We start from the raw sequence: 60,948 nt of genomic DNA, 5'->3' as shown, positions 1-60,948 counted from the left end.
TTGTGTGTCTCAACACCTTAGACTCAATGTAAATCTCTCACAATAATCAACCCTCTAACTTCGTATCAATAAAAATATATGGAGAAAAAACAAAAACTCAATCAGGTATGAGATGATCATACTACTGCTAATTGTTTGTTTTTCATTTTAAGTTATATATACACTTAATTGGTTCATACTTAATTGAGAGAAATAATTAAATTTATTTGAATTAATTAAATAAAAATATTATAGGTGCTATGATACTCACTATTACCGACTCGTTACTCGATTGGGTCCTAACCCATATTCTACACAATTCGCACTTTAAATTCGCTTACCCTTCTATGAGACTGCACAATATAGGTTCGCACCGTCATATAGGAAACTCACATTGTATAATTCTATGAGACCGTATGATGTAAGTTCGCACCATCATATAGGCGAACCCACATTGCATAATTCTATGAGATCGTACGATGTAGGTTCAAATTATCATATAGCCGAACCCATATCGTATGAGCACGCGTTAAACCCAGAGTAGGGTACATGTTGATGTGCATGGACTATATGCATCGATGTGTTAAACCTAAAAATCGGAGCGAGTTACAAAAGCCACACGAGCTAGACCATTCCACACGGCCATGTAAGTCACACGAGCTGTCACATGGTCATGTGGCAAGCCATGTCAATTTAGCAAATTTGGACTCTGAATTGCAAGGAAATACGATTTTTAGGTTTTTGGGCATTTTGAGACCTATATATGACAAAAATAAGAAGACATGAGTGAATCATCATAGAATAGTCAAGAAAACAACTCAAAAAACACCATTGAAGTCGATTTTGGATTTATATATTTTATTTTATTTTATTTTATTTTATTATGCATTTTGTAAGAGCCCAAATTCGCCTGGGCCTTAAACTAAAAAAAATAAAGTCCATTTATTTTATAAACCGTCCGTTTACAGTGCTAAAGCCCAAATCCAAACAGCCTGAACCTATTGGACTCATTTACACCCCAAAAATAACCCAACACCTTGACCAGGCTTACATGGGGCCCAAAAGGCCCAAAGCTGTAAAAACAGACAAGGAAACCCTAGGGTTTCCCGAGAATTCAGCGCCGCAATAAAGTTCTGGAAGCTTCGGGCACTCTAAGCGACGCGACCTTTCATCTCGCGCAGATTCAATGGCCCAATCGTCGCCACCAAGTGCGCCATGATTTCTCGACTCTGCCATCGTACATCCCGCCACCATTGATGCGTAAATCACGCCAGAATCGTCAGATCTCCTCGCGCTACGATCCGGCGTTGGCTCTATCAGCGCGCAGACATCAGTGATCGAACGAGATCCTCGCGGTTTACCTGCGAACAAAAGAGGAAACAATGACAGGAAACCAAGGCAAACATGGAAAGAAATCTTTGATTTCTTTCCTAAACCATAACAGCCTAGGGCTATAAGGCCTTTCTTCAAATCTGTAAAAAAGGACAGAGAGATTTTTTTTACACACAGAAGACACCCACAAAAACACTTACGATTTTACACACGAACGCAGAGAGCAAAACACACGAAGGATAGAGAGAAACTTCAAACTTGTACACAAAGATTCTACGAACAATTGTAAAAGTTTACCACAGATATATACAAAAAGTAGTTTTCTTTCTGAAAAAGGTGATTTTCCTCTTCAGTTTTGCTTTATTATTTATGGTTTTTACATGTAGTTTGCTTAGTTTATAGATAAAAATAAAGAAAGAGAGAAGATATACTGAAATCTGCATCGAAAAGGGCGAGGGTTTTAACCCTCCGACCACCGTGCATGGTGGCGCGTGAGGTGCGTGAGGCTGAGTTGCTCGGAGGCCGAAGGCCGAGACCAGAACCCCTCTCTTCCCCTCTGCAGAGAGTTTCAAACTTTTTTTTTAAAACCCAGTGTAAAATGAATTTTGGGCTTAAGTTTTGGTTTATACGGCCCTACGAAACGGTGCCGTTTTGGTTTAATCCAATAAGCTTAAAACGACGTCGTTTCAAGGCTCAGGATCCGTGTGTTGACCCGATTACCCTAGGGGGGGATCCGCATGTTTTCGTAAAGTGGGGTAATTTCCCAATTGGTCCTCTCGCAATTTTAATTTTTATAATTTCATTTTATTTATTTTTTGATTTAGCCCTAGTATTTTAATTGTGATTCAATTTGGTCCTCACAGTGGCTTTAAAACTGAATTCGTGGAAACGGTGTCGTTTTGGGATTAGGGAAAATTGTCCAATGAGTCCCTCGGTTTTAATGTATTTTTTAAATAGGCCTAAATTTTTCTTTTATTTTTTAATTTTGCCCCAAAATTTTTAATTACTTTTAATTTTAGTCCCCTTTTACTTATAAATTTATTTATTTTGAATTTTATTATTTATTTAATATATATTATTATTTTATATTAAAATTGTATGTTATTATTATTAAATATGGAAAATCCATTATATTATATATTATTATATTGTTTTATATGACATATGTATCATTTATATTGTACTAATTAAAATATTTTTAAACATATGTATTATATATTTTTTAAAATGTTAATTATGTATAAAAATAATATTTTTTTATGAATATTATATTATTATATATGTTTCTTATAAATCTTATATACATTTTATATATTTCACTATATTTATATATTATTTGTTTTCATATTATTTTATTACATATTATATTTTACTCCATATGATATTTTTTATATATTATATTTATACATTTTATTATATATATTTTTTATTTTATTTATCATATGATTTGTATTGTTTGTAAATAATATTATACACTAAATACTTTATCATATTTCTTTACATTATCTTTATTTTATTATGAAATATATACTATTTTATTATTTATTAATTATGTACATTCTTAAATTACTTTTTATAAGTGTAATAGCAGTATTTAGTACATTATTTTTCTTACATATTGAGTTATTATATTTTATAGTATAATTTATACATGTATATATCATTTTTTTTTAAAAAGAGCTCTCTTTTATTATTCTTATATTATTTAGTATATTTCTAAATAGCTTATTTTTATTCAACTTAAATTTTATACATTTTAATTTGCTTAGCTTTTGGTTTTCTTTCGTTGCTTAATAGGTTAAATTTTACATATCATTTATCTTTAATTGAATATTTTATATTGTTATATTTGCATGAAATATTATTATGTATGTTTAATTTGTATTAATTTATTTTGTCATTTTTGCGTATATTGCATGTAACGATAATGCATGTATATATATATGTAATATATGGCCATGCATAAGGTGATAACGTATATTGTGTAATTTATGTTATTATTTATTGTTCTCTATACTATAAAATGATAAAAGCATGCATTATGTAGCTAGGCTTATTTAATGTTATTTTTTTGTAAAATACATCATCATTTTCAAAACAAAAAATATCTCATTTCAAAAGGATTTTTTTAAAAAAATAAGGCAATATTTTGATATTTAGGAATTTGAGAAGTAGTGCCCTAACAGGCTGGGTTGCGATTTCTCGTTTGTCTAAATATCTAAAATATCCTTCTAAACGATTTTTTTTACAAATCACAAGATGATTTCAATTACGAAAGTTTAAAGATATCGTGTCCAATCATGCTGGATGTGATGTTTGTACTCTTTTGAAACGAATGAATCTTGATACTTTTAATTTAAAATATTACGGTTTTAAGGAAATCTCATTTCTAAATTCTTTCAAATTTCTGACAGTAAGACAAAATTATTCAATTTGGTACCAAATTTGGGCGTTACGAGGGTGCTAATCCTTCCTCGAACGTAACCGACTTCCGAACCTGTTTTCTCGTAATTTCGTAGACCAAAACATTTTATAAAGTGATCCAATCACACTTTAAAAGATTGGTGGCGACTCCCGTTTTCGTTAAAAAAATTCGTTTTAAGGAGGTTTCGACACATTTTTTATTATATTTTTTCTATTGTTTTTTTCTATTTTGTAATTTATATATCTTATTTTTTTCTATTTTCTTATTATTTTGCTCAAACATGTACTTTATTTAGAATCGCCTACGATTTTGGTTTTCACAATTCCGGCGAATTCATCCAAATTCAAGGCTGTTTTAGTTCTCTCCCTCCCTTATGATATTTCACTTATTCTATTTCTATTTGTTTGTACATTAAGGACAATCTACATATTAAGTGTAGGGAGATTATTTATATGTTTATGCGATAAAATCCTTGAATTGTTTTTTGTGCTTACGTAATTTCCGTACACCTACAATTAAAGTTAAATATTTTTAATTTGGATTTTATATTGATTTTGTTTTGGGATTTATTTGTGGATTGTTGTGAATTGTTTGATTTATACTTTAAGACATGAGAGAGTCAAGCATGATAAGCTATTTTGCAAAAATTATTATTTTAGGTTGTCTCCCTGAACTGAAGAATTATTTTTGAAATTTTAAATTTGCAAGTTTGACATCAAAACCATATTTTTTTTGTGATTTTTTGAGCCTATAGATCATATATTTATTCGTGCTCATTTTATTTTTGGTTGTGAGTATGTTGACTTGATTTGGTATTCTAGAACTTGCTTTGGTTATACATGTCAAGGCCACATTATTGATTTGATATACTAAGATGATGTAGACATTTAGGATTTAACCCACCTAACCTTTAATCATCTTACATGTTGTATTAACTCTTAGTGAATCCTATTGATCCTAACCCGTAACTCATATCTATGTTGTAAATCATCTTTTTTATTGACTCCTTTTTTGTCGAGGTTTGATTTGATTATTGCTTGATTATATTTTATTATTTATATTGCTGAGTTTTACTTTGTTTTCTAAAAAAACATGAAAAGAAATAAAAAGAAAGAAATAAAAAATAAAAAAATGAGCTTGAACCGATAGCTTCATATTGCATTGAAAAACTCATTTTTATTATTTATTTCTTATTAATGTGAATTCTTTTAATTCAATATTTGATTTTTTTTATAGTTTGGTAACTTACCAACTCGATTATCGATTTTAACCAACTTTTATGACCTTTTCCAAACCCTTAACCTAAGACCCATTACAATCTTGTAAAAACCTCTTGATTGGTGTGCCATATCATTCTATAGTGGTGGAGATTTGATTTTCAAGCAATCCTATGATCGTGTAGCTTCTCCATTCACAGTGGAAGGCCTTGCCTGTCTATTAGCAGTACGGTTAATCATCTAGTTGAGTCTCCAGCAAATGGTCATAGAAAGAGATGCGAAATCCATCATAAACAAAAGCAAAAGAAGTGTCAGAGATAGATTGAAGGTTTGGGCTATCATCGACAATATACATCAAACAAAGACATCGTTTCAACAACTAAAGTTTGCTTATGTGCCTAGATCCGCAAACATTTTCACTCATAACCTTACAGAATGTCTAAGAACAGGGAAAGAAAGTTACTTGGACTTAGGAACGATGAACGACATCGGAGCGGGATCTTTGCTCCTCGGACCAAGAGAACCAGATTGATAGCAGAGAGGGGAATGTTTGGGTAGAAGGAAAGGCAAAGAAATGCAAAAGATCAATTTTTTAGGAACATTTGCCTTTTAGGAATTTGGCACCAACACAAGCTTCTAGGGTTTACTTTTGAAGAGTGGGTGCTAGCTAAGTCTAGGCTGGCATTTAATTTGTTTTCTTTTTCAATTTCGTTTTGTTTATTATTTTGGTTCTTATTTTTAATTTTGTTTATTTCTTCACTCTCATAGGCCAATCTTCAATGGATTAGCTTGTACTTGGATTTGTTTTTTATAACGTTCCTGGTTCATTTCAGAAAAAAAAAATTAAACGAGCTCAATCTATAAATGACTTGAACAGAGAAGGACTGAAACCTTAAAAAATTCAAATTCCAATAATCCAAGTCTAAAATAAACCTTAATGGAATCCACCCGAAGACAGTAAAGCCCCTTGTATAACATATGGTTAAAGCACTGACTAGTGTGACTAACCCATGGTTTTAAGGAATAATATGAATGAATAAACAAAGAATCCAGATTCGGTCTTCAACTTATACCTTGATAATATTCCCATTGTCTTTGTTTTTGGACGGCACATTTCCCTCCAATTTCAGGTATACTATCCGAATATCCAAAAGTATATCTGCTCTGATTTCTTCAACAATCTCGCTATCCCTACAAAACCAGACAAATTACATTACATGGATTGAAAAAAGGAAAAAAGAATTAAACCCCCTCTTCAAAACAAAACTAAATCTATACAATCATTGGATTACACATCTCTATCCCCCAGGCCACGTTTCATGTTTGAATCAAACCACACCCCATCAAGATTTTCAACCATTTTTTGAAAGTCATATATATACACACCATTGGAACTCCAAGAGAGTTGCAGACTCAACAATGGAGGGCAATAAAACTCCTCATACACCGTCTTATGTGGTTATCGCATTCGATGCAACTAAGGATCATAATGAACGTGAGTTTAGAATTATCATCAATCATATACGAGTTAGAGGTGACATTCTGCGTGGTGGGGATACGCTTCTTATGCTTGGAGTTTTGCATAGAGTCACTCACCCTAGTAAGCACTCTTATCTTTCTTCTTGTATACCTATTAATGATGATTTTGATGTTTGTGTTTGAGAATATTGATTTATACTTTAAGTGATAAAGCAATCGTGATGGTCTACAGATTTTTGTTGAATCTATTAGGTGTTGGATGAAATTACATAAAATACAAAAATATGGATGTGGGATATATATGATCAGTCAAATTAACTCACTGTTTTATCCTTTTCTTTTCCCCGGGTTGGTATAGTGGGTTACCAAAGCAAACCATGTCCAGAATCTTTTGGAACAAGCCTTCGTGCCATGGAGGAAGAAATCTCAAACAAGGTTGATTCATATGTTAAATTGCTCCACCAAAGTGCTGAAGAATGTGAAGAGCAAGGGGTACCATTTATTTCTTCTTCTTATTATTTTTGCATACATACTATACTTACACAAAAAAGTTCATTGCGGATTCAAACTCTGTTCATGTACTTTAATTGTGGTTTTGTGTATTTTTCATGTTTAGGTGAGCATTGGAGTTAAAATTACAGCTGGGGTTCCCTTAAAGAATGTTGTTCTACAAGAAGTGGTTGCCTCAAAGCCAGCATGGGTTGTACTTGATAGGTAATTATTTTGCAACCATCATTTGCCTTATATATAGTTTCATAATAATTATTTGTTTTCTTTGGAAAATGAACGCTTTTGTGGTTTAATTCGATTAATTCATACAGTAACCTTTAAAAGATGATATTGAAAATGTCTGGTGTTGGATACGATATTTGATTGTATGGTATATCTCTGGTTTTTCATTACTGATGACATTCAATCTTAGCAGACACCTCAGACGGGATTTGAAGTTATACCTTAAACAGATACCTTGCAAAGTTGCATTAGTTCAAGACAGCTTGAACGTTGATGTTTTGAGAAACCATACAATAAGTGAACCAGATATTGGAGACCAAAAGGTGTACTCCATGTCCAAGTCCAAGCCTGTACCTCCATCCAACTTTCACTTTACTGAAAATATCGATCCTTCGGAAACTTCATCAAGAAGATACTCCTTGTCCACGAGTTACTTGGAAAGCTCCAAGAGTGGCCTCTTCACCCCTTCATCTACATTGAAATCAGAAGATCATAACTTTTTATCTGATTTTGGTTCTTCTTCTAAGCTGGAAATATCAGGTAAGCAAGCAATCTTGGCAATTTTATATGAATAGACGCTACGAAAACTAGCTACGAGTATGTATCTGACAAAAATGGAACATCATTTCCTTTCAGATACATATACCAAAGGAGGAAGTATGCTATTTGACACGCCAAATATCATCCAAAAGCAGCAAAGGCATGGCTTCCGCAACAAATCCACAGGATCACCTCTTCTTTGTGTTGCTTGTGGACTAAGGACTGAACTGTATATCCAAGATTCAAAGGCATTCACTTACACTGAGATTCAACAAGCCACTGAAGACTTTTCAAAGAAGAACTTGTTAGGGGAAGGTGGATATGGTCATGTATACAAAGGTAAGCTCAAAGATGGACAGCTGATTGCAGCAAAGGTCCGGAAACAAGAAAGTACACAAGGATTTGCTGAGTTCAATTCCGAGGTATCTGTCTTAAGTTTCGCACGTCATAAGAACATTGTGATGCTGCTGGGTTATTGTTGCAAGGAGAACCTCAACATTTTGGTTTACGAGTATATATGCAACAAGTCCCTTTACTGGCATTTATTTGGTAAACTAAACATATCTTTACAGACCCAAGTATTGATTTATGTGTCATTTCATCTTTACAAAATTTTCTATATGTTTTGGAATTGTGGATTTTTTTTATACAGAGAATACAGAAAATGTTCTTGATTGGCATCAAAGACGTGCTATTGCAATTGGCACTGCAAAGGGTTTACGTTTTCTGCATGAAGAATGCCGTGGTGGTCCTATTATTCATAGGGACATGCGTCCAGGCAACATACTTCTCACACATGACTTAGTCCCTATGGTCAGTTAAGTCCTTTATTCAACTAGGGTTGGTCCTATTTTTAAGGCCTAATAATCCTGACCACTTAGCCAATGTGATTTAGGTGTCTTTTATCAGCTCACATCTTCATACTCAAGTTCGAGTAACTTAACAGTACGCTGTCTGCTAAAGCGAAAAGATTGTTAAAACCTTAAATGCTGTCTGTTTTAGAAATTTATATGATAAATAGGATTTTCTATGGAACTGCATGCTCATTGAAATGATTGTGTTTCTACACACAGCTAGGTGACTTTGGTCTAGCCAGATGGAAGATAAATGATGAAACACTACAGACAAAAGTTCTGGGAACATTAGGGTAGGAGACTTCTATTCTATGACCTCTCAATTCATTTTCAGACTGAGTACATAAACCATTAATATGCCAACTAGTGTAAAATGGACCTTTGGTTCATGTAGATACCTTGCTCCAGAGTATGCAGAAAATGGGTTTGTTTCAGTGAGGACAGATGTGTATGCATTTGGGATAGTTCTCCTACAACTAATTTCAGGTCGCAAAGTAATTGACTACAAAAGCGAAGACAAAAGCGAAGGACAGCATGTATCTTTGAGACAATGGGTATGTAGGTCTCAATGAGTGTTCATAAATATTTTTTTTTGGCAATATTGATTAGTTTTACATTTGTTTTCATTACCGTCATGGTGTTTGATCATTTAGGCAGAACCACTGATCGAAAAGTTAGCACTACATGAGCTCATTGATCCTCGTATTGAAGAGTCATATGATACCTATCAACTCTACCTTATGGCTAAGACAGCTTACTTATGCGTGCAAATGAACCCTGAAATGAGGCCATCAATGGCGGAGGTAATGACCCTTTGATACCATATCATGTACTCCTCATCATAACTAATTTTTTATGTTTGACATGGGTATACAAGCTTGATTTTTATTTTTTAAATTTTCAACATATTTCGAAGATTATACCTTTATGCCCTACCCGAGTATGTGTTGAACACATATTATATGAATACTTCAAAAAAGAAATGAATAGTCCAAATAATATCTTGTTGATCGTGTTTTTGCAAAATTTTGTTTTAGATTAGGAGTAAATGTTCGATTGAATTGAATAAAAAAAATTTAGAGCTTGAAGAAATAAAAGTTTAGAAGGAAAGTAAAAGAAAGAAAACTTGGGGGTCTAAGGGGAAGTAAAATTTTTAGGGAAAGTAAAAAAGAAAAAGATTTTGAGGGGAAAGTAAAAAAGTTTGAGGGGATGGGTTAGGGAAAAGAGAAGTAGAAGGGTTTAGTATTTAGGTTTGTTCAAATTATTTGAGTTATTCGAATTTAAAAATTTAATTCGATTCAAATTTGAAATTCGAAAAAAAATTTGAGTTAATTCAATTAACTCGATATTTAATTTAAATAATTCAAAATTTAAATTTTTTTCGATTTTTTAGAATTGAATCGAATTTTCTCCATTCCTATTTTAAATAGTAGTAATGCATTGATGGGTTGTCCCACAGGTATTGCGCCTTCTGGAAGGAGAAGCCGATCATTTCCACCAGTTGAAGGAAAAGGCAGTTCCTCAATTTACAAAACGATGAACAATATTTACTTCAATTACTTGCATTTAGAATTTCATCTCAGATGTCACTGCTTTTCCAACATCAACATGGAAAAGGGGAAAAAAACCAATGTAATATACTGTTTTTGCAGTCACCATCTTAGTGACATTTAAAACACTGTTATAGTCGAAACATCTCAATATATACATATATAATTGTCGCATTAGAAGTACTGCATTAGAACCATAGCCCTACAAACAAGTAGGATCATCAATGTAACATGCTAGGCAAAACGAAGTTTTGAAGTGTGAAGTCATTTCATGCATAGTAACAACACTACTGGGTATTAGCTACCATGATCGGTCTCGAAAGTTCCAACAAGACAAGAATAAGATAAGGCTTAGAGGGTTTTTATCAGACATTGAAAACCTGTAATTTGGTTCTGTATGGTAAGACCAAAGTACAGTGCTTCCCACAAGGTGGGGCTTTGCTTGGAAATCATTAGCATTTTTCATTTCCATTAGCGAAAAGAACCCAAGGCGTGAGAGCCATCTAAAGTGTTTACTTCACCAATTTTCATGGACCCTGTCATTATACTATTTTGTGCAATTATTTACATGTTTACACAATCATTATCTAATTACATAACTTATTACAATTTTTATAATACAAAACATTATCCATTTACACAAATAGTTAGAATATTCATAATTTTTTTATAATTACATAAAACATTATCTACATGTTGATTCCTTTCAGTGTTTAGTAAACTAAATATTTTTATTGGCAGTTATCAATTTGAGCCAACCATAATCTACATGTTGATGCTCCAAATGTTCAAACTAATTACACGTATTGTTCTAGTCTTAAATCAGAATTTAGGTTCTATTTAGATAAAACCTTCAATGTATTTTAACTATTGCGGTGTGTTTTGATCTGTTTCGGTCAATACCAACTTGTATCAATACATATTGACTTGTATCAATTGGTATAAAATATTGATATTTTAAACTAACTTTTAATTATTTCATCTTAACCATTTAATTTTTTATAACTACATTTAAATTAGTAGTTATCAAATTAAATTATTGAATCTAATTAATAATTTTAAAGTTTATATTTACAAATAAATATATTTATATGGATGTATTGAGATATATGTGTGTGAAAAATGTTTACATGGATAGATATAAATTATCAAGAAACTAAAAATTAGACTATAATATAAATTTATATATATGTTAAAAATATTTAAAAATATCGATAAACCCAAAATGATACACTAAAACATGCCAGTACAAATACGTACTAGTACCAAGATAAAAACGATATGCCCACTAGTATGGTACAGACTCAATGTGTGATTGAGTTTCTTGCCACTTTAGTTGAAAGATAAATGCCCGAGACTCATAATTTTTTTTCCACATGGTGAAGCGACAACAATGTTGGAAGATGTAGCTCTACTAACAAGCTTCCTAATCAACAAAACAGAGGTATCCGAAGATACTTTGTTCTATCTGTAGGTAGTGCTCTTCATATCATAGGCATATTCTCAGAGAAGATGGTTGATTTCAATGGTTGTCAAGTGAAATAGAGATTTACCATTTACTCCACGAAAATTCAAATTTGAATAAGTTCTATAAATAAATAATCTTTAACCATTAGATCACAATCGAAATTCAATTAATTATAATAGAGAAAAAGATTGTATGAGAAGATGCGACACCTTAACATATATAATTCTTATTTAAATCATGTCTAAAAATGTCATCATGAAAGAAAATTTTACATTTTGTTATTGTTTCATAACTCATTCCTCAATTATAATAAGGAGGTCATTGAAGCCATCTATATTGTTAAAAAATAGCAAATAAGGACAATCTAATACTATTTGAGATATTTACAATTGTAAATTGATCTATCATTAAACTTAAATATTTATATTTTATTTAGGGATGAATTTTGGTAATGTTATATTAATAAGTTGTTGGGTGTAATGATAAGGCATATTGCACTCTTAAGAGGAGAACGTAAGTTTAGAGCTTAGAGACGATATCGTTGGGAGTAGCAACGCTGTAAAACGGATATGAAGAATACCCTAACAAAAATGCAATGTTATACATAAGCTATGATTTTATATATGAAACTTTGATTTGATTCAATTTTCACAAATTACTAACATAACTATTGATATAGCACCATTTTATATTTACATATTGTGGACATAAATAATTTTATTTATCTAATAAAAAATAAAATGGGGTATTTTTTTCTTTAAACATGTACATTTGAATTAAAATCAAAGTTTTGTTTATATATTCGAACCACGATCAAAGTTTTATATATATAATTACACCAAATTAAAATTCATATATCAAATTGCATATTAAATTAAAGTTGATTTATAATTTTTAAATTTATCTCTTTTATTTATAAAAAAATGAATACTTATTTTTTAAAACTAATAAGTAGATTCAAAAGAAAATTAAAAACATATAACATTCAAGTGAAACGAAAAGCATTGGAATACAAGTGAACGCTTCACCAATAGTTATATCAATTGTATAAATATGCATGGGGTTCCTATAATTTTTTCAAAATTAAAAAATTATTTTAATACTTTCAATAAAAAAAATCATAAAAATTTAGAAAATATATAAATTTTATGAAAATTTCCAAAAATTATGAAAAATTAAAAACTCTTAAAAAAATTTTAAAAAATATTTTTTAAAATTTATGAAAAATATAAATGTTTCCAAAAATTCAAAAAAAAAGTGTTATTTACTCCTTTTCTCATTACAATGAGATTCAAACCCTAGAGAAGATGAATACCCAATCAATAGGTCACAATTTAGGGTTCGTGTTATTTACTTCTTGAACAGTAGTAAATTCTTTCCAAATTCTGAGTTATTCATTCAATTTGTATTAAATTGGATTGAAGAATTTTTATTTTAATTCAAATTAATTATATATCAAAATGTTTTTATTTAAATCTAATTATAAAATATATCCATATTAGTGTAAAATAATTTTTAAATAACAATACAAACTCTAAATTGCTTTTAATTAAATTTTATATTTTTTACTAAATTAAAAAATACTTTTTCAAATTTAAAAAAAAAACTTTTTCAAAAACGATTTAATATGAAGTGATCAAATAAATTAAACTTTGGAGAAACCTTATTATCATTAGATGTATTCATGGGTCAAATCAAGCCAAAGCTTAATTTCAAAAAAAAAAAATCTAGCCTCGTGCCCATCTCACCCAAATTTCCCATTTCACTATTTAAAAATAATAGCAAACTATTTTCTATTTAAATTTATTTATAAAAATTAATATTAATATAAAATTTTAAATTTCATTATTATTTTAGGTAGTGAAACATGTCAAGCCAACTCAAGATTAAAAATATAAGTTCAAGCCCGATCTAGAATAGATTAGGCCTATCGGACTATGTGAGTTGCATGACCGATAAACACCTCTTCTCTAATTACCATTCAAGGAGTAAATAAAAAAATTTTAAACTTTTTGGAATTTTTTTTATATTTTTCATAATTTTAAATTTTTTAAAAAAATTTAAATTTTAAAGGGTTTTACTTTTCATAATTTTTTAATTTTTTTTATTTTAAAGAGTTTTACTTTTCATATTTTTTAAATTTATAATTTACAAAAAAAAAATCATGAATTTTTCATTCAAAATCTAATAAAAAAAAGTTTAATTTCTAACTTTATAATTTTTGTTTACTTTTAAAAAATAAGGATCAAATTAATAAAAATGGTAATTTTTAAAAAAAAAATTATTTTACTAGTTTTTTAATTAATACATCAATAACTTTAATAGTAAAATTAGATGAAAGAATCAAGTTTTTAAATAAAAAATACATAGATACAATATCTTAAATTAAAATAAAGGGACTAAATTTTAAATTCCAAAAAAATAAAAATATTAAAAATTGTCATAATTTAAAAAATTAAAAATAAAATAAATAAAATACATGATAGTTATTTTAGTTTAGCTTATGAGTTAGACTCTGTAGGTTTTATGTACGATCAAAACACCTTTTTTTCTTATTCTTTTTCTTACATTTTTTCTTTTTTCTTTTTTTTTTTGGGAGGTGGATAGAATTTCCTAAATCTTAAATTCTTTGCGTGGTATGTATTATCTTGGAAGCAGGGCAGGGCCCATAGTGGAGCTTAAAGTTTCAACCAAAGTTTCCCAACTATGGTGGACATTTGCCACTCATCATTATAATATGCACTTGCTTGGAGAGAGAAAAAATAAACAACAATTTACCCTAAATTATTGCAAATTGTTGGAGGAAAGAGTAGCAATAATTCTTATATATATATTAAAAAAAATAACATTAACAAAATGAGACATGTGCTTAAAATTAATATATATATATATATTCATAAAAAGAATTACTTTTTTAATTATAATTAAATAATCTTTTAATCATATAAATAAATAAATAAGAATAAATGATAATGAATATATCTGCAATTTGAAATGTGAATCATAGACGGTTATCTAAGTAAAATCCTTTAAAATATAAACTTATTAAGGGATTATGTAATAATTTTTAATACTATCAATATGTCAAAAATTATTTTTAATCAAGTGAAGACGATTTTGGAAAGTAGAACTTTGGCATAAGGATAAGTAGGAAATATTATATGCTATAATAAACATATACGTGTGCTTCAATAGTTCTTTCAATAATGTTAGGAAGAGAAAATATTCAATGAATTTGGACTTCGAGCAATTTGTATTCAAGTTGGATTAAATTGAAACTTTGTGTCAAAGCCATTAAATTTGAGAAACTTGATCTATGGGTGTTTTTCAACTTTTATTTGTTTGATGGTATATAAGTTTGATTAGAAATAATATATAATTATTAAGCTTTTTTTAAAAAAAAATTTAGTGGTTTAATGATAGGTGCTAAGATTAACATGTTTTTATCCTCATTCTTAATGTGTTTTTGGGTGATTATTTGATGTTAACGGTGAATTTTATACTCCTAATCCTTTAAATTCATGTTTTTATACTTATGAGAGCATTTGAGAGCAAAAGGAGCGAAAGCTACAAAATCAGAGCGAGTTATAGGAGCCACGCAGGCTGGACCATTCTACACGACTGTGTGAGCCACACGTGCTGCCACATGGTCATGTGACAGGCCGTGTCGATTTCGCGAATTGCACTCCAAACAGTAGAAAAACACGATTTTAGGGTTTTTCGGACATTTTGAGACCTATATATGACAAAAATAAAAAGATGGGAATGAGCTGTCATAGAATACTTAAGAAAACAACTCGAAAAATACCATTGAAACGAATTCTGAAGTCGAATTTTCATCAAGATTGAAGATTCCCTTTTGATTCCTTTGGAGATTATTATGAGTTTCTTTATTTCTTGTGGTTATACTGTCTCCTAGATGTTTTTTATTTTCAAGTATGAACTAATTTTCTAAGTATCTAGGGAGATGAACCCTATGATTGATTTTTTCGTTTGATTTTTATTTTACGCAATAAATACTTAGATCTTGTTCTCAATTATGTGTGTTTAATTATTGGTTTAATATTTCTAGACTATTGATCCATGTTTGATGTGCTTAAATCATACGAGGAATAGACCCTGTTTAAGAGTAGGTCTAACGTAATTAAGTAGAGCTGCATGTAATCCTAGAAATAAAACGACATAAATCTACCGTATTAGAGTCAAATTTAATAGGGGAACTCGTAAATCAAGTTAATGCGATAATAGGGGTTTTAATTAGAAATAAATTTCAATTAATCAATTTAGAGTCAATTGTTCTTATTCTTGAAGAAAGATATTAACATAATTTAAGGATTTCTATATATCAAGATACTAAGTGAAGAAATTGTGTAATTTAGATTGATAGTGACAGATGAAGTCTAGGTGAATTCTTTCCTAGGTATTATTTCGCTTCTTGGTTATTATTCGATTATTTTCCTAATTTGTTCTTTTTCGCATTCGTAGTTAATTAATTTAGTTAATTTTAATTTTAATCAATCACTCAAATTTATTGGTTAAATAATAGAAAGACGATAATTGCTAGTACTTTTGGTCTTCGTGGGAACGATATCTTTACTCACCGTAGCTATACTATTAATCAATAGGTGCACTTACCTTAATCAGAATTTTAGTTGGTTTATGACTGCATCAAGTTTTTGGCGCCATTGCTGGGGACTAAAATATTAGGAAAGCTTTATTTCTATTAGTTTAGTCATTTTTTATTTTCATTTTAGTATTTTTGTTTTTAATTTAATTTTTTACATTCTAAATTTTTTTTTGTTTGATTTTGACAAGTTCTTTTGGTTTATGACTAGAGGAAAGTTGTTGGAACTGTTAGTTTATAATAGTGAAATCAAGAAAACTACTCGCAAAAATTAGAGAGAAGTTAGAGAAACAAGGCAAAATCAACAAATTTTAATAGACGGTCAAGAAGAAAAGGATATTATTGTGGGGATGGAGAATAATCAAAATAATCAGCAGTCTCCTACACCTCTTGCTCTTCGTACTATGTTTGATTGTGTTAAGCTTTCTCTGATTGGGGTTGAATTGAGTATCGTCAGTGTCGAACCATTTTGAAAAGGGTCAACTTTTTATTTTAAGAAAACGAAAAAATGTGGAAGTCGCCACCAATCTTTTTATGAGGTGTGATCAGGTCACCTTGTGATTGATCGTTTTAATAAAACATTTTGATTTACTAAAACAACAATTTTGGTCTACGAAATTCGAGAAAACGGATCCGGGAGTCGGTTACGCACGAGGAAAGGTTAGTACATTCGTAACGCCCAAAATTGGTACCTAATTGATTAATTAATGTCTTAACATCGAAAGTTGAAAACTCGAAAAGAATTTAAAATACTGTCCTTTTTTATTAATGTTGGTTAAAAAAATGCTTGAAAAAATTGAAACGAGCATTAAAAGCCCTCTCGTCTCGAGATAACAAAATGTCGCATCCCGCAAGTTAGGACACGACATTTGAACCCTCGAAAATAAGCTTGCCTTTTAATCGTTTTATTTTAAAATTTTTACTTTGATTTATAAAAGGATATTCGGTTGTTTAAATCCAACGAGAAAAAATGGAAACCTCGTAAGTTAGGGCACGGCCATTCTCGAGTTTCTAAACGCGGAATATCGCCTTTATTTAAAATTCATGTATTTTAAAAATTTAAAGGGATATTTGGCTAATTTAGGTTCGACGAGAAAATCGAAACCTCGTAAGTTAGGGTACGTTTTCTCGAATCTCCAAAATATTGGACAGTGCTTATTTTGAAAATTTTCTTTTTTTGAATAATAGCAAATGCAACATTTGAACGATGTGTACTCCTCTTATTTGGGGTATAATATAAAACAGCTTATTTTGAATAAATATGTTTAAACGCGATTTTGACGTGATTTTAACGAAATGAGATAAAATAATGATAGATAAAATTGATACTTTTATGACGATAACAAAGCAACGGTTAGATGATAATCATCTTGCGATTACTATCTTAGTATTAAATTGAATGAATAATAATGACAAGGATCAAAGAATAGTACGTGCGAATGAATAATATAGTAGATAAAATAAAATATAAAGATAAAAATGTATAAATTTTAAATACTAGATAAATAATATAGTAAATAAATAAGCAAAATTAATCAAAACACGAATTAAGTTGAAACCTATGAAGTTTAAAACTCTTATTGCAAAATAACTGAGGAAAAAGGAAACACGAATATATAAATAAAATGAAAATAGATAGTAAAAACTTAAATATATAAAAATAATAAAAAGGAAGAAATAAGGAATAAATGACTAAATAATAGATAGAATAAATATAGTAATGTTAAATCTAAGCAAAAAAAAAATTTAAAGGAAAGATAAATAAATAAATAAATCGGTAAAATAAATATAAACCATATTGGATTAAATATTTAAAACGTAAAAGTATAATGAACAAAATAAATAAATATAACAAATACAAATAGTATTAAATTTAGCTATTAAAAAAATAAAGGATAAGAAATAAATAACACATAAATAATGGAATTAGCCAAACAAATGACTAAATTTTGAAATCCAAACAGAATTAAAAGCCTAAATCATAATAAATTAAAAATAAAAAAACGAATAAGGACTAAAAATCAACGCGCATAAAACGGGAGGGACTAATTGGGAAATTATTCCCTATCCCCAAAATGGCATCGTTGCTTAAGGGACTAAAATGAAATCCAAATAAAATTATAAGGAAGAAATTAAAAAATAAAATAAAAAAACTGGATTGCAAAATAATTAAAAAGCGGAAGGACTAAAGATGCAATTAGACTCTTCTGCAAAAACACTCGGATCCTGAGGCCTTTCTGGGTTGAATTTCGGGTCAATGGCAAAACGACGCCGTTTTGGTGTCTAGGGAAATAGGCCAAAACGTTGTCATTTTGTAACCCCTATATAAGTCAATTTTTTTTAAAAAAAAATCATTTCACTTCTTTTTAAAAAAAATTTCTCAAAAACTCTCTCAACTCTCTCCCTCCCCTCCAAGTAAAGGCCATGGCTCCAGCCGTCGTACCACCGTGGCGGCAGCCGATCACTGGTGACAGTGTCGCCGTCCATGGTGACCGGGAAACAAAAGGTCCCATTTTTTGGGTTTTTGGACATCCCGGCCTCAAAAAATATCGTTTTTATCAGAAACGACGAACCTCGACCTCTCACAGTGGTACACTCAAGGAAAGACGGTAAAAATTTTGACTTCTTTTTCTTTTTATTGCTTATTTCTTTAAAAATAAAAATAGAAAATAAAACGAGAATGGAAAACAAATAAAAGGACTAACTTTAATAACTTTTGTTCTTCTTTTCTTATTCTTGAAAAAAAAGAGTAATAGATATATAAAAAAAATGAAGCAAATCACCTTTAATTCTTTTTTTTGTTTGGATTCTCTGTATTTTGTGTGTAAAAAAAATACATTTGATTTCATGGCTTTTATAGCCGAAAGAGAAAGAAAAAATACAAAGTTTTTGCTCTCTTTTTTGCTGTGCTATTGTGTTCTTTGTCATGTTTGCAGGTACGGAGGCCATAGGCCAGCTGTGTATGGAGGTTGACGTGGAGGAGGCAGCGGCACGCCTAGGGTTTTTGTTTCTGCTGTTTGGCTGAAAGTTGTTTAGGTCTTGGGCTTGTTGGGCCACTAGGGTTTTTATTGTTGGGCTATAATTGGGTTGTTTAATTGGGCTGTTTGTTGTAAATGGACCCTTAATATTTGGACCATTAATATTATTTTGGTTTCATAGTTTGTATCTGGGTTTCTGATTTAGGCCCGAGAAATTTGGGTTGATTACAGTCAGACCAACTACTGCTGTAAAAAATTGAGCTAAAGTCGAACACAATTCAGATGGTACAACAGTATGTTCAGTTTGATAGATTGTAAGATGAAGATCTGAATACTCATTTGGCTAATTTTCTAGAGATTTGCGACACAATTAAAATTAGTAGCGTTATTAATGATGCCATATGCTTACGGTTGGTCTCATTGTCTTTGAGCAACAAGGCAAAATAGTGGTTAAATTCACTTCCACGAGGTTCTATCACGACTTGGGATCAGATGACTGAGAAGTTTCTATTGAAGTACTTTCCACCGGCTAAAATAGGTAAGTTGAGGAACGACATCTCTTCTTTTGCTCAAATTACTTTTGAGACATTATATGATACATGTGGGAGATTTAAGGATCTTTTGAGAAGGTGTCCTTATCATGGGTTACCTTTGTGGTTACAAGTTCAAATCTTTTACAACAGTTTGAGTCTATAGCAACTAGCGGAACATTGAATAATAAGACAACTGAGGCAACTAAAGAGTTTATTAAGGAGATGACAATAAATAACTATCAGTGGCAAGTCATGAGAACGAAACTGATTAAAGTAATTGGTGCTTTTAATATTGATGCAGTTTCTGTGTTAGCAAATCTAGTTTAAGCTCTTGGTAAGAAAATTGATGGTTTAAATTTTTCTAAACAAGTAAATTTGGTAGTGTAATGTGATGCGAATGGAGCGGGGATAATTAATTTAGAATGTTACCCTTCGATTCTAACATGGAGCATGAGCAAGTCAACTTTATGTGTAACAATTCTAGACCTCAAAATAACCCCTATAGTAATAACTAAAATCCATGACGGAAAAATCATCCAAATTTCTCTTGGGGTGGTTAGGGTAATCAAAGGTCACAACCCTCTTCGGGTTTTCAGCAACCTTATCAACAAGAAAAGAAACTGGACCTTGAGGAGAACTCAATTTCAAAACACTAAGACCGTTCTAAAAAAATCAGCAAGCATCAATTCAATGGCTTGAAAATCAGATTGGACAGCTTGCTAAACCGATTTCGAAAAGACAGCAAAGTAGCTTACCTAGTAACACTAAAACTAACCTTGTCACACCCCAAAATTAGGCCAAGAAGTTTTGAGGGTAAAATAGGGATTTTAGCTCTAGTGAGCTCGGGAATATCGTTGGCATGGTATTCGGAAATGTTTTTGTTAATGGAATTTTGGAAATTAAAAGAATTTTCGAAAATAACGTTTAAAAGACTTTCAATTTTGAAATAAAAGACTGATTTCTAAAAAGGTCTAAATTATAAGTTTTTAAAAGGCAATTAAACCAAATTTAAATTTTCACCATATTTTCCCCCTTCATCTTTATAAAACATGTTAATCTCTTCTCCATATTTTTGTTTTGTCGTTCATTGCATTCCAAAGCTCCTCTCATTCAATTTTGATTTTCAAACTTTATTCCTTTGATTTCTATCATTCCCTAACCCATAATTCTTTACAGTATTTCAAAAAAAGAAAAATCCAAGAACATCATAGATTTCTCAATTGTTAAATTTTTGGGTTTATCAGATTTTCGATCAAACGTTCGGTTTTTCATCAACTAAGGTAATTATTTGATTCCTTATTAGTTTTAGATGTTACTTGATCCTTTAAATTGAGTTTTTAGTCGTTAAACTACATGTTTTAAATAAAAGTCGAAAATTGGGTCGTTAATGGTGAATTTCAGGATTTTGAATAAAAATGTGATTTCAAAGTATTTTTTAATTAGTTTTGACATGATTAAAGGTTTCTAAACTTACTTTAAAGTTTTGTTGAAGATTTTCAACATTTTAATGAATTTTCATGAAAATTGTCATAAACATGTCGAAAATTTTGATACAATAAATTGGGTAGTTTTGAGTAGTTTAAAGGTTGAGAATCAATCGTAGGTGAATAATTAGATTAACGGAATCAATTTTAGGCAAAATGATTAAGTATAGACTGAGATAATTGAAATTCAAGTTTGTTAAGTCGAAGGTTTCGATGACAAGAGAATTTAGCTTAGGCTTGTGTTTTGATTGTTTGAAGTGAGTCTTTGGCTGATTGTTGATTGTGTATATTGTGTGGTCATTATTTTTGCAGAATCGAAACCGTTGGAGCCTTCTACGAGCAAGGCAAAAAGCAAGGAAAAGCTAGTTTAAGCTTTCGGCAACTAGGCGAAAGTGCGATCGGTGAGTGTTTGGAATCACTTTTTGTAGACAAGATTTATATTGTTAATTGGGGGCTTAGGAATAGCCTAAACCTCTATCCTAAGTTCCGAGCGTAAGCTTTCTATTTCTCTTGCTTTATTTTGGCAATTATATAATTATGTGAATAATTGTGGATTGATTATTATAATACAATATTGTGATATGAAACATGTGTGATGATTATTGTGAATTGTGTTGTGTTGTGGGCATGATATACATGCCAAATAATAGTGATAATGATATGCTAATAATGCAAATATGTAGCGAAAGCAAGCGAAATTTCGATAAGTATGTGTTGCAGGTAATATGTGAGAACACTTGTCTGTGATATATGTTGTACTGATTTTAATGCACACATATGTGGTCAGAAATGTGATGGCTCAATGAGCATTATTGTGGCACTTAAAATGAAATTAAATGTGAATCCGATAAGCATACTTTGTGTACAAGTTGTGATGTAAATTGATGTATATGAATAGAGATGATATGCATTAAATCAATAATTAAAAATGTGTACTTGTAGATATTTTAGCCTTGTCATCTCTTGAAACTGTTGGATCTAGTTAGCATGCCATAGGATTTTGAGTACTCACCTATATGTATTGTGTTTTTGGGCATTGAGGCCTTGAGACAGGTTAGAGAGATAAGGAAGTGTGAGTTTAGCTTCATTCAACGGGATATGTTTGGCGTGTTGAAGAGTGTTAACTTTACGCTTCACTTTTTGGGATATGTTCGACTCTATGAGTCAATTGGTATGCTGGAGATCCGTGTATCCGATGTGTGGTGATAGAGCTAACTTTTATGTTTCACAGCCTCAAGTGTCAAATTATTGTTTAAATGTGATTTTATTTTTTGTGATAATACGATGTGAGATGAATGCATAAACATGTAAATAATATACTAAATGAGTCGATTTAAGTTTCATGAAAATGTTAGCATGTTCTCATAGTAAATTGCGTATATAATTGTGGTTTGGGTCATTTTTATTTAACTTATGAATGCATGTGAATATATCAGCTAGACTTGTGAGTTATTAAAGCATGTGTACGTTGTTAGTCTTGACGAATTATTGTAAAATGAATTATTTGTATAAAAGTTGAGTGTAGGTATACATAAGAGAATATGTTAGTTTTATGATTTAATGAAGAGTGAATATGTTATTGTGACTTTGTCAGAATATGGCTATGAATGTATTATAACATGTTATTGTGACTTTATTAGAATATGGCTGTGAATGTATTATAACATGCTCTTGTTTAACCTTTGATGTTGTGTATACATTGTTGTTACTCTAACATTCACTGAGCTTATTTAAACTCACATTCTCTCTCTAACCATTGCAGATATTTAGCGTTTATGATGTGAGCAATGCGGAGATACTAAGGAAGTGGTCCAAGTTAGACTTTAGTATTTGCATAGGTGGTGTTAATATTATTTTTTGAACTGTGGGGATAAGGCAATGTGGTTATACTTTGATTGATTATTATTGTAATCCTCATGATATTTTATGGGTTTAATTTTCTAGAACTTTTGATGGATGTCATAATTATTTCATTGGTATTGTTTTGGTTTGAATATTTGTTATGTTGAAGTGCCATGAACTATATGTATGGTCAATGGACGTTGAATAATGTGGTAGAACTGTTGCATGATATTACCATGAGGTTTTGGATATTTTGTAGCTTAATTATTCCTAGGAACTATAGGCTTGGAACTTGGTTTGTTGATTCTTGCTCGAACATGTTTTTGATGTTTTGAACCGTCTTTTAGTTATTTTGACATTGGTTTAAAGAGGCAAATGATGCATGTTGATTAGATATTTATTGGAATGGATTAAATGCTTAGATGTGTTGCATTTTTGTGGTCTGGAACTGAGGTATCGATATTCGAGTTTTAAAAATGATAACTCTGTGATATTCCGATGTGTAAAAAGTTAGTATTGTAATTTGGTATCAATATCTTACCACAAGTATCATTACTCAGGGTAAAATAATCAATACTTTAATAAATGTACCGATAAATTTTGATGTTTGATTCTTTTTACGAGAAAGAGAATGTTGTTTTGGTATAAAATTTTCAATCTGAATCGATACCATATAAAAGAAATATTGATACCTTTGTTTCAGTATTGATACTTACATAACTTGTTTTAGAATTTTGCTAAGTGGCTCTAATGCATGTTTAATTGATATCATAAGTTTGTTTAAAGTATATTGAGCATGTTTTAATGTTGATTGATGTATATTGGACTTAAAATTCGTGCGAATTCCTTATAATAAGAATGGTTTGTTAATAACGTAACAAATTACTATGAGTTTGATATGTGACGGTAGTGTAGCATCCTATTACTTAGGCTTAGTGACTGGGTCGGATATAGGGTGTTACAAACCCAAAAGAGTAAGCCCACGCAATCATTGTTTGCAGCATGGAAGGGTTAGTTGAGCCTGAAAAGAAACTGGATCTAGAAGCTATTGAGAAAAATGATGGGTGTTATAGGCCAATTTTGACCCAGTTACATTTACAAATTAAACCCAATACAAGACAGCCTAATAACCCGAGAGGCCCAATTATCTTACCCAATACCCCTGACCCATTTACATTACAATACCTATCAGCCCAAATTACCCATTTATAACCCAATCCCTAAACCCCTTAACCCATTTTGAACCCAACTCAGAAGCCCACTAACCTACAAAACCCAAAATACAAAAACACCTAACCCTAATCACCCATTAGCCAAACCACTTGCCCACTTGCACCTGCCCTTGTCCCATCCACCACCGACGTTTGCCACCAGCTCTGCAGCACCGCCCATCTACCTGCAAGCAAGTAAACAGAGAAGAGACAGAAACAATAAAAAATGAATGTAAAAGGGTTATAAAACCCGAATCAGAATTGTAAAAAAGGGGGGGTTTTCTTTCAAATAAAAAGGCAGTGATATTTCCAGAATACAAAAAATGAGGTATCAATCTTTCAACAACACCATAGCAGATCGAGTATAAAAAGAAACAGAAGCAAAACAAGTGTCAAAATAGAAGGACCATCACAAATCGAAGAACCAAACACTCTAAAATCTAAACCGAAAGATTAAGGTGATCTATTTTTATTTCCTTTTCATTTTCTAGCCTATTTTTAATCTATAAGCACGTATTTAATAAATATTACTAAAAATAATATAAATTTTTTTTTACCTTTCCAGCCACCGTGTACGGTGGCCGGCGCCGGCGACGGCGACGGACGGCGGCCGATGATCGGTCGGTGACCGACCCCCTGGCCGAATTCCCTTCCCCTCTCCCTTTTCTCTCCCATTTTTTTTTCTTTCTCCCCTTCCAAATGAATTTTTTTAAAAAATTTTTAACTTTTATAGGGGACCAAAACGCACCGTTTTGGTCCCCCCTCCATTTAACCTGAAACGGCGCTGTTTTGGCCTCGGGTTGAGTCGACCCGACCCACTCCAGTTAGATCCGCGTGTTTTTAAAAACAGAAGGGCTATTTGCGCATTTAGCCCTTCCGCTTTTTCATGCATTTACAATCAGATATTTTTTGTTTTCAATTCGGCCCTGGACTTTGTTGCGCTTTTCAATTTAGTCCTTGGCCATGCGCAGTGTTTTAATAGTTGAGAATATTGCACTCTTGGTCCCTCTAGGTCATGCTCGCGTTACAATCTGGCCCGATTTCCTGTTTTATTTCTAATTTCACCCCAAGAATTCTGTTTTGGTCTCAATTCCGTCCTCTTTTTTGTCTTTTCTTGTTTTTAAATAATATTTGTAATGTTAATTTTGCCATATTATTATTATATTATTGTTATTTATTATTATTTTTTTTATGTATATATTATACTATACTTAATATTATTGTTATTATTATTATATTTACTATTATTATTTACAAATATTAGTGTATATTTCATCATGTAAGTGTATATATATATACTCTTTATAAATGCTTTTTTAAAAAACATTGTTATATTTACTATTTTATTTATTATATTTAATATATTATTATTCACTTTCCTTACTTTATTATTATGTCATACTTTCTTTTGTATTTTCACTATTATTATGATCAATATTATTATTATGTTATTATTTCATTATTATCATATTTATATAATTAACAAGCACTTTAATATTATTATTTCTAATATGTAAATGCTATGTAAATATTTAATACTATATTATGCATGTATTTTTCAATGCCATATCATGTATATATTTTATGCTATGTGTACCCTTTGTAATACTATTATTATGTGTATATTTTAATATCATTAGTTATATATTTTTGTACTATTTCGTATATATATTTTTCTACGTTATCCTTATTATTAGTATTAATATTAGCGTGTTTTTTCATGTGTATATACTCTCAATATGATATTTTTATATGTATACTCTTAATACCATATTATTCTTACTATTTTCACTATTATTACTTTTAATGTTATTGTTATTATTTACATATATGTATAGATATTTTCATGTACTTATAAAATGTACCATTTTCTTATTTTGTTATTATGCATTTATCTTACACGTATATATTTTATCCTTATTATTATGAATATTAGTATATGTCTTATAATTTATGTATATTTCTTTAATACATATAGGTATATGTTTATTATTAATAGATGTTTTCAACATTATTATTATGTATATATTATATAAGTATTTTAACATTTTATTGTATATGCATTTTCATATATTATGTATATATATACCTTTTAAATGTTGTATTTTTATACATATCATGTATATATTTCGAATATTATAGTATATTTCTAATACTATTACTATTTACATATATATTTTACGTACGTATTCTTAATATCATTATCATGTATATATCTTCATTGTTTCCATTTCATGTTTAATTCTAGCATTACGTTTAATATCTCATATATCTTTATGGTTTTTAATATATTTGTCACACTTATATTTGCTTCAATATATTTCTAGCTCTGTCATTTATCAATTTGCTTTGCGTTATTTCGAAAATCTTATTCTCGTCTCCTAATTAATTTCCATACATAAGGCAATGTACCGATTTAACATCAAGTCATCGATTTCATCGCTATGTTGAGTGAAATTTGCCAGCTCGTGTTAAAAGTGGGACACCCTTCTAAAAAAAAACCAAAAATTTCAAATTCTAGTATTTCAATCGGATCGCGATTAGATATTAAGTTGAACTTGTATTCTTGAGAATCAAGACAACGCGTGTTTTACAAGATACCAATTTTGGGCGTCGCGAGGGTGCTAATACCTTCCTCATGCGTAACCGACTCCCGAACCCTATTTTTTCTTTGGATTTTGACGTAGACCTAAACTCGGCCTTTTTTTTGTTTTAAAAATAAATTTATTAGGTGTCCGATCATACCTATAAAAAGGATCGGTGGCGACTCCCTCATTTATTTCAAAATCAAACTTTAGTTTTCAAGTTTTCACTAAATCGCCACAATTAGCGACCGAAAGCAAATTTTACGTCGCTACAATGGCGTTGAAGAAAGAAAGAAAGAGCATAAGATGGTGGTTAGAGAATACAAACCACGAATTCCAATCAGACAGCATTAAAGCAAGACCGCATAAAAGACTAAAAGGGTAAATTTCTTGATCTTTTAAAAAAATTACATATTAACTTACCTTTTTTTGAAACTCTTTTGCAGATGCCCAAGTATGCAAAATTTTTAAAGGAGCTGTTCAAAAATAAAAAGAAGTTAGACAACTTGTCAACTATGGAGCTCAATGAGGATTGCTCGACCATTCTCCAAAACAAACTACCCAACAAGCTTAAAGATCCAAAGAGTTTTACCATTCTTTGTCTTATTGATAGTTTAAATTTTGAAAAAGATTTGGTTGATTTAGGGGCTGGTATAAATGCTATGCCTTATAAAATGTTCAAACAACTTAGTCTCGAGGAACCAAAACCCACTAAAATGAATATCCAATTGGTTGACAGATCAGTTAGGTATCCTAGGGGTATTATTGAAGATGTACTTGTTAATGTCGATAAATTTATATTACTTGTTGATTTTGTTATTTTGGACATGGATGAGGCTATTGAGGTACCTATGATCTTAGGTTGACCATTTTTAGCCACTGCTAGAAGTGTTATTGATGTGGTTAATGTTGAACTTGTGTCAAGTGTAGGTGATGAAAATGTTACTCTTTAAGCACATGATTTTGTTAGAGTTCCTAGTGAGCGAAATGATACTCGTTATTCTGTTAATGTTAGTAATCATACAGTTCGACATTCTTTGCAGGAAACTACTAATGAATACATGTTCAAACAACATCCATTTCAAGGTGACAGAAACTAAGAGATGAATGGAGAGCGAATGACGTAGCTCGATGAATTAGATGAATGGTGAACAAAGGCTGATGAGAACCCAAGAATGGCCAAAGAAATAACTAAGAAATGTCATAGTGTGTATGTAAAGAGGATAAACCAATTCAAAATTGGGGACAAAGTGCTGCTAGACAAACCAGATCCACAAGCTTAAGTCAAGAGGGTCAAACCCATTTATGGTACAAAACGTATTTCCATATGGAACAATTGAGGTAACACACCCTGATTATGGCACATTCAAGGTAAACAATCTTCGTATCAAAGTTTATTTTGGTGGTAATATTGACAATGAGATAAAGGAGCTTCAACTCCAAAATCTGCCTTAACCATTAGCTAAAAAGGGAAGTAGATCTTAGACTTTAAATAAGTGCTTCTCGAGAGGAAACCCGAGTGTTTTTATTTTACTTATTTATTCATTTTAATTTCATGTTAATTTTTAAAAATTTTGAAAAAAAATTCAAAAAAAATGGATCCACATGGTCTGGGTGATCCACACGACCTAGAGGCACGGTTGTGTGTATACTAGAGCTAATTTTTTCAATTTTATTTTAACCCACATGGGCACAGAGAGTTACACAGTTTGGCACACAGGTGTGGGAAAAGCAAACGAGCATTGCACATGGCTTGGAACACTACCGTGTGTGACAAATAGCCTAAAGACACGGGCATGTCCTAGACCGTATGGTTACTGGGCTTATTTTTCTCTATTTTTGAATCATACACAATCTAGGTGATTCTACACGATCTAGCCACACGGCCATGTGGCTTACATAGCCTGGCACATGGCCATATATTTGTTTTCCTTTTTAAAGCTATTTTTTTATTCTTCTTTTGTTTCCTTTCTACCCCAACCAAGGTGATTTCATTTAGTTTTATATTTTTTTTGTTTTTTTAGTTATTTTATATTATTTTATTATGAATTGTACTTTTATTATTTTGTCAACTGATTTTCTATTTTGTTATATTTTTATCTTATTTAGTTTTATCTATTTTTTTATTAGTTTGCTTGGAAACATGTACTTCATTTAGATTCGCCTATAATTCCACTTTTCACTATTCTAATAAATTCATCCAAATTTAGGGTAATTTCAATTCTCTCCCTCCTTTATGATAATGTTTATTCTGTGATTATATTTGTTTGTACATTGAGGATAATGTACATCTTAAGTGTTAGGAGGTTTTTTATGTGCTTATGCGATAAAATCCCTAAATTGTTGTTTGTGTTTGAGTAATTTTCTCACACATATCATTGAAGTTAATTTATTTAAATTTAGAGTTTTTATTGATTCTGTTTTGGGATTTATTTGTGGATGTCTGTGCTTTAGTTGATTTATATTTTAAGACATGAGAGAGTCAAGCATCATAAGTTGTTTTCCAGAAATTATTGTTTTAAGTTGTCTCCCTCAATTGAAATATTATCTTGAAATTTTAAATTTACAAGTTTGACATCAAAACTATAATTTTTTGTGAGCTTTTGAGCTTATAGAGCATATATTTTATTCCGTGCTCATTTTGTTTTTGGTTGTGAGTATGTCAACTTAATTTGTTACTCTAGAACTTGTTTCGGTTATACATGTCAAGACCACAATATTGATTTGATATACTGAGATGATAGAGGCACTTAGGATTTAACCCATGTAACCTTTAATCAGCTTAACGGTTGTATTAACCCTCAGTGAACCCCGTTGATTCTAACACATTTTTTTTCTTCTAACTCGTCAATGTTAACCCATAACCTATGTCGAAACCATTTTCAAATCGAGTTTTGGAAAATGGGAATCGATTTTAAAAAACGAAAACGGGAGTCGCCACCAATCTTTTTTAGGTGTGATTGGATCACATTTAAAACATTTTGTTTTAAAATCATTAGTTTTGGTCTACGAAATTAGAAAATGGGTTCAGGAGTCGGTTACGTACGAGGAAGGATTAGCACCCTCGTAACGCCCAAAAATTGGTACCTAATTGATTATCAAATGTCTTTAATGTCGGAAATTAAAAAAATTTTAAGATGTAATCCTCTTTAAAATATTTTGATTTTGAAAATTTGGGTTCACTTGTATCAAAGTATTGACACTAAGTTAGCCCCCTTTTTGAAATCTCTATCTCGAAACGACAAAATGCTACATCCAGTAAGTTAGGACATATGGTTTTGCGGTCCCAAGACAGTCGCTTACGTTTTGAAAACCTTTAAAAACTTAGAAGGATACTTGATTATTCGAACTTAACAAGAAGAGTCGCAACCCAATAAGTTAGGGCACTACTTTTTCGAAATTTCCAAACACCAAGCATTGCTTTTATATTTTCCGAAAATTTTGGAGCCTTGTCTTTTTAAAGATGATGCGTAGGGAATTGTATTACATTATAAATCATACATAGTAACATATTATTGTAGTTGGTAAATAAACGTGCATCTAAACAAAATGATGGCAATGATATAAAGAACGTACATTAGATTCATACATATAAAATTGCAAATATGAATAATATACATACAAAGATATATAGCATGTATTGAGAACGAATAAAAAAAGATATATAAACATATGAAATAATTCTTAAATGATGCGTGATATAAAATCAAACATAATCAAATAATGCATGATATACAAATAGAATAAATGTAATGTCAATATGCATATAATTATAATGAAAAATTTAACACATACATGATACATACAATACCAAACATATAGAAGAACTAATAAAAAAAATGATTGATTGCTAACAAAATATACATGCAATTAAAAAACAAGACATTTCATTTCAATAGTGTTTAATATATAATATAATAACATAGTAACAAGAATAATAGAATAATAATTATATAATAATATATTGGTTTGAAAGTATGTAAGAGATTTCATAATATAACAATATTAGTTTAAAATGAAATAATATATGTATAGCAAATAAAAAAATGAAATGTGTATATAATGTGAATTAAAAATATGATCTAATAAAAATAATTTACATTTTTTTAAATAATATATATATAATAATATAATTTGTATAATTGGTAATATGTGATATATAATATATATAAAAAATAATAAGTAATATAAAAAATAAAACCTAATAAATGCTATATAATAAAATATAAATATACGTATATGTAAACAATGTATAATAAATAAAAGTTTTTATAAATATATAAATGGTATTTTAGTAATAATATAAGTATATTTTTTATAATAAATAAATTATATAAAGAAAATAAAATGAAAAGAAAGGGTTAAAATTGAATTTAAATAAAATTACAAGGCTAATTTGTTAAATAGTAAAAAAATTTGAATTTAATCAAAACATAAATTGAAAGTCGAGGGACTCATTGGGTAATTTAAACCCTAATCCCAAAACGACTGTGTTCTGTAGAACCGAATTTAAAGGTCGTTTAGGACTAAATCAAAACAAATATAAAAGCCCAGGGCCCAAATTAAAATAAAAATAAATAAAATTAAAAGGATTGAAAATGTAGGGGGACCGATTAGAAGATTATCCCAATAATAGAAAACACGCGGATCCTTTTCGGGTAATCGGGTCAACACGCGGATCCTGAGGTCTTAAAACGTCGTCGTTTTAAGCTTATCAGATTAAGCTAAAACGGTGTCGTTTTATTATGGCTATATAAGCCAAAACTAAGGCTTAAAAATCATTTTGGATATCGTTTTTTTTAAAAAAAAGATAGAATCCTCTGAAGAGGACTAGGGGCTGGCCATCGGAGTTCCGTGGAACCTCCGTCCACTGGTTCCCACGCGCCTACGTACCGCCGTGCACGGTGGTCAGAGGGCTAAAAACCCTTCCCTTTTCCAGCATGATACAGGTAACTTTCCTTCCTTTTTTTAAAACTCAACAATCTCTGCTTAGAGTGATTTGTATATGCATGCTAAAATAAGAACAAGGTACAAATAAATCACCTTTTAGGGACCGTTTGTATTTCTCTGAATAAATGTCAGTATATTTTCCCTATTCTCTTAAAAAAAATCCGCCCTTATTATATTGGTTTTTCGGGCTTTTATAGCCACTATTTATTACAAAAATTGGGAAAGAAATCTTTGATTTCTTTCTATTTCTTGCTCACTGTATCTTTGACCTTGATTCGCTGAGATACTTTTTAGTTTCCTTTTTCTTGCTCTTCGTATCTGCTGTGTTTCCTTTTCTTGCAGGTATCCCAATGATCTCGGCGTTAACGGTGGTGCCAAGGCTAGAAGGGAGGCCTGAGATTGCGGTGCTTGGACGGTCACTAAAGGGACGGACGCATTGATGGCGCGTCAGTATGCATTGATGGCCTCGATCTGGAGAGTTGCACCGACGCTCCCCGAAGCTTCCAGAAACTATTGCGGCACGAGGGGAAAGAGCTAGGGTTGAAAACCCTAGTTGATAATTTTGGGTTTTTGGGCCAAGGTTGTAATTGTAATGGGTCAAGGGTGTAAACGGGTTAAGGGATAGTTTAAAGGGTATTTGGGCTACTGAGTGTAGGTTTTAACTTTTGGGCTGTAAAGGGACTTTTTATCAAATAAACATTTATTTATTTTAATTTTGGTTTTGGGTTTCAAGGCCCGGTCAAATTTGGGTTATTACAACCTATATATATGTTGTAAAATTATCTTTTTTATTGACTCTTTTTTTTTGTAAAGATTTGATTTGGTTAGTTATCTATGTTTCATTATTCAAATTGCTGAATTTTATTTTGTTCTAAAAAATAAAAATAAAAAGAGAAAAATTTTAAAAATATATAAAAAGAAATTGAGTTTGAATATTTAGTTTCATATTATGTTGAAAAGCTCGTAAATTCATTTAATTCAACGACTGATTTTTTCTAGTTTGGTAACTAATCAACTTGACTCTCGATTATAACCAACTCTTCTAACATTTTTCATACTCTTAACCTAAGTCCCATTACAACCTTATAAATACTTCTTGATTGGTGTGTCATCTTATTCTATAGTGTTGGAGATTTGATTTTCAAGCAAGCCTATGATAATGACATTTCTCGTTTGGCTATTGAGTGCATATTACTTGAACTAGAAGCACTTTGAGTGCTTTGAGTGAATCTTTAGTGAATATATTATTTCTTGTTAAATTTAAATTTCAAGTAATTATTGAGATAAATGAGATTGCCCAATGTTTTTAAAGCTTAAAATTCTCTGCTTGATTGCTTATGCTGTCTAGTGTCATTTTAGTGTAAATTTTCAATGCATGATTATCTGTAAATTATCTTAAGACATTATTAGTGGAAACAATAAATTCAGAGAAATTAACTTGATTGTGGGTTGAGGATTTTGCTTGAGGACAAGCAAATGCTTAAGTGTAGGGATATTTGATAAGTGCTAAAAGTAATATGTTTTTAGCCTCATTCTTAATGCGTTCTTGGGTGATTATTCGATGTTAATGGTGAATTTTATGATTCTAATCCTTTAAATTCATGTTTTTATACTAAAGAGAGCATTTGGGAGCAAAAAGAGTGAAAAACGAGCAAAAACCGAAAAATTGGAGCTAGTTACAAGAACCACATGAGCCGAACCATTCAACATGACCTGAACACATGGCCGTGTCGATTTCGCGAATTACACTCCAAATAATGGGAAAACGTGATTTTTAGGCTTTGGGGGGCATTCTGAGACCTATATATGACAAAAATAAGAAGATAGGAATAAGCTATCATAGAATACTAAAAAAAAACTTGAAAAACACCATTGAAACGGATTTTGAAGTAGATTTCCTTCAAGATTGAGTATTTCCTTTTGATTTCTTTGCAGATTATTATGAGTTCTTTTGTTTATTGTGGTTATACTGTCTCCTAGATGTTTTTTTTTATTATTTTCAAGCATGAACTAATTTTCTATGTACCTAAGGAGATGAACCCTATGATGGATTATGTCGTTTAATTTTTATTTTACGCAATAAATACTTAGGTCTTATTCTCAATTATATATGTTTAATTCTTAGTTTAATATTTCTAGACTATTAATCCATGTTTGATGTGCTTAAATTAGAGGAGGAATAGACCCTATTTAATAGTGGATCTAGCGTAATTGAGTGGAGTTGCATGTAATCCTAAAAATAGGATGACATAAATCTACCGGATTAGAGTCAAATTTTATAGAGAACCCATAGATCGAGTTAATGCGATAATAGGGGTTTTAATTATAAAGAAATTTCAATTAATCAACCTAGAGTTAGTTGCTCTTATTCTTGAAGAAAGATATTAGTATAATTCAGGGATTTCTACGAATCAAGATACTACGTGAAGAAATTGTGTAATTTAGATTGATAGTGACAGATGAAGTCTAAGTGAATTATTTCTTGGGTATTTTTTCTCTTCTTGGTTATTATTCGATTATTTTCCTGATTTTTCTTTGTTGCATTCGTAGTTAATTAATTTAGTTAATATTAGTTTTAATCAATCACTTGAATTTATCGATTAAATAATAGAAAGATGGTAATTACTAGCACTTTCAGTCTTTGTGGGAACAATATCTTTGCTCACCGTAACTATACTATAAATCGATAAGTGCAATTACCTTAGTCAGATTTTTAGTTGGTTCGTGACACATCATTTAACTTTTTCAAATTAAATTTTTGCTTTGATAGTATCGGTATTTGGGCTTTAGTTTTTAGTTTCTAGTCATGTTCTCAGTGAGGTGTACCTCACGTTTATTAGACGTTTTGTAGGCATTTATCAGAGACAGATGGGCAAAGTCACGACAAGGAGATATGTGGCATTGCGACAACACAACGAGCAAGGGGAAATATCACGATGAAGGTAATCGGGACGAGGCGACGATCTTTTGAGGTAAGAGAAGGGGCGATGTCACGACGATATCTCACCTAATGTAGTCGCGTTTTAGACTCCCAGCAGGACTTCTTCCAGTTGAACTTTGATTGTTTCAAGACTATTTCAGTCATCTTAGCCTATTTAAAGGGTTAATGTAACCCTGGTTTGATGTGCCAATTAAGATGTAGCCGCATGCACTGCTCAAGAGAGCTAAGAGGTGAGGCCAATTAAGAAGGTAATTAGAGACACGCCAATCAGTAAGGGCTTTTCTTTTAGGGGCAACAAAATGTAGTCACATATGAGTTTTAGAGAGAGCTTCATGATAGCTATGGAGAGAATTTTATTCCTAAGTTAAGGATTTATTTTTAGGGTTTGGGTATGTACGTTTAGTATATTTAGGTTTATTTTCCCTTTACCGTACTCTTATTTGTTTGCTTATTTAGTTCAAAGTTGAAGCCTTCTTTGTCTGTGCTTTTTATCCTCTTCGGAGGAGTTTTTCACGTAAAATATTTATGTTTATTCTTCTCCACTTTTACTATCTCATTGTTTATAAGGATCGATCCTCAACATTCTCGCATATATAATATTTTCCTTGTAAGGGTGTTGTCAGATCTATTAAGAACCCTTCTCGAAGTGTCTTATCATCATAGATCATAGTGATGGTAATAGATTCGAGATAATGAGGAGGAGGATATACCATTTGAGATTTGGTCCTCCTTTATGCATCACTGATGTGGTAAGTCTCTTAAGGCTTTTGGCAATTGTTTGATTGTTTCTTGGTTGATCAATGTTAATCCTCAGGTTAATTTGATGATGATAGGACTAAGATGTAAATTTTAGTTGTTTGGTCAAGTTAATTCATCTTTAAATTTCTCTCAAAAATTTCCTAAGTTCATGAGATTTCCACCAATTTAAATGGCTATCCGCCCACATGTGATAAACTCAAGACTTTTAGAATTGGTTTGATGGCTGAATCGGTTAGACTATCAATTCGTCAGTTCAATTGGTTTGATTAGTTTATTTGATTTTATTAAATAAATTATTGAAAAATCATAAAAATAAAAATCTAAAAATTTTGATTCAACCGATTTTTTTCTCCACTTCAAACGGTTTAATACCCTTCTCCAAGTCATTACCTCAACCGATTCCCTATTCAATTGACCCGACCAACTGATCTGATCCGATTCAAGCAAACTTGAATAAACCACCAGACTTTTTTTATTACAATAATAAATAAATAAATTATATACTTACAATTTTAAAAAAATAAAAAAAAAAGAATGAAAGAAAGAAAAGATATTTACTCATAGGCGTCAACGTCATGTGCTTAGTGTAGAGAAGAAATTAAAGCAGGTTATGAGAAATTTGTCAGTATTCCATCAGGGTCGTTGATTCATGAATTATAAAAGCATATATAATAAAAAGATGGAGAAATCAAATGAATCTTGTTTGAAATTTCTCTGAAAACGAAACATCAAAGTGTGTCTGTGTAGTTTATTATTTATGTTTTCATTAGGACCCGAAAAGTATAGCGACAGCTGAATGGTGCAACCAAAAATACAAAAAAGGAGTTGGGGACGTGCGTCAACGCATTAGTTTGGTGTTGCTGTTGGTGGGGACCTCCGGCCAAATGCCTCCCTCACATGTGGTGCTGGATTCTACGCCAAACCAACGTCCTTGCCGATCCCCAATCCTCATGTACTTTTCCCCCAACTTGCTTTGCTTCCCTCTACTCTTTATTACACACCTCTTCTTTCTTTATCACTTTTGCTTTTTCTAATTATATTTTATATTTTATGTAATAATATATCTATAATATTTAGTCAATAAGGTTCAGAAAATATAAAATTTAAAAATTAGTTAATAAGGTAATTTAATTTCTTTAAGATTATTAAAAGAACCCATTTTATAATGATTGGTTGTAACTTATGGTATCTTCTTTTCTTTTTCTTTCTCATTTCTACAATCATCTACTTTTTAAGTGTGTTTAAAATTTTGATAGATATATCGATTGAGTCTTAACTCAATTAGTATCGACATTTGTCAGTACATGAGGACGTGGATTCAAGTACCCTGAAGCACATTTTCTTCTTATTTAAATGTTGGGGAAATGCTATAAGTAATTTTAGGGATTATATCAAAAAGAACAAATATATAAAAATGTATAATAAGATTAATATTAAAAAAAACTTTAATATATATAATATTTTTGTTATATTTAGGTATGTGAAGGTAAGTAACGTAGAGATTTTGTATAACTCAATTTTTTTAATACAAAAAAGGGAGGAAATATTTAAGGATCAAATTTATATTCTATTTTAATTTTAATACAATAATGATTTGAATTAAATATTTTTTTAGAAGGTCAACACTCTATTGGAGTTTGTTTATTACTCCACTTACCTAGTGATTTATATTTTGGTATATTTAAAAAGATATGATTTTATAAAAATTTAAAAAATCCTTATTAAAATGTGAATTAATATCATATGTATGCCAATGGAATTAAAAACTACGAATAGTATTAAAAATGAGTTTTTTTATTTAAATAATATAAAATAATTAAATAAATATTGAAATGGATAAATGCAATAATATTTACGAAATTAAGCAAGAGCTACAATAAAAAATTGTTACCGCCTGACTAATTGGCGGTACCCCTCTCCCAGCCACTAGTCACACCAAGTATTTTTTTTTTAAAAAAATTATGGGTGCCGCTTGGTCGATTGATAGTACCGGACTGATATAAGTTTTTAAACTTATTTTTGTTTTAAAAAATAATTTTTTTTAAAAAATCTCTATTGTGGGTGTCGAAGGGAAATAAAAAATTAATTTTTTAAAAATTTGATGTGACTTGTGACTAGGGAGAGGGGTGCCGCCAATTAGTCAGGTGGTACCGATTTTTTTACTGTAAGTCCTACCTAAATTTGTAAATATTACTACATTTATCCCATTTCAATATTTATTTAATTAATTTATATTATTTCTGTAAAAAACTATTAAAAATCCAACAAATTCTCTTTTTGCTTAGGGTTCTTTTAGACAAATAATTTTATTTTCACAAAGGCGCTGGCTGGATTTTTAATTTTATTTGTGAAAATTTTCAATTTTATTTGGTTTATTGGTAATATTTTTCTATTTTAAAAATTTTTTGTGTACCTCTTTTTTTTAAATATTATTTAATATTTTATTATACTCTTAAAAGTCATGTAAACTTAACTCTGTTTATAAAATTAAAAATTATACTAATAATATACCAAATATTTTTCCTTAAATAAAATAATAATTCTCAAAATATATGAAAGTTAGATTTAAAATTAAAAGCAACATATTTATGTTGTACTATTTATTGCATTTGTGATGGTAATTTAAAAAAGAAAAAAAAGTTAAAAGCAACATCATGCCTTGTTTGATCTTATTTCATCCTGGGATATCTATTAAAGAATTTTTAAATAGCTCAGAATGAAATAACATCACTATATATATTAAAAGAATTTTGTAACTTTTTCTATCTTATTTTAATTTTTTTTATTAATCTTTGAACTTAAGATTTTATTTAAGAATAATAATTTGACATTATAAAATTATGAAATATTATTAGAAAATTTTTGAAACCTTTATATAAAATTTAGAAAAATAAAAATCAGCAAAAATTATAAAACTATTGATGAATTCAACAAAAAAAAATTGTTAAGTTTTAAAATGGATAGAAAATAATGGAAAGACAAAATGAAAAGAGTTTACAAATTCAAAAACTAAATATTAATTACTAAATTGATGAATTTGAATTATTTTACTACAAAAAATACGAATTTTCAATTTTTTTTTTGGTTTTACATATTTTCTTTTACTTAAGAGTATTTATTATTTGAGTCTTATTTCAATTAATATGAATATTATTATCAATATAGGAGGACGTGGGTTTAAATGTACTTTATTGAAGTGTATTATCCATCTATTTATGAGTTATGAGTTAACATGAGACTATAAATAATTCTAGACATTATTATCAACTAACCATTAAAATTATTTTGTTTACTTTTCACTTTTTAGATTGATTCTAAACCATTAATTACCTTGTTGGGACAATGATTTTCTTTTATATGATGAAGATGAGAATTGGATTATTTGATATCAACCTAAGATTTCATGCTTACCTCTAATCATTGATCATTCATCATAATTAATTAATAAAAATGTTGTACCATGCCCAAAAGTTATTTAATTAATTTCAACCAAAATGAATTGAGTGATATAATGAGTTTAAAATGAAAATCTTAATTGGGGTGTTTGGCAGCATGTGATACCGATTCCTTCGGGAAAAAATAAAATAAAATAAAATAAAAATGTGAAAATCCATTGACGTTTAGGTTCGGAATTAGATTCGGTGTCTCATGGTTCCAATTAATTGGAAATGTTTGATTCATTTGCACCCTTTGTTTAACCTGCACCCCTAATTGCTTATCCAATTTATTTACCCCCCAAATCTCCTTTTATCCTCTTTGTATCTTCTACTTTTATTTTTCGAATTTTATATTAAATATGTTAATCATTTCAGTTAACTGTTTAATGAGGTTAGGCTGCCATTCCAGTTTCTACTAAAACCATTCTTTAATCATAAAGTGGAAAGGCACCCCCACATTGAATGTACAAACATTCTGAACCAACCTTATGTGACCCTAACCATCCCATCATCATCCATTTTTCATCACCTTCCCTCATACCAAATCTACGGTCCACAATTTCTTTTCCTGCCTAATCTTTTTCTTCCCACCGCCAAAGCACGTGCTTCACGCTCCTTAAAAGTTTAATTTCATAAAGTTATCGCGGTTAAAAATTGTTTTTAGAATTAAATTAAAAATATCAATTCAACCAATTTTTTAAAATTATTTTTATCACATATTATTGAATCAAATAAATTGATTAAATTCAGAACTTGTGGCTTCTAATTTTAAAGAAAGAAAAAGAAAATATATATAAGAGATAATAATGTTTTTTTTTGTCACAGGTTAATTTTTAGTTGGTTTTTTTTTAAAAAAAAAAAGTAGATTTAACAATTTAACTAACAAATATTTATGTGCCAAAATGAGAAAAAAAAGTATAGTTTAAGTATCAATTTATGAATTTAGCCTCTTTTAAAATAGGCTTAACAGTTTGACTAATGAGGTACCAACTTGAAAAAAAAAAATAGTATAGATACCACTAGTGACAAAAAAAAGTTTAGTACCAAAATAAGAAAAAGAGTATAGTTTAGATACCAATTTATAGATTAAGTTTTAATATTATTAAATTTGAATTTTCTTGATTTTATTAATAAAATAACTTTAGTGTTAATTACAAATTTATTTAATTTATTAAATATAATTTATGATTTTTTTAAATGTTAAGATTGATTTAATAAAAATTAATTATAAATTATAAATTTTCAAAACAATGTTAAAGTTATAATTAAAAAACTAAAAATTAATATTTTTTTTATCTCTTAATACTAAAATATATAATTTTTATCAAATATATGAACTACGGTAAGAAAAAAAACTCAAATATCACATTTAAAAAGTTATCAAATTTGATATCGTATCAGTTCTTAGGCCGTTTATGCTATATTAATTTGATTGTACTTGGTGGTTACTCAAATAATCCATTTGTAATAGTTTAATACTTATAATTATTTGGATTTGTACTTATAATTGTACCGTTATTACAATTCAAAAAATTTATCAAATTTAAATATCAAATGTAGAAAGTTAAAATCAAATATTATCGAACCCCATGCGTTAGCTTAATGCTGTTAAGACCTTAACATTGCGCTTTTTTATAATTCAAAAAATATATATATTTACTAATACTTTACAATCATCCACGTCAGCATCATTTCAATCCTCACGCGCAGAGCTGAAAGTGGGTTTAAACTTGAACTTACACAAAATATAAGAAGGTAGTCGATTTTGTCGCCTCGTGTCATTACTGAGTAATAAGCATAATATTTTAATCATTTTGTATTAAAATAATATATTTTATATTTTATTTAAATCCCAACGCCGTTCTTATCAGTCATATTTTTTTCAAGTGGTCTCTCCCATTTTTCTCAGCTTCCATTTGCTCAAGAAAAAAAGAAAAAAGCTCAAGTTTTGGTTGAAACATATAGAAAGCAAAGCATGATGATTTTATGAAAGTGGTATTCCAACGTAGAAAAGCATAGTATCTCTCTTTTAAAAGATTCATTCACTCAGCGAAAAAAAAAAAAAGAAGAAAGTTTTCTCTTCGATTTTCCCTTATGTTACTAAGATAGAATGTGAAGAAGAAGAAGAAGAAAAAGAAGCAAAGCTATCTAAGTTCAGGGTTTTTCAAAGGTAATTTAGTTGAGTACTTTTTTTAACATCTCTCCCGGAGATGGGCAATCTGAATTCTTTGTTCATGTTCTTGTTCTTTTTTTTTCTCTGCATGGAGTTCTTGTTTCAATTACTACCATATATGGCTGCGTATAAATTTGCTCAGTTTTCCAGTTAAGTCATCTTCTTTACTGAGTTGGGAATTCTTTCATGTTTCTTTTCATTTTGTTTTTCTGTGTTTTTCTCCTGAGAATTTTCAGGTTTCCTTCTGAGATGTACAACTCGGATTAAGGAATATTCAGCTTCTCTTTTGGTATTTTTATAGGATGAGTTTTGCAGAAAGCTCTCACTAGTTTCAAGCTTTAATTAATTGATTGATTGTTAAAATTTCTTACTTTGTGGGATTAATATAGTGATAATGACTCCTTAGTGATAATGACTAATTAGTTAACTGGAGTAAATTCATATACAGTTCCCCACTTTACTATTATTATTTACTTTTAATTCCTCTTAAGAATTGACGGCCTTGATAAGATATTTGCAACAAACAGTGGTGATGCTGCTGATAGTGAGGCTTAATGGCAGTATATAGACTGTTCCTGATACGGATGTTTCGGAAAAAAGAAAATGTTAAAAATCAAATCCTTATGCCAATTAAAATCAAATCTTTATGCCAATTCATAGTTGTTTTGGTCAATTTTGTTCTTTGCTGTTTCATTGGTAGTACCAATTCTAATCATACATTACCTTTGGTTTGGGTCTTCGGGTTTGGACCAAACATATCCAAACTAAGCATTTTCGTAGAAAGGAATGAGAATTGAAAGGTATCAAACGTTTAAAGCTGTGATTCACAAGGGATGCATTATTCTGTTGTATGATTTATTCCAGGTTTGAAGTCTTAGAGGGATTGATCCTTTAAGTCGAAAGATCGGGTATAAGTAGTGTTGCAAACCCGTCTTATGACTGGTAGAGTTAAAATTACTAAGCAAGAGCTTGAGAAATGCCTTTACTGGATTTAATAGTTGAGGTTTGTTGCATAGCTTGTATTAATTTCAATACTTCAATGTTCTTTGCTCGATGAAGTTTATAAAGATACATAGATATGTATAAGTAAATATAATGATGCTAAAATGATTTTGGATTCTCCGTATTTGCATTATTAATTTTTCCTCCACTTTATTTGCAGATTTTTGTTGCCATAATGTGAACCTGATTTCCATTCACCTAGGATTGCCAAATTAGGCAACCTTAACTACAAGCTAAATCATCAAAGAAGACCTTTTCTTGTTTTCTTCGGAAACAATAGTTACTCTTCTTGTCGTGCACAAAGATTGAAGATATCGTCTATCATTGTAATTTACAGCTCCTTTGCTTGCTCCTCAACTACAAGCCGTTTGATATAGAACTTGTGAAGCTCGGCTTTTCAGTTTGTTTGTTCATATTAGGTAAATGTTCGGAAAATTTCCTTCCTTTTCGGTGGCTTGCAATACTAGAGTGCACCTTCAGATACATTTCACATGTTTCTGGCCGATTTGATGAATCTTAATATCTTGCATCTACATGTTTAAGTCAATCTCTTTTCAAGAGAACATGATAGTTAATGTATATCTCCTGATAACTGAGCTTATTCTGCTATGACACAGAAAGAGAAACACATTCGGATTATTGTGAAGCTGCGGTTTAAATGGCTAAAGTTTGTTGGCCATACTTTGATCCTGAGTATGAGAACCTGAGTGTCAGAATAAATCCTCCAAGGTTCTACCTCTTTATCCACATGCCTTTTTTCTTTTTCTTCTTTAAGGTCTGTTATCGATATTGTCCCGAAACAAGCAACAAAATTCAACAACCTTGATGGTTGAGTCACGTTAATTCCTTGGATTTACAGTTTGTAAAAATATGCAAATCGATCAAATGTTATGCTACCGAATTGTATTTCTGTGTTATAAGGGGTTTTTTTTCCATATAAAAGGACAGAGCATTGGAGAAGATTTCAGGCACATTTAGCAGTGAAGACCTTTCTATAGTTGTAACTCTTTGTTTCTCATACCTTTTCCGGCAGGGTGTCCGTCGATAACACGAGTTGCAGTGACTGTACTCTTATAAAGGTTAATTTCAATACAAAACAAACTTAATGGGCGGTATCAATCATTCTTAGTGCTAACAGCTAAATCATTATTTGCATATAGGTTGACAGCGTGAATAAACCCGGAATATTGCTGGAAGTTGTGCAAATACTATCGGACCTTGACTTCATTATTACCAAAGCTTATGTCTCCTCCGATGGTGGATGGTTCATGGATGGTAGGATAATGATATATACTAGATGTGTTCCGTTTATGTTAGGCAATAGAACTTTGTTCCTATATTATGGAGGTCCTTTTAACTATAAAGCAGAATGTAGTTTTATCCTTTTCTTTACTGTTAAACAGATCAATTACGGATAAGCATCAACGTATATGGCTATAGCAGTAGCAGGAAAATGGCATTATGTTCCTCTCCCCCTCCGTTTTTCTCTTTCCAATACTGAGTACTTGACACTTTTTTATTCTTTGCAACCAGTGTTTCACGTCACGGATCAACAAGGGAAAAAGATCACCGATGGAAAAACCATTGATTACATAGAGAGGGTGTGTGCTTTCTTTTCCTCTAGAACTTATCTTCTTTTTTGCTAAATTGTGATGCTTGTAAAATGATGTATTTCTCCCTCTCTCTCCGCTCTTCTTGAGGCCTACTACCATGTTATGCGTTCATAGCCCACTGTGTATTTTTATTTTAACAGGTTCTAGGACCTAAGGGCCACACTACAGATGGGATGAAAGACTGCCCTGGCAAACGTGTCGGAGTGCACTCTTTTGGTAATCACACTGCAATTGAACTCATTGGAAGGGACAGGCCTGGTCTCTTATCAGAGATCTCGGCTGTCCTTGCCAACCTTCACTTCAATGTTACTGTTGCAGAAGTATGGACACATAATAGACGAATAGCATGTGTGCTCTATGTCAATGATAATACCACGAGCGGGTCTGTGAATGATCCTAACAGACTGTCTATTATGGAGGAGCAGCTTAAGCACATCATGCGAGGTTGTGAGGACGATGACAATGTGGCTCGTACCAGCTTCTCCATGGGATTCACACATATTGATCGCCGGCTTCATCAAATGCTGCTTGCTGATAGGGATTACGAAGGTGGTGGAGTGACAACTGAGGTTGACTATCCTCCATCCTTCAAACCAAAGATCACAGTTGAGCGCTGTGAGGAGAAAGGATACTCGGTTGTTACTGTCCGGTGCAAAGATCGAGCTAAGCTCATGTTTGACATTGTCTGCACGCTCACGGACATGCAATATGTAGTTTTTCATGCTAACATCTCATCCAATGGTCCTTATGCTTCACAGGTAAACCCATCATTTCTCATAATCTTTCAGAAAGGAGCAGAAGTACTTCCGTCTGTGTATTGTATCAAATTAGGTTATATATGCATAAGTTATCCTAATGTCTTTTGAATCGTAGGAATATTTTATTCGCCACATGGATGGTTGCACACTTGATACTGAAGGAGAGAAAGAAAGGGTTGTTAAATGTCTCGAAGCTGCCATTCATAGAAGAGTGAGTGAGGTGAGTAGAATGTACCTTACTGAAATGTTGCGTTTCGTACATAAAATAATGTACATAAAAACATAATCCATGTAACGAATGCAGGGTTTAAGCCTGGAGCTTTGCGCAAAGGACAGAGTTGGGTTGTTGTCCGAAGTAACAAGGATTCTCCGAGAGAACGGATTGTCCGTTAGAAGAGCAGGGGTGTCAACAGTTGGGGAGAAAGCAGTGAATGTTTTCTATGTTAGAGATGCTTACGGTAATCCTGTAGATGCAAAGACAATCGAAGCACTTCGCAAAGAAATCGGACAGACAATGATGCTTAACGTAAAGAAGGATCCATCAAGTATGAAAGCACGGGAGGCAGAGACCAGCGGATGGGCTAAAACAAGCTTCTTCTTTGGGAATTTATTGGAAAAGTTCTTGGCTTGAAAGAAATCAATGTCCATGTATAGAATAATGGTAGCTATTGCATATCAACCATGGGAAGAACTTGTTATCCCTAGTTTGTTTAAAAATAAATGCTTGCGAATTGTGAAGCTTGTGAGCCTAATTCACTTCTGTTACTCTTACTATATACTAATTTAACATTAATACACAACCTCCAAAACAGTCGGATATAAAATTGAACATGGGAATTGAGTTCATTTCTTACTACCACCTTTTAGGCTGTTTGTCTTTTTTTTTTTAATTTAGAGAAATAGCTGATTTTGGACAGATTTGTTTTCCACTCTCTTAAGGTTAGATTTTTTAAATTTTATTAGATTTAGGGTTTTTGTTAAAATAAAGTTTTTGTAAGAATTTAGGGTTAATATTTAGGGATAAAACCGTAAAAATTTATAGGTAGATTTAAGGGGTTGAGATGTGATAACACCTTAGAATACATACATTTCATATGTCATGGTATGATAGGACTATTATCTCAAAAATTCATCCTAATGAAATCAAATTTTGAAGTGACAGTGCTTGACACAGTTACAGGTTGAATATAATTATTGTTAATTTATCTCATAAAACCAAATAAAAAATCACAACCTAAAAGACCAAATAGAAAAAAAATGCTTATATAGTTAATTTATCCCACAAGACCAATTCAGCAGTTTTCAAAGCCGAAATTCAACTTCAATCTACATGAATAAGAAATGGGTTGGAAATTTGAATGCTTCTTTGTTGAGTTTTGAATGGCTTTACCAGTTGTTCAAGCATGCGTTTGACTTGGACCGGGATGACGGAATTACACACTCCAAAGGCACAAGAAATATGAATGTTTTCTTGCATTTCACTTTATTTATTTATTTATTCCACTCCCTATATAAAAATTAAATTAAATTAAATTTCAAATATATAAAAAATATAAGGATTTAAAGTCTATTATTAACTTTAATATTTTTAAAATTATATCTATTTGTATACATTTTTGAACGATAATAAATAGATCTTATTTATGAATTATTAAAAAAAATTATTTTAAATATAAATTGGTTGAACTGGAATTTAACAAGTTATTTAATCACATACCTATCATAAAGCAAAAATTTTAAAGAAAAAGTTGTTCTTCAAAAAAAAAAAATTAAATTTGAACACATTTCAACCCCTTGAATATGTAACAAAGACGATGCCATTTCACCAAATACATATACTTATTAATATTTTTACTATATCTAATATTTGTTATTTTTATAGTGCTTGCCATTATCCGTTGCTGGACCGATCCACTAATCGACTAGGACCGACTTGATTCTTCTTACTTCAATAAGTATATAGCTCATTATTATGTAGTTTGCCTGTGTCGTTCACCTATGCACTTCGCCACAATGCAGGTGAATTCATACTTGGGGGACACGTTTTAATCTTAAGAGTGGGTACGTATTAACATGCATGGGGCCTATTTGATTCTAGTACGTCACATCAAAGGACTGTACCTTACAAATACGAAAATAAACCCTCAAGCGAGAGGAGGACAAACAAATACTTAATGGTTATAATTATTTTTTTAATAAAATTGACTTGTTCAACCTATGGTCTAATTAAACTAATAACAACAATTCTTATCAATTTAAGTTTTAATTCGATTGCTTTAATATTATTTTTTATATAGAAAGAAAATTCATTAATTCAACAATGAATGAGGATTTTCTCGGGATGAAGCTAAAAAAATTGTTTTGAGATAAAAAAATAAATAATAAACTTTTAAAGATCAAAGTATAATTTTATCATTCTATTAATTTATAATTTCATAAAATTTGAATAGAACATATAGTTAATTTATCATTTTTGGGAGGCCAAGACATCTACTTGCCTCCTCAAACTTCCCCAAGTCATATAGATGACTGAAAATATTTGTTAGGTTAAAATATGCCATGAGTCCTTATGCTCTTTTTTAATTTAGAATTTAGTTTTTATACTTTTATTTTTAATAATTTAATCCCTCTAGTTTTCAAATTTTAAAATTTAAGTCCAATTGTTAACACTATTAAAATTATTTTGTTAATTCAGGTTTATTATAATGTGATTTTTTTAGTTATATGGTTACCAAGTGAGTTTTTTTATTATTTCAAAACGTTACACCAACAAATCTAACATAATAATAATAATAATAATAATAATAATAATAATAATAATAATAATGTTGACAGTTAAACTTAAATTTTTGAAATGTAATTATCGAATACTTTTAAGATTTCTCAAAAACACTTTTTGACAATTTTTTTTTGGTCTGCTTTGCTAGCATGCGTTAGGGTTTTTGGTCTACTTTGTAGCACGATTCAATTTTAGGGTTGGCTTCAGGGTTTGTTTTCGATCAAAGGGGTTTGGTTTTTTAAGGCAAAAGGGGGCGGCATGGCTGGTGCTAATACCGTGGATGAAGATCTCGCTAATCTTAATATCATGGATGACGAGGAAGACCCCTTGATGGTGTTGGGTGGCGACGATGAGGAGGATTATCTTTACGATTTATGTTTGGTTGGAAAAGTTCTTACGGACAACGTGGTACACTTTTCGGCTTTAAAAAACACTATAGCTGATTTGTGGCATCCTTTGAGAGGATTTCAATAATGGAAATGGAGGACAAGTAGATTTTATTCAGATTCTATAGCGAAATAGATTTGCAGAGAGTTTTGGATGGTATGCCATGGTTCTTTAATTGTCATCTTATTGTTTTCCACCGGTTAGTTAGGGGTGAATAACCTAATATGGTTCCCCTTTGGGAAACGATGTTTTGGGTACAAATTCATAATCTACCAATTGGTTTCACTACGGAAGGAATGGCATGTCAATTTGGGGACTTCATCGGGAATTTTTGGAATATAACGCATCCTTAGTGACGAGGGGGTTAATCAATATGTGAGGATCAGAGTTATTATCAACACTCGACTTCCACTTAAGAGGAAGAAGAGAATCGGAATAGGCTCGAACAAATTCACATATGCGTTATTGCAATATGAGAGATTACCACTGTTTTGCTTTCTTTGCGGGCGGCTTGGGCATGGGGAAAACTTTTGTCAGGTTCGCCTAACATTACGAAATCAACCGATAGAGTTTGGGTGGGATCTATCGTTGAGGGCGACTCCTAGAAAGGGAGGGCAGGTGGTAAGTAAATGGTTACAGGAGGAGAATGAAACTGACAAGTGGGTTCGTATGGAAATTGATGGAGAAAGAAGGGGAAGGGTGTTTGGAGCAGACATAAAGAATAATGGCAATCATAGTGATGAAATGAGAACAGTGGGTCGGCCTACTCGACAGCCGTGGGTCACTAAGGAAAAAGGTAGGATTGATAGTTCGAAACAGGTTACGGTACGGGGGGAGGAGGTAGAGACGGAAGATTTACCGGTAGAATTTATGGATGGTAAGAAGCGACAAAGATCTTACACAGAAATAGGTAGAGGCTTAATGGAGTTAGGTTCATAAAATGTTATATCAGCAGCCACTAATATGTTGGCCGACCGGGCGCAATGAAAATTCTTAATTGGAATGTTAGTGGTTTGGGGCAACCACGGACAGTTAGACGTCTCAAGAACAAGTTGAGACAAGTTAAGCCCCATGTTTTGTTTCTTATGGAAACAAAGGTTACGAGTAGAAGAATGGAGGCAATAAGAAAGAAATGCGTGTCACACCCTAATACCCGTGTCCAATATTAATTTAAGTAATTACAACAATAATAGCACGTTTCCATGAGTAACTTCTATAGTATGCACATACTAAAACAAGGGTAAAAATGTAAGGTGATTTTTCTCCTCTTGATCGAATATACATACATAATGTATCTCGAATGCTTAACATGTTAGTTCAAGCATAACATAATCACACTCATCACAATATGGATTCATATGTCAAGTTGATTTCACTTCAAGATTTATAATAAAACCATTATCACATCCATACATAGAACTTTAGCCATATTCACATGGCCTTATATATATATACAATACTATCAAAATAGCAACCTCCCAAAATATTATTCTATACATGCCATAATGTCTATTTGAGTTTTAAACAAAAATACCAAAAAGGGGTTGTCAAAAGATGTGATGACTTCGTAACGAATCCAAACTTTCCTCGATAAGATGATCTATACAAAACCAATAAACACACCAAGTGAGTTATTAAATCAATAAGTCCTAAGAAATTTTTTAAAAAGAATGTAATGATCCAATTAACAAATAAAGCACAATCCAATCCGCTCTATCTATAAATCAATCTCCAATCCATTTAAATTCATTTATCATTAATTTATATCTTTGGTCAATTATATACTAATTGAGCCGATTACCTTTCTCTTCTTTCTCTCTTCCCGAGCATTATCTATTAATATACAGATATAAATCAAGTCCCATGTCTAATATCCATGCACATTTCATTACTCCCAGTTTAAAGTTTTAAACTTTTTCATTTGCACAAACAATTCTTTACGATCGATATCGCACACTTAGTGCTCGATTTAAAGGTCCGTACACATAGTGCTCTTACTCATTCACACACATAGTGTCGTGTTTCCTCGCACACATAGTGCTATATAATCTCGCACACATAGTGCCATGTAGTTTTTGCACACATAGTTCCGCATAACCTCGCACACATAGTGCTGAAATTTCTTATTTATAGCTACCACTATGTCGTAGATAGGTTGATAAATCTCACATTCGATTTTCACAAATTCATACATACCATGATTTCTTATCCAACCTATTTTATGTGCAATATTAACCGTAGCTTAAATTACTTAGGAACTTACCTTTTTAGTCAGAGGAACAACTCCGATCAGCTAGTCAACTGCTTTCGCCTTTCCTTTGGCCGAACTTGGCTCCCTTTGATTTTGAGCTCCAACTAAGCAAATAAAATAATTCAATCATCGAAGCCCCAATTTATATTCATTCCTCATAGACACACACACATATTCGGTATTCCATCTAATATTAACCAAGCCATAACAATTTAAAGTTTAACCCTTAAACTTAATGCACATCCAAACATAATTCTAATCAATTCCATTTATTCGCTACATATACAAGATAATTTCGGCAATTCACATTTCCAAACTATTTTAATCAAATTCTCCATAGCACATAAACTAAAATATGTACACATCTCATTCAAAGCATCCACACCAATTTATTATCCAATCAACCGTAGCCGAAAACCTATCATACAATTAAAACCCTTGTTCAAATTATTATTCACTATAATACTATGGCCGAATCCCTCAATTAGCTAACATAGCCTCTTGTATTCAATCTAATCACGTATATACAACCTAAATCCCTCTTTTAACACATAATTCACTATCTTGGAACTCATTTTCTAACTAATTTAACTTACTCCAAAGCCGAATACTATTTGAGCATTAAGCTCATGTTCTTTTCATTATTAAGCAAGTATTATAACTCAACTAACATCCATTTTCAATTTGAAACATCAACATTCAAAATTAAACACGAAAATTCATAGCCGAATATATATATACTTTGTCCCAAACTCATAAATTCATCCATTCTAAGCTCAATTTGCCAATTAAACAAGTACTACTAATATTAAGCATTATTTCACAATTTATCTTAAATTGCTGAATGGATTCATGCTCCTAATTCATATACTTAACTTTTAATTTCAATATTTAGCAAACTCAAACATTATCTTTCATCCATTACTAATTCAAAACATTAAAATATTCAAGATCCAACACATAGTAGCCAAAACTGAATATCATAAGCTAATGACTTCACCTTAAACTAACTTATTAAGCCTTTAAATCAACTTCTAACCATCTCACATTTAAAATTATCCATCATCTAATCTTCATGCTTACATGCCATAACCATATGGTTCTTATCACACTTGGACCACAAAATACATAAATTTCACAAACTCAAATTACTATCATAAGCTCAATTTTGGCTAACCCTCAATTAAATACTTACAATTTAGCACTAAGTTAGCATTTCAACATAGCCGATTGTCATTAAACAATTAAGCCACAAATATTAAATTTTATCAAACTCAACCAATTCAAGAATTAACAAGCTCAAACCTTATCCTTCTACTATATCTATTTCAAAACATTAACACACTATCCATGAAGTAGAAAACTTCCATGGCCGAATATACATGACAACACCAAACTTAAAATTTACACATGGGCTAAGTAAAAGACTTAGCAACTATCTCAAATTCACTAAAATTTTAAAAGCAAACTCATGGAACATACCTTAATTCCCAACACAAGATGGCCGAATGCCTTAGGTGTTCTTTCTTCAATTTCTTGTTTAGTTTCGGCAAAAAGGGGAGAAGAATGAGAAACTTTGTTTTTATCACCCTTTTTCTATTATTAATTCATGGTTTTTTAATATAAAACTATTTAATATTATTTCACTAATATAAAATACACAAAATGCCACATTTTTCATCATCATTACCGTCCACTATAATCATAGTGGTCCAATTAACATGCAAGTCCTCTATGATGCTATCCATATACAATTTGGCCACTTCAACTTTTACCTATCACATTTTTATGGTTTTTCAACTAAGTCCTTTCAAGTAAAATTCTCATTCATAAGACTAAATTAAAACATCAAATTTTCACACATGCACTATCACACATAGAAGTTATGCAAATAAAATTTTAAATAAATTTTATGACTCGATTTTGTGGTCCCGAAACCACATTCCGACTAGGGTCAAATTAGGGCTGTCACAATGCGGGTTCAGTCATGGTATTGACATTGATGCGGTTGGAACAAGAGGGAACTTATCCTTAGGCTGGAGGGAAAGTTTGTATTTAACGCTAAAGATTTTTTCGAAATCGCATATTGATGTGGAGGTGGAAGAAGAAGCTGGGAGGGTTATTTGGAGATTCACAGGATTTTATGGATCACCGGTAGAACAAGATAGAAAGAAGTCATGAGACTTTTTAAGATATTTGTAGTATGGAAATAATAGGCCATGGTTGATTACCGGGGATTTTAATGAGATTCTGTTTTCTTACGAGAAACAATGGGGAATAGTTAGAGAGGAAAGACAAATGTCTGCGTTTAGAGAAGTCTTGGAAGAGTGTGAGATGAATGATTTGGGGTTCTTTGGGCAATGGTATACATAGGAAAGAGGTAGGCTGGTTTGTAACAATATCAGGGAGAGGTTGGATAGAGGAGTGGCAAATCCAGGGTGGTGGAATCTATTTCCAAGATATAGGGTGAGCTACTTACAACATAGTTTTTCCGATCATTGTCCAGTATTGGTCGATATAGATGGGGATGAAAGGTCGAATGCTGGGGAACAACATTAGTAGTTTAGATTTAACGCCGATTAGATATTGAATTTGGAGTTTTAAGAGCGATTAAGGCATGAGTAGAATTCAAATAAAAAAGATTTGTTGGTGAAGTTGAGGGAGTTGGGGTTGAGCTTGAGTTCCTAGGCAACAAAAGATAAAAGGATTAGGGACCGTCTAACTGCAAGGCTAAACGCTAAATTAGCTAAATTGAATGCTTGCGAGATAAGTGAGGAGGTGTTGGAGGAGGTTACAGAGATTAAATTAGATTTAAACTTCGAAGTAGATAAGGAGGAGATTTTTTAGGAACAAAGGGCGAGAGTCAACTGGCTTCAAATAGGTGACAGAAATACAACTTTTTTCCATAGATGTGCTTTATACAGGAAGAAGAAAATTTTGATTAAGGGGCTGAAAAATGGAGCGGGGGATTGGGTGACAGATTATAATGAAGTTTCAACAATAGCAACAGACTATTTCAGGAACCTGTTCTCAGCAACGGAGGTAAGTGCTAATGATAGATTATTTGGGTCAGTTACACCATACATTACGGAGGATCTTAACAGAGAACTAATGACTGAATTTAAGGCTAAGAGATCGTTGGGGCTATGAAATCTATTGGTCCTCTTAAAGCATCAGGCAATGATGGGTATCCAGCACTATTTTATCAAAAATATTGGTACGTTATAGGGGATGAAGTTATCAAATATTGTTTGGATGTGTTGAATGATCGAAGAGATATGGGGGATGTTAACAAAACAAGTATCGTCCTTATTCCTAAGGTGAATTTGCCAAAGTCAATGAGCCAATTTTGCCCTATTAGTCTGTGCAACGTGATCTACAAAATCATATCGAAGGTGTTAGTTAATAGATTCCGCCGTGTTCTGTACTACTGTATTGACTATACTCAAGGGGGTGTTTGTTCTAGGAAGGCAAATTACCGACAACATTCTGGTGGCCTATGAAATCCTACACTCCTTTAAGAAACAACGAGGACATCAAAGAAAAGATTTGCACTAAAACTAGATATGAGTAAAGCGTACGACAGGATTGAGTGGGGGGGTTTTAGGAAAAAAGATGCGTAGCATGGGATTCTGTGAAGAGTGGATTGCAATAATAATGAAGTGTATCTCCAACGTAGAGTACTCAGTGGTGATTAATGGAAGAAGTGGAGAAGAATTTCAGTCGCAAAGAGGGTTGAGACAAGGGGACCCGTTAAGTCCATATTTTTTATTTATTTGTGCTGAAGAATTTTCATGCTTAATAAAAATCGCTAAAGAGGAGGGGAGAATTTTGGCAACAAAGGTGGGCAGTGGTAGTGTATCAGTGACACATTTATTTTTCGCTAATGATAGTATGCTGTTTGGAGAGGCATCCGTTGAAGGTGCGAACAACATGAAGAAGGTGATTAAAGAGTATGAAATGATGTCGGGCCAACTGGTCAATTTTGAAAAATCCCTTATTTATTTCAGCGGTAATACTGACCATGATATGCAAAACTAGGTGGGAAGTTTCTTAGGGGTAAGGATTTCTAATAATCCAGAAAGGTACTTGGGGTTGCCAACTATGGTGGGTCGGAGGAAAAAACATGCTTTCATTGATATCAAAGAAATTTTGTTAAGCTGATACATAATTAGAGTGTGCGAGTCTTGTCGGCATGGGGTAAGGAGGTATTTCTAAAATTAGTATTACAAGCGTTACCGATTTATGCGATGCAGTGTTTTAAGCTACCAGTTTCATTTTGTCAAGAGCTTGAGGGCGTCATGAGCAGGTTTTGGTGGCGTAACTCTAAATCAAACAAAGGCATACACTGGTATAAGTAGAGTGATATGTGTATCCCCAAGGCGATGGGAGGTTTAGGTTTTATAGATTTATCAAAGTACAATATGGCTTTGTTAGTGAAACAGGGTTGGAGGCTTATTACGTAGTTGAATTGTTTGTTTGCACGGGTAATGAAAGTGAAATACTTTCTAAAACAGGATTTCATGAGTGCAGGTTTAGAGTCTTACCCTTCGTATACCTGGAGAAGTATTTGGGGAGCTAGATGTCTCCTAGAGGAGGGGCTTGGTTGGAGAATCGGGAACGGTGACGCAGTGAAAATATGGACTGATGCATGGCTGTCAGAACCTGGAAATGGAAGAATACAAGATCAGTATATAGACATATGATATACTAAAGTCTCAGACTTAATCGACAAAGAAACTAATACCTAGAAGCAGGACACAATCTGAGAGTTACTTGGAGAGGAGCTGCTTCAAAACATTATGTTGATTCCAGTGGCGCGTAATAAACCGGATGATGTCTTAGTTTGGAGAGGCGACAATATAGGGGTGTACACAATGAAAAGTGGTTACAAATGGCAGATTACAGCCCAGGGGTCTAGTTTACAGACTGAGTATCCAACTTCATTCTATACAAAACTATGGGGTCTCAAAATGCCAAATAAAATACGAATAAACATGTGAAAAATAGCTAATAACTACATCCTTACTTTATATAATCTAAAACTTCGAAAGTTGGCAGCAAACACTTTATGTCCGGTTTGTCAAGCAGAAGAGGAAACTGTTAGCCACCTATTCAGAGATTGTCTCTTTTCACAGCAGGTCTTGAGAGGGTTGAGGGGGACAGTCTCATCACACAATGGTGAACCAAATTGGAAAAAGTGGTTAGATATGAAGTTCAATAGTCTAAACAATGAAGAATGTAAAATTAGAGTTACTGCCTATTGGGCTATTTGGTATAATCGGAATAAAATTTACCATTAAGGAGTCCGCGAACAAGTCAATGAAGTAGTGAGCTTTGTCAAAGCTTATTGTACAGAGATTGTAGCCATGGAGGTTACAATGCGGGATGTACAGCTAGCCGGCAGTTACTACTGGAGTCCACCAGAGAATGACACAATAAAAATTAACTTCGACACTATGTTCAACCAACATACGAGAAGATCGAGTTCAGGAGTCATAGCGCGAAATAGAGATGGTCTGATGATGACAGCATGTACCTTTTCATGGGCGTATATCTCAGATTCGGTCATGGCCGAGGCAAGGGCATGCTTGCAAGCCGTTTGTATGGCAGAGGAAATGGGCTTCCAAGATATTTGTATCGAAGGAGATTCGTTAACAGTTATACACAAGTTAAACACTGTAGAAGAAGATAAATCTGAAATAAGTAGTTTGGTTAAAGAAATTAAAGGAAGAGCCCTTATCTTCAGAAGTGTGAGTTTTAGGTATATGCCAAGGGAAGCTAATAAGGCAGCTCATGGGATGGCGATGGAAGGACGTCGACATGAAAACCTCGAATACTGGATAGAAGAGGTCCCGTAGGCGATGGAAGGACTAGTGGACAGCGAAAGGAGAGGCAACAGAGAAGAAGGATAGGTGAAGAATTAGAGTCCAGACTTTGCAATAATCTGTTTGTCGTGTGAACTCATACTTGGGCCAAAATGATGATGGTATTAGGTTTGATTTTGGGTGCTTTCGGTCCTATTGAGTAGCTGATACAAGATAGATCTGGTTTTCAATGAAAAAGAAGAAGGGTAACAAGGTCTGGCTTTGTTTAATTTCTTTTGTGACTGAAAGGACTGCTTCTTTCAATTTCTTTTGTTTAATTATCTGGTTTTGTTTGGTGCACTGTTTCGGTGCCTTTTAAGAGGTAAACAGCTGTAGGTCGTTTCCTTTAAGGCCTATTACGACATTTATTACTTCTTTCATCAACAAAGTATCAGTTATAATTTCAAAAAAAAAACTTAAATTTTTGAAAATAAAAGTAGAGAGATTAAATTTCTAATTTATGAAGAGTATAAAGGTTTATGGCATTAATTCACCCCGAAAAAACAAAAATATAAAATGGAGAAATCTCATTCTATATGGTTACTTCTGTTTGGAGTTATCTGCAATACAAGTTATTATAAATAATGGAATTATAATTATCCAACTATGACCATATAAATTATAGAATTTAATATTGAGTGTATATTTAAAATAATTATTTTGACATGTTATGTTTAGTAATATTGGATAGAATTAAATTTAAATATTAATTTTCCAAAATAAAATAATTAAATCTAGTTAATTGAATTCCAAAAACTGCTTTCACTATTTAAAATATATAAAAAATTTTAATTTCATAAATATGATAACATAGATATTTAAAAAATAAAATAAATAAATAAAGGTGACATATAATTAAAAAAAATCACACCCTTGTATTATCAGAGAATATATAAATATAAATATACTAAAATACAGTCTAATGAAATATGGTATTAGCTGTAATAGCCCTGGCTTTCCTTAATTTGAGCGAAGATTGATTTCTTCCATAATTTAATAATATCATCCTTGCATAAAATAAATAAATAAATGAAATGATATTACTTTTAAACTTCAAGCATTAGTATTGGGCAATTATATATATTAAAATTTTATCATTTTAACAAAATAAAAAAAATATTATTAAAATTATATTTTTTTAAAATATGTATTAAGTTTGCTTTTATTTAATATTAATGTTGAACTATTTTTAAATGTTTTAAGCAGTAAATAAAAGAGGAAATTTGTGTTTTACAGTGTGGAATGTTTATTATTATCTTTTAGATTGACTAGGAAAGTTTGAGTGGTTGAAGTGTATTTGAAATTGCGGGAAGATTTGTTCATAAATTTTTAAATTGAGAGATTAAAATTTATCAAAACACTGATGAAAGGGCTACTTTTATATAGAATTCTTGCAATTTTAAACTAAAAATTTTATCTTTTACATGGTAAAATTTTAATTATTTTCAAATAAAATAATAAAATTATGGATAAACATAATTTTTTAACTGGGTTAATGAGTTCCTATTTCTTACTAAGTACTAAATCACTTTAAATGCATATTTGGCTTCTTCTTTTTTATGAAATAATTGGAGGCACTAATAAGTAGAGGTGTTCATGGGCAGGCCGGGTCAAGTTCGGGCTGGGCTCAACTAAAAAATTATGCCCCTTTAAACAGGCTTAAAATTTTGTCCAAGGCCGACCCGAATAAAAATACTAAAACTCGGGCCTGGCTCGGCTCGCCTGTATTAATTTTTTATATTATTTTATATTATTTTTAAATATATATAATACATCAAAAATATTAAAAACATCAAAATAAATATTTTCCAACAAATTGAAAATAAATTTTACAAAAATATATAGACTTAAATAACACTAAGATAAATGCAACTTAACAAGTAAATGCCTCTAAAATAATAAAAAATTTAACAAATGCCTTTAAAATAATAACAAAATTAACAAGAAAATAAGTTTTATACAATATCCAAAAATAACAACAAAATAGCAGCAACATAATAGTAAAATAGTAGCAAAATAGGGAGAAAACAACAAGAAAATAACATTCAAAAATAAAATAAAAAATGCAGATTTTTTTGTCCTTTAGTGAATTCGGGCCGGGTCGACTAAAAATACCTTACCCGGGGCTCAGCCCATTTTTTAAACGGGCCTTAGTTTTTTGTCCAAGCCCATTTTTCAAGCCTATATTTTTGCCCAAACCCTCTCACATTTGGGGCGGGCCTTTGGTCCGGGCCGAGTAGCTTGACCCATGAACACCTCTACTAATAAGTATAGTTGATGGGTGACTTATTGTGCTTGTAACAGGGTAGCCAGTCCAATAATTCTAGATTAGCCCTTCAATAGTTTTGTTAACTGTTGTATGCATTTGGATGGATTTTAATATAGAGTTAGAATTGCATTTTGCTTATTTTACTAAATGTTATATATTTCAATATATATTCTAAATCAACATACAATGTCAATGAATATGCTAGTGATTTTTTTATATAACAAATTTGTTTTAATAACATTTAAGATTGAATTATTTATCATAAAGATTCAATTTGAAAATTTTAAAAGCTTAATCGATGAACAAAAATTGCAACCAAATATGCTGAAAGGAATCAGGGAAAACACTGGTGGCCGGTCAGTTGATGATCGGAATACCAAAAAAGTTTTTTTCAAAGAAATGGAAGGTGAGGAGGGCATTGAGATAGCGGTGGATTTGTCATTGAAGCCTGTGTTGTCATGGAAAGATAGGTTGTTGGGAAAAAGAGCATCTGAATCTAAGAATTTTTTCCATGTATTCTGGGAATGGGATTGAGAAGGACCTTGAACTTTTGGAGGGAGACATTACGAAATCCATAGTGAATGAAATTCAAACAATTGAATTTTTCGATAGGGTGAAACAATTATTGGTGATGTACATGTCCACTACGATGGCGGGGAAGCTTCTTAGACGGAACATAGGGTATTTAACCTTATATAATGGGATTTCTATCCTGTAGAAGTCATCTTTGTTGTTTCAACTCATGGATTTTGAAAACGACTATTTCTTGGCTAAATTCCAAAGTTCAAAGGATTATGAGAAGGTTCTTACCCAGGGACCTTGGATTATGTTTGGGCAGTATCTCATAGTTCAACCGTAGACCCTGGATTTCAATCCATTGCAGCCATTTCAGTAACACCCCTAACCCGAATCCATCACCGAAGTAGGGTAACGGAGCATTACCAGATTTGCAAATCAGACAGAAAAAAATTTCAAAAATTTCATATCATTTAGCATTCATGTCAAAAACTAATCAAATTAGTACATATTGTCCCTAATATGAGCCATCGAGGCCCAAAATACACCTTAGAAACAAATTAGGACTAAATTGGAAATTTAGAGAATTTTTTAGAAACTTATAAAATTTTCAAAACTGCAGGGGTTACACGGCCGTGTGACTCATACGGCCAAGAGACACTCTTGTGTCTTAGGCCGTGTGGGCATTCGATATAGGGACATATGGCCGTGTCTAGCCCGTGTCCGTGCTTGAGTAAATCTCTGACTTGTGCCACACGGCCAAGCCACACGCCCGTGTGCTAGGCCGTGTGAGCATACTAACTTGCTCTTTTAAAAGATACAGGGGACACACGATCGTGTGTCACACACGCCTGTGTCTCTGCCCGTGTGGACGACAATAGGTCATTTTTCAAGCCATATTTCTCACCCAAATTGGTATCAACCTAAACACAACAATTTGCATATAACCAAGTCATAAATAGTCATCCAAAACCAACCAAAATCAAGCTTAAAACATGTAATATCATTACATACAACCGACATGCTTGTAAGCACCTCAAATGACAGCTTAAAAACATGTCAAGTATGTATCCAAACTTACCTAAATGACCAAATATATATATATGTGTATAATTATACCCAAAACTAAACAAGTAGATCACCTATAAAGCTCAACCATTTGGTACCCAAAATACCAATTCACCAAAAAAATCATTTAAAAACTAACATTGTTATACATATGTGCTTTCTACAACAAGCACTAAATCACTCTAAATTATAATACATATTCATATACATCTTTTTCCTTTAAGTTCGATGACAAACTCACCTCTTCCTTGGGTGGAAGCCCCTCCAATGACTCACCAAGCTCAGACGTTGCCTTTCCTTTGACTACAGCTTGCTTTAGACAGTTCCACAACTCATGCGGACCACGACACAAGAAGCATTTTACTCGCTTCTTTTTGCTCCTATTTGCCTCTTGGCTTTGACTTTTCCCTTGCTCTAACCAAGCTTCTTGGGCTCATTGTCTACTCTATCGTCCCTTTCGATGACAGACTTCTTCGGACATTTCCACAACCTATGCAGACCAAGACACAAGAAGCACTCCACTGGCTTCTTCTCACTTTCAGCCTCCTTGGCTTCGACATCCCTTGCGCTCGAACCAAGTACCAAGGCCTTACCTATTGGCTTCTTCTTAAGCGCGGATTTCTTCGGACATTTCTTCAACATGTATGGATCACCGCAGAGAAAGCATGTCAATCAAATTTTAAAATTTACCTAGATAACCAAATACATATATGCATAATTTTGCTAAATATGCCAAATCAACCAATTCTCAATATACCTATAATTTTCCATCATTCAACCATTCCAAACACATTCCAAACATGAGTAAGGCTACTTATATACACACCAAAATATACCAAACACAAGCCATTCAAATGGTTTGTTTCAACAAAACATTTATATAACAACATTGACCAAAATAACCTATACATGTCATTATAACCGAAATTAATTTATTGAAAATACCAAAAGAGTCGATGGATAGTGTGATTTAGCTCCAAACAGCTTCCAACCTAAATGAGCTTCTGAATTATTATAAAACATGGAAAAATAACACGGAGTAAGCTTTTAAGCTAAGTAAGTTTGTATATCATAGAATTTAACTTACCATTTAATCACATTTAAGGTAAGCATACAAGACATATTCAAATCAATTTGGCCAAAAGTCTAAACACATAACCTCAATATGTTAGCCATGTAAACACATATAATAGATCATAATCATGGATGGATGTAGTCATTAAGCAAGTTCCACATACATGTATCAACCGAATCATGTTTCAATATATCAAGTAATATCATTTCCATGTATATACCAGTAATAGTTTGTACCAAACTCATTTTGTCTCATAACAAAACATTACTT

General features: G+C 31.5%; 3 protein-coding genes, 1 long non-coding RNA gene and 1 other non-coding gene across 19 annotated transcripts; 2 read left to right on the top strand and 3 right to left on the bottom strand.

Annotated features, from left to right (window-relative positions):
- Nucleotides 1-921: 921 nt before the first annotated feature.
- On the bottom strand, nucleotides 922-1,887 carry LOC107952574 (uncharacterized). Its single transcript, XM_016887791.2, has 2 exons — nucleotides 1,743-1,887; nucleotides 922-1,340 (listed from the first exon to the last, which is right to left on the bottom strand). Exons 1-2 carry the CDS (start codon nucleotides 1,792-1,794, stop codon nucleotides 1,027-1,029), a joined length of 366 nt encoding a protein of 121 aa, XP_016743280.1. The 5' UTR covers nucleotides 1,795-1,887; the 3' UTR covers nucleotides 922-1,026.
- Nucleotides 1,888-6,170: 4,283 nt separating this feature from the next.
- On the top strand, nucleotides 6,171-10,236 carry LOC107951463 (probable receptor-like protein kinase At5g18500). Of its 2 annotated transcripts, none has more exons than XR_005912054.1 (10): nucleotides 6,171-6,553; nucleotides 6,791-6,924; nucleotides 7,049-7,146; nucleotides 7,358-7,704; nucleotides 7,801-8,253; nucleotides 8,357-8,517; nucleotides 8,778-8,851; nucleotides 8,953-9,112; nucleotides 9,216-9,361; nucleotides 10,018-10,177. XR_005912054.1 is itself a non-coding variant. In XM_016886524.2 (10 exons), exons 1-10 carry the CDS (start codon nucleotides 6,373-6,375, stop codon nucleotides 10,096-10,098), a joined length of 1,839 nt encoding a protein of 612 aa, XP_016742013.2. In that variant the 5' UTR covers nucleotides 6,173-6,372; the 3' UTR covers nucleotides 10,099-10,236. The 2 variants fall into 2 exon arrangements, 1 of the variants encoding a protein (XP_016742013.2); XM_016886524.2 differs by having other exon boundaries at nucleotides 6,173-6,553; nucleotides 9,212-9,361; nucleotides 10,018-10,236.
- A 9,482-nt stretch (nucleotides 10,237-19,718) lies between these two features.
- Nucleotides 19,719-19,825, bottom strand: LOC121217374 (small nucleolar RNA R71). Its single transcript, XR_005913477.1, has one exon. It is a non-coding gene; the product is annotated as a small nucleolar RNA R71 (small nucleolar RNA).
- A 20,926-nt stretch (nucleotides 19,826-40,751) lies between these two features.
- Nucleotides 40,752-45,204, top strand: LOC107951464 (ACT domain-containing protein ACR3). Of its 4 annotated transcripts, XM_041091207.1 has the most exons (10): nucleotides 40,799-41,090; nucleotides 41,330-41,382; nucleotides 42,256-42,514; nucleotides 42,713-42,824; nucleotides 43,129-43,174; nucleotides 43,256-43,370; nucleotides 43,629-43,696; nucleotides 43,849-44,466; nucleotides 44,582-44,686; nucleotides 44,771-45,204. In XM_041091207.1, exons 4-10 carry the CDS (start codon nucleotides 42,754-42,756, stop codon nucleotides 45,095-45,097), a joined length of 1,350 nt encoding a protein of 449 aa, XP_040947141.1. In that variant the 5' UTR covers nucleotides 40,799-41,090; nucleotides 41,330-41,382; nucleotides 42,256-42,514; nucleotides 42,713-42,753; the 3' UTR covers nucleotides 45,098-45,204. The 4 variants fall into 4 exon arrangements, with proteins under 4 accessions (XP_016742014.1, XP_040947141.1, XP_040947152.1 ...); XM_016886525.2 differs by lacking the exon at nucleotides 41,330-41,382 and having other exon boundaries at nucleotides 40,752-41,090; XM_041091218.1 differs by lacking the exons at nucleotides 40,799-41,090; nucleotides 41,330-41,382; nucleotides 42,256-42,514 and having other exon boundaries at nucleotides 42,711-42,824; nucleotides 43,039-43,174.
- Nucleotides 45,205-48,989: 3,785 nt separating this feature from the next.
- LOC107951465 (uncharacterized) lies at nucleotides 48,990-56,155 on the bottom strand. 11 transcript variants are annotated; one of them, XR_001698440.2, is made up of 7 exons: nucleotides 55,423-56,044; nucleotides 55,181-55,296; nucleotides 54,913-55,050; nucleotides 54,631-54,831; nucleotides 54,431-54,548; nucleotides 49,896-49,987; nucleotides 48,990-49,232 (listed from the first exon to the last, which is right to left on the bottom strand). It is a non-coding gene; the product is annotated as an uncharacterized lncRNA (long non-coding RNA). The 11 variants fall into 11 exon arrangements; XR_001698436.2 differs by having other exon boundaries at nucleotides 54,913-55,296; nucleotides 55,423-56,155; XR_001698441.2 differs by having other exon boundaries at nucleotides 54,631-55,050; nucleotides 55,181-55,340; nucleotides 55,423-56,084.
- Between the last annotated feature and the right edge of the window lie 4,793 nt (nucleotides 56,156-60,948).

This window comes from Gossypium hirsutum, chromosome A02 (assembly GCF_007990345.1).
Source record: "Gossypium hirsutum isolate 1008001.06 chromosome A02, Gossypium_hirsutum_v2.1, whole genome shotgun sequence".
Classification (NCBI taxonomy): domain Eukaryota; kingdom Viridiplantae; phylum Streptophyta; class Magnoliopsida; order Malvales; family Malvaceae; genus Gossypium; species Gossypium hirsutum.
This window is presented reverse-complemented; position numbering and strand designations above follow the sequence as displayed.

Bases quoted from the DNA above. Each gene is read 5' to 3' on its own strand.
- LOC107952574 (XM_016887791.2), bottom strand. From the start codon at position 1,794: ATGCACGGTGGTCGGAGGGTTAAAACCCTCGCCCTTTTCGATGCAGAT. The intron at 1,341-1,742 runs GTATATCTTCTC...TTTTGTTCGCAG, and splicing joins CCTTTTCGATGCAGATTTCA to GTAAACCGCGAGGATCTCGT.
- LOC107951463 (XM_016886524.2), top strand. From the start codon at position 6,373: ATGGAGGGCAATAAAACTCCTCATACACCGTCTTATGTGGTTATCGCA. The intron at 8,852-8,952 runs GTAGGAGACTTC...TGGTTCATGTAG, and splicing joins AAAGTTCTGGGAACATTAGG to ATACCTTGCTCCAGAGTATG. The intron at 9,113-9,211 runs GTATGTAGGTCT...TTGATCATTTAG, and splicing joins ATGTATCTTTGAGACAATGG to GCAGAACCACTGATCGAAAA.
- LOC107951464 (XM_016886525.2), top strand. From the start codon at position 42,754: ATGGCTAAAGTTTGTTGGCCATACTTTGATCCTGAGTATGAGAACCTG. The intron at 44,467-44,581 runs GTAAACCCATCA...TTTGAATCGTAG, and splicing joins ATGGTCCTTATGCTTCACAG to GAATATTTTATTCGCCACAT. The intron at 44,687-44,770 runs GTGAGTAGAATG...TAACGAATGCAG, and splicing joins TTCATAGAAGAGTGAGTGAG to GGTTTAAGCCTGGAGCTTTG.